Source organism: Symphalangus syndactylus, chromosome 8, assembly GCF_028878055.3.
Source record: "Symphalangus syndactylus isolate Jambi chromosome 8, NHGRI_mSymSyn1-v2.1_pri, whole genome shotgun sequence".
NCBI classification, from domain to species: domain Eukaryota; kingdom Metazoa; phylum Chordata; class Mammalia; order Primates; family Hylobatidae; genus Symphalangus; species Symphalangus syndactylus.
Genome location: NC_072430.2, coordinates 95,922,960 through 95,995,048, shown reverse-complemented (window position 1 = coordinate 95,995,048; position 72,089 = coordinate 95,922,960). Strand labels below are relative to the sequence as shown.

Sequence of the window (72,089 nt, the reverse complement as noted above, 5' to 3'; positions counted from 1 at the left end):
ATTGTGGAAGTTCAGGAAGTAGAGTGAATCATGAGGATACAGAGACCTAGCCTATGAATATAATTCCTGCAAAATTATCCAGCTGTGTTCTCAGAAAAACACAGGAGCTAAGTCAAACAAATGCTGGTGTCTCCATCTCTGCGTGCAAGCAATCAAAGAAAGCCCCCTAGGCCAGCCCTCTTTCATCAAGATGTGTGCTGCAGGCAGCTACTTCCTCCAAAGGCTTTGGCAGGGGTCACAAACTCAAATACCTGAAAGCTCAGATATGAGTAAACTGGCTCAAGGAGATGGTGGCAATTGTGGCAAAGCTACTACACATGGGCCGTGTCCTGTCCAATGGGGCACGCTTATAATCCACCTGTGCAGAGGCAGTGCTTCTTTCTAATTCTCACACAGGGAAGGTACGTTCTAGGAGCCACCCTGCGTGTGGTAAACTGGCGATCACTACCCAGTTCCACTTGCTGTGTGAGAAATGGGGTCCCACGACTTCCCGGTCCAAAACATAGGCCTCTTTTAAGATGAGCCAAAATTTAGATTTCTTTTTACATGAAAATCTCCTGGCTTTTAGTTTTTGGCAACTGATTCAAATCATTTTAAACGTTATGCAAGCCAAACATAAATGCCTGCTGGCTGGATGTGGCCCAGGCATAGACCAGCCATTTCGGACTCCTGGTCTACAGAGATGAAGGCTCTTGGGTGCTTCTTCCCCTCCTGGAGGCATAAACACAATAAGAGAAAGTTAGTGACAGGATTGGATTTGCCTTAGGCAAAAACACAGAAGCCTTCTTAGGGGGATATAAAATGCAAAAACACCCTTGCCAGTACTTACAAGAAGTTTCCCTCTTGCCACTTCCTGAATTTATGAAAAGATTGCTGTTAATGCTGCGTAAGGAGAAGTAGTCAATCACATTGGAGGGTGGTTGTATGGTCTCTAACGGAAAAGCACCACCCCTTATTATCAACATTGCTAGCCACCTGCACAGCCCCTAGGTGTCAAAGGGATTGGTGTTCTTGGTAAGCTGAGCATATGAAGTTACCATCCCATTTCTGTGTTCCAGTTGAAAAATACCTATTCTTGTCAATAACCTGAGGCCCTGTAGTTGACAAAAAGCAAGGCTGTATTCTGCTCTGTCATGTATCATCACAAAATTGCCAGCCAACACTCCAGTTCTTCTTCAACTCTTTATTGTTGGTAATGACGTACAAAAGAGAAAGGACACAGCTCAATTTCTTTGGATGCTAAATTGAGCCTTCAGAGCTCAGAGTTGGGGAAAAAAAAAAAACTGATACAGATTTAGCACAAGGGTCAAGATGTCCTCTGTTAAGGAGAAACTTTTTATGTTGGCAACCACTTGAAGATCTAAGGAAGCACGAGGATTAGCTGTGTTCTCTTAGGTCCACTGCATGTTAATTGTCTCTATGACCCTAACGGCATGCAGGGAAAGGCAGCATATTCCAGTGAATGTGCCCTTATTTGAAAAGTCGAATTTCCTGGGGACTTTAAATCCATAATTTTACCTACCTACATAATAAAAGGAAGGCCTCCCTGCCAGGATGGATGGAGAAAAGCAGTTTCTTAGCTTGTGAGATTGCCCCTGAAATCAACCAGAGAAAGGGAAACTGATGCCCATTGGCTGTAATTTCACTACAATCTTTAGCGTTTTCTTTTTTTCTTTCTGCCATCACTCTTTTTATTATGAGACTAAAATGTCCTTCCCAACTATCTCATAGCTAGACTTTTAAATGATTAAATAAAAGAAGTTGGCCTAAATTTTCCAGTAACTGCAGGGTGTTTTTATCTTCAAAAAACATTTCCCCAATACAGATATTCATTTTGTTTTATTAACATTTATTACATTTATTGGGCAGCTATATGTGCCAGGCCCTGTGCTGGGTATGTAGATAAAACAGAGGAATAAGAATTGTCTTTGCCATCTATAAATCCCCCATCTTTGAGGAAGGTGAAAGTGCTGAGAATCCTGTATATAGAGAATTTAAACTTATAGTAGCAAAGCAATAGGAAACAAACAATTTGTAAAAGAGTCACCCAAGATGGTTAAATGGAGATACTGTAGCTTAGCTTTGTAAGTTATTGTCTTAGTCCTTTCAGGCTGCTGTAATAAAAATATTATAAACTGGATGGATTATAAGCAACAGAAATGTATTTCTCACAATTCTGGAGGCTGGAAATTCCAAGATCAAGGCACCAGCAGATTCAGTGTCTGGTGACAGCACCAATTTCTGGATCAAAGAGGGTACTTTCTCACTGCATCTTCACATGGTGGAAATGACAAGGCAGCTCTCTAGGGCATCTTTTATCAAGGCACGAATCCCGTTTAGGAGGACTGAGCCCCCATGATCTAATCACCTCCCAAAGACCACCCATCCTAATACCATCATACTGGGGATTTGTTGTCAACAAATGGATTTGGCAGGGAGTAGGGGAGGACATAAACATTTAGACCATAGCAGATACCATAAATGTCCAGGATAGAGCTGGCAGGAAGCTAAGCTGTGACTCAGCTGTGGAAGCCAAGTTGTTTGGACTTAATGATACAATCACACAGGAATACGAGTTTCTGCCTCTAAAGCAGGAAACAAAATGGTGGAAGAGAAGCCCTGAGTGGAAGGAACCCTATAGAGTCTTTAAAATGAAACCTTATAGAGTCTTTAAAATGAAATGTGTTTGGCAACAAGTACATTCGTTTTAACTGACAAATAAGTGTTAAAGCAGACAGTATGCCAAGACCTGTGAGAAGGGCTGGGTTTACTGGCAAAAGCAAACTGACATGCCTTTTCCATCCTATAGTCCTAGTGTCCCTCAATGAACTGCTTGCTTAGTCACTCTCTTGATGAAAGTTTTCGAATTGGTTTGCTTTTTGGTTTTAAGGAAATTTTCTCTCATGAAGTCACATTGCTAATTTATAATGTTATAGGATGAGGTAGGAATGTATAAATGAAAACATAAAATGGAAATCAATGAGAAAATATGGCTCCCTTTAGGTATAGTAACTTTATATCCAACTTTGAAAGAGGGCATATTCTCCTTACAATAACAACTCATCCTTGGTTTTCTTTATTATATTTATTAAGGTTTTTTATTTATTTTAAAAAATATTAAGCAGGGAAAAAATGACCCATAATCTCACTGTCCAGATAATTCCTACTGTAATTATTTACTTTCTTACATTAAAATATTATGGAAAACTAATAGTAGTTTTCTTTCTTCTTCTTCTTTTTTTTTTTTTTTTTAGACAGAGTTTCGCTCTTATTGCCCAGGCTGGAGGGCAATGGCGCAACCTCGGCTCACTGCAACATTCAAAAAAATAGATTTACATTGCTAGTCATAATTTGTGACTTCTGAAGCTTCCACAACCTCCGGGTTCAAGCGATTCTCCTGCCTCAGCCTCCCAAGTAGCTGAGATTACAGGCATGCCCCACCACGCCCAGCTAATTTTGTATTTTTAGTAGAGACCAGGTTTCTCCATATTGGTCAGGCTGGCCTTGAACTGCTTACCTCAGCTGATCTGCCCGCGTCGGCCTCCCAAAGTGTAATAGTAGTTTTCTATTGTTGTGTAACAAATTACCACAAATGTAGTGACATTAAACAGCACTCATTTTTTAGCCCACAATTTGGCAGGCCAGAAATCCAGTGTGGGAAATAAGAAATAACTGGAAAATAATAAATTTCCCAATCTGAGTTCTCTGCTCAGAGTAGCTAAAGGCTGAGATCAAGGTGTCAGTTGGACTGAGTTCTTGTCTGGAGGATCTGGGAAAATTCACTTCCAAGCTCATTCTTGTTGGCAGAACTCAGTTCCCAGCAGTAATAGGAATGGGTCGCCATTCCCTTGCTGGCTGTCAGCTAGAGACTGCTCTCAACTCCTAGAGGCTGCCCATATTCCCCACCGTGTAGTGCCCTCCATCTTCAAGCCAGCAATGGCAAGTCCAGTCCATCTCATGCTTTAAATGTCTGACTTCTTCATCATCTGCTTCCACCAGCTAGAGAAAACCCTCTGCCATTAAAGGGCTCCTGTGATTGGGTCAGGCCCACTTGGATCATCCCTCTTAAAGTACATAGTGCCACACAACATCATTAAATCACAAGAGTAAAACCCATCATAGTCACAGACCTGGGGATTACATAGGGCATGTCCACTGAGGAGGCAGGAAATCTTGGGAGCCGTTTGAGAATTTTGCCTACCACATAAAGAAACAGAGTAAGGAAATTGAAATACTGCAGAAAGGTATTAAACAGGATATAAACAAGCTACTCCTATCCCACTTCTCCCAACCCCACACTGCAGTGATAATCATGGTCAACAGTTTTATTACACATCTTTCCAGAAAAAAATATATAGATATATAAAAAATGCAAATGTGTCTCTGTATCTCCTCTTTGAATTTAAATAAAAGGAGTCAAATTGCTTTTCTCTTTTAATCTTGCTTGGAGCTCCTTCCTTAGTGACAAATGTGGATCAGCATTATTCATTACGCATAAGAGTAGCTTTTTATTTCTTTAATAGTTACATAAGAATAAGCAAAGAGATCAGCAATGAATCATCCCTAAAACAGAGACAAATTATTTATTATTTCCTTTTCGAATTTATGGACAGAGTTTGCATCAGACCCATTGTTCTACCTGAAACACCTTCTTCTCTTAGAACAGACGAGTCCAAGAGTCTCTATTTTGGAATAGAGTCAACTAATTTTCCGCTAAGGCAAATTTAAATAACAACTTCTGAAGGAAGTGATCCCTTTAGACACAAAAGGCTTTTAACAGTATGTCCTTACCTGTGAAGAAATGTCACCACAAAAGAGAAGATAAAGAATAAGAAAAAGAAAACAGAAAAGCAGAAGGGATTAGACTAAAGTTAAAACTGAAGTCTGGAGTTCATCTATGCTTCAGAGCAGGAAGAAAGTTCTACCCTCTGAACATTACCACATCTTTTCTCCCCAGCAACACCAAAGAAATAAAAAGTATTACTTTTTCCATAAAAGATGTATTTCTTTCTAATTATTGTCATTCTAAAATTCTTAAACTACAATGTTTGATCTATGACTTTAGAATACCAATTTTTCATATCTATTTCTTCTAAGCACAAAAAGACAAAGAGACTTCCACTACCTTTCATTGTTCTTTGAACGGGACTAGACACTAAAAAATAGATTTACATTGCTAGTCATAACTTGTGACTCCTGAAGCTTCCACAAAACTCACATTTTCTATTTTTTTCTACTGAAGTGACAAGTTGCTCTGCTTTCATCAATTTAAGTGAAAACACAGTAAGCAATAATAATGGCCCCATTTCTGTGAGCTGTTTCTCTGTGTGAAGAGTCCATGAGCTGAAAGTTTCTCTTCAGAGATCAGTCCACTGTTCTGAAGTGGAGATGAACTATTACATATAATGCTAACGCATATGAATTTATGTTAATTCTTGAAGAACGTGGTAATTTGCTCTCAAAATCTTAAACTTCCTCACCTCTGCTGCAGAGAGACCCTGAAAGCACATCTCTGAAGATTACCTACTGGGACATCAAGGAGGGCACTTAGTAGTAACTAGGCAACAATTTAAGAACAAACCTCAAGATTGTATGAGGCAATTGTTAGTGATGAAGCAAAACAAAGAAGCTGAGAGGAGATCCAGTACCATCCTTTGATCCAGGTAAGCAGGAACACTGACCTGGTCCTGCACCTCAGGGAGAACCATGCCTTAAAGCACCTTCCAAGAAATGTTCTAAGTCCCCATCTGGTGCCTGGGACCAGCCCCTCTGCTATTTGGTCAGGAAGTCTCAGACTAGATCAGGACCTACGTCTCCATTTCTCCTCTACAGAGCACTCACTAAGCCTCTACCCGGGCCAGTCATAGTAGTTCATGCCTGTAATCCCAGCACTTTGGGAGACTAAAGCAGGAGGATCACTTGAGGCCAGGAGTTTGAGACCAGACTGGAAAACATAGCAAGGTCCCATCTCTACAAAAAATTAAAAAATTAGCTGGGTATGGTGGCATGTGCCTGTAGTCCTAGCTTCTCAAGGCTGAGTCAGGACGATTGTTTAAGCCCAAGAGTTCGAGACTATACTGAGCTATGTTTGTGCCACTGCATTCCAGCCTGGGTGACAGAGCAAGACCCTGTCGCTCAAAAAAAAATTAAATTATTCTCTGCCTCATGCATAAGGTAAATCAAATTCCCCAAAGAACCTCTAGGAGGAAAGCACTGCTGTCCAGGAGAATAGTTTTTATATGAGACTGTGAAAGATTGTATAAAATTGGGCCTCTGGAATAGTGCTGACATGCTGACTTAGGGTGACAGTGACCCTGAATTTGGAGGGACACAGAACAACTCAGGACTCTGCCAATCCCTGGGCTTGAGCCACACACGTGAGTGGGTATAATAGCTCTTTAGACTGTGGTGCCACCTCCAGTGTATGGAGGAACCAGGATGGCACAAGGTATCCTCTACCTAGAACTGTCATTCTACTTCCTCCACAGGCTCTACACCATGGGTCAGGCTTTGGGGTGGCCTTGCCCACCTGCACCAAGAGCTTTCAAAATCTTTGCTCTCCTTTACCCCCGTGACTCTTCAGATCCATTTCCTCTCTTGCCTTACATCATGTGTTGATGTCGTACTGTGCCAGGCTGGTCTTGAGCCATGCTAGACAAGGGATGGACATTTCTTGTGCAAATGGGACCACTCTTCTTATCCTCTGTAGGTCCCTCACTTATTTTCCCCACTGGTAGAAGTGGTGGAAGGCAAACGTACAGCCAGCACTAAAAGAGATCACATTGTAGGAATACAGTGGCCACTACCTAAAGCATTCAGGAGAAGACATACTGGAAAATACAATATTCTAAGTTTACATGCTGTAAAATTCTATACAGTAAATTTTACATAACCAGAAAACGATTTATCGTTCACATTTTTCTGCATATGCTGGATGAGATTTGCATTTGTGGTCATCATCAGCAAAGCGTAGTAACAGCCTTTGAGACAGTCATGAGAAACCAGTAGTCATGGGTGACATGATGAATGATGCAGCCTCATGAGTAATGATGGAACCAGCATTAAATAAATGGTATTAGAGAACTGCAGAGGCAAGAAGATCTATACTGTTTCAGTACAAACAGAATCTAAAAAGCCATTGCATTGTGAATAATAACAGCATTGCTACCTGTTTCTCACATGGTGGAAGATACGAAATTAGCCAGGAACCACACATTTGACAATAAAGAACCAGAAGATACAATGCCAATCTACCGGCTGATATGAGGAATCATTATAAGCAATGATTGGACAATAAACCAGTGTGTAAGTAGCTCCACTTCATTATTCTGAAGAATAAACTTTGTAACACTTTTTAAATCAAATTGTTTATACAGACAGAGGACCCACAAAAAATATTTACCTGAGGCCCTGCACATTTTGGGGATGACCCTGAGGAAAACTCTTGGGGAAAGGAAGCAGCTAACCTTCCAACATACAGTTTCATCCTTTCTCAATATAGATTTCATATTACATGGTTTGGGAATCTTCATGACTTAATGCAACAAATATTTTACATATGCAACGAAATAATTACCACTCTGTGATACAAAGACTCTCTGACACAGTTGGGACTTTTGCACCTTTTCTTTTTTTTTTTTTTGGTAGCTGTTGTTCTGTTGCATTTTTTCCTGCTTGAAGAGGGTTCTCAAGTGTTCAGATGCGGCTTCCTTACTTACTTAGTCAATCAACTGCAGTAAAAGAGTTCTTTCTAGACTGACCTTCAACACCCAGAGTATTTTTGGATGACATCACTGTCATTAATTGGTAAAAACTCAGAGAATGTAAAGTAATTTTCAGGTTAGCCTTAAATATTTTAATTATAGAAGAAAACCTGCTCTAAAAACATATAAATGCATGTTAATAACATATACAGGTTATTGCTGAAATACCTCTTGGATCTTTTCCTTTTTTATGAACATGGCTAATTAAGGATTAACTGTATTTTAAGGATTCCATTTTACCAATGGTCTGTTTTTCCCACAGTCATATCTACAAAAACAATTACTTATTCACAAGTGATTAATCTGCCTTGATGACTTAAACTGTTAGTCTAATCATGCAATTACTAGCCAAACAACTAACAGAGGCTAATAATGAACTTCTAGTTTCAGTTCTAGTTCAAGGAATCCTGGCTTATTTCTAGAGGTAGGCAAGAAATAATTCAAAACAGAAGAAGACTGAATTTTAAACCAACATATTAAACCAACTTAAAGCGGTGACATAGCCAATTTATAAGCATATGAAAATATCCTTGTGTCCTTCCTCTTTTGTTTTTTTTGTTTTTGTTTTTGTTTTTTTTGAGACGCAGTCTCACTCTGTCTCTCAGGCTGGAGTGTGGTGGCACCATCTTGGCTCACTGCAAGCTCCACCTCCCAGGTTCATGCCATTCTCCTGCCTCAGCCTCCCAAGTAGCTGGGCCTGCGGGCGCCCGCCGCCGCACCTGGCTAATTTTTTTTGTATTTTTTAGTGGAGACGGGGTTTCACCGTGTTAGCCAGGATGGTCTCTATCTCCTGACCTCATGATCCACCTGCCTCAGGCTCCCCAAGTGTCCTTCCTCTTATCCACTGATTTTTTTTCTCCTTGCCAGATTCTAATTGTAGAAACTACTATTAGAGATGCTTAAGCTAATCAAGGTCAGAATTTTAACTCCCACAGGATTTTAAAATTTCAAATAGCATTGAATTTCTTTTCAATAAATCTTACAAATATATGTTAGATAACAGGCTCTGAAACTGTGGCAATAATCAATAGCTTACGAACCAAAAAGAGTCAAGGACCTGATGGATTCACAGCCGAATTCTACCAGAGGTACAAGGAGGAACTGGTACCATTCCTTCTGAAACTATTCCAATCAATAGAAAAAGAGGGAATCCTCCCTAACATATTTTATGAGGCCAGCATCGTCCTGATACCAAAGCCTGGCAGACACACAACGAAAAAAGAGAATTTCAGACCAATATCCTTGATGAACATTGATGCAAAAATCCTCAATAAAATACTGGCAAACCGAATCCAGCAGCACATCAAAAAGCTTATACACCATGATCAAGTGGGCTTCATCCCTGGGATGCAAGGCTGGTTCAACATACGCAAATCAATAAATGTAATCCAGCATATAAACAGAACCAAAGACAAAAACCACATGATTATCTCAATAGATGCAGAAAAGGCCTTTGACAAAATTCAACAACCCTTCATGCTAAAAACTCTCAATAAATTAGGTATTGATGGGACGTATCTCAAAATAATAAAAGCTATCTATGACAAACCCACAGCCAATATCATACTGAATGGGCAAAAACTGGAAGCATTCCCTTTGAAAACTGGCACAAGACATGGATGCACTGTCTCACCACTCCTATTCAACATAGTGCTAGAAGTTCTGGTCAGGGCAATCAGGCAGGAGAAGGAAGTAAAGGGTATTCAATTAGGAAAAGAGGAAGTCAAATTGTCCCTGTTTGCAGATGACATGATTGTATATCTAGAAAACCCCATTGTCTCAGCCCAAAATCTCCTTAAGCTGATTAGCAACTTCAGCAAAGTCTCAGGATACAAAATCAATGTACAAAAATCACAAGCATTCTTGTACACCAATAACAGACAAACAGAGAGCCAAATCATGAGTGAACTCCCATTCACAATTGCTTCAAAGAGAATAAAATACCTAGGAATCCAACTTACAAGGGATGTGAAGGACCTCTTCAAGGAGAACTACAAACCACTGCTCAATGAAATAAAAGAGGATACAAACAAACGGAAGAACATTCTATGCTCATGGGTTGGAAGAATCAATATCGTGAAAATGGCCATACTGCCCAAGGTAATTTATAGATTCAATGCCATCCCCATCAAGCTACCAGTGACTTTCTTCACAGAATTGGAAAAAACTACTTTAAAGTTCATATAGAACCAAAAAAGAGCCCACATCGCCAAGTCAATCCTAAGCCAAAAGAAGAAAGCTGGAGGTATCACGCTACCTGACTTCAAACTATACTACAAGGCTACAGTAACCAAAACAGCATGGTACTGGTACCACAACAGACATAGATCAATGGAACAGAACAGAGCCCTCAGAAATAATGCCACATATCTACAACTATCTGATCTTTCACAAACCTGACAAAAACAAGAAATGGGGAAAGGATTCCCTATTTAATAAATGGTGCTGGGAAAACTGGCTAGCCATATGTAGAAAGCTGAAACTGGACCCCTTCCTTACACCTTATACAAAAAAGAATTCGAGATAGATTAAAGACTTAAATGTTAGACCTAAAACCATTAAAATCCTACAAGAAAACCTAGGCAATACCATTCAGGACATAGGCATAGGCAAGGACTTCATGTCTAAAACACCAAAGGCAATGGCAACAAAAGCCAAAATTGACAAATGGGATCTAATTAAACTAAAGAGCTTCTGCACAGCAAAAGAAACTACCATCAGAGTGAACAGGCAACCTACAGAATGGGAGAAAATTTTTGCAACCTACTCATCTGACAAAGGGCTAATATCCAGAATCTACAATGAACTCAAACAAATTTACAAGAAAAAAACAAACAACCCCATCAAAAAGTGGGCGAAGGACATGAACAGACACTTCTCAAAAGAAGACATTTATGCAGCCAAAAAACACATGCAAAAATGCTCATCATCACTGGCCATCAGAGAAATGCAAATCAAAACCACAATGAGATACCATCTCACACCAGTTAGAATGGCCCTCATTAAAAAGTCAGGAAACAACAGGTGCTGGAGAGGATGTGGAGAAATAGAAACACTTTTACACTGTTGGTGGGACTGTAAACTAATTCAACCATTGTGGAAGTCAGTGTGGCGATTCCTCAGGGATCTAGAACTAGAAATACCATTTGACCCAGCCATCCCATTACTGGGTATATACCCAAAGGACTATAAATCATGCTGCTATAAAAACACATGCACACGTATGTTTATTGCGGCACTATTCACAATAGCAAAGACTTGGAACCAACCCAAATGTCCAACAATGATAGACTGGATTAAGAAAATGTGGCACATATACACCATGGAATACTATGCAGCCATAAAAAATGATGAGTTCATAACCTTTGTAGGGACACGGATGAAACTGGAAACCATCATTCTCAGTAAACTATCGCAAGGACAAAAAACCAAACACCGCATGTTCTCACTCATAGGTGGGAATTGAACAATGAGAACTCATGGACACAGGAAGGAGAACATCACACTCTGGGGACTGTTGTGGGGTGGGGGGAGGGGGGAGGGACAGCATTAGGAGATATACCTAATGCTAAATGACGAGTTAATGGGTGCAGCAAACCAACATGGCACATGGATACATATGTAACAAACCTGCACATTGTGCACATGTACCCTAAAACCTAAAGTATAATAATAAAAAAATATATTTATGTTAGAGAACAAAACATTCCAATAACACAGTATATTGAAATATAAAATCTGAAGTTAATTTTTGTATTTCCAGTTACTGCTTGGTAAGAAAGCTTAAAGAAAAGCATACTGTCAGTGCCACCATTCTTGTTTTTAAAAATTCGACATATGTTTCCATTTCAATAAAGACCGTTATAAAATGCATTATGGTCATAGGAAAGAGAATAGAACAATTCAGATTTTCTGATGTATTTTTCTTTTAACTCACCAAGTATTGCTTTCCTCCTATCAAAGAGGGATAGGAAGTACCTAACTTTGAGAGATGCCTCTTCTGTGATCTAACCCTTTAAAGTGGGATGACAATCCTGTGGCAGGCAGGGAAAGGATATTTATTGAACAAGAACATTAGCAACTAGAATAGTTACCTCTACTTTCTCAGTAATAAATGGCAAATTCCAAGCCTTAAGCCTTTTTGTTTGGAAATTCAACAACAATAACAAAATGAGTTCATCTTTCCTTAAGATCCAGTGGCCTTTTTGACATAGAATCCCAGGAAAATAATATTAGGATGTGATATTCTGTGAATTTTACAAATAAACCATAAATTATATAAAATTAAAAGCAATTTCCTGGCTTTTCCGCACTGACCTTCTAATGGATGCATCCCAGTCAAAGATCAAATGGCAAAAACTTTACATCCTACAAATCCAGCAAAAATCACTTGTAAACATGAAGACGTTGGACCCGAATGAACATCAAATGTCTAAATAGAAAACAGCAAGAACCTGCTTGCTTTAGGAATGTTTTAGGATAGAAGATGCTGATTATCAATAAGCAATAACATGGTAGAAACAAAAAGCCAATTTGTTTAGAGCAAAATATAGTATTGAGAATCAGTAACATCCAATTCAGTGCATCAGTCAACATGTTTGGACATTATGTTTGATACAAAGCACAGTTGTGAAGTGGGTGAAGGATTCCAACTCTTCCACTGTGCAATCATGTATCCTTGCCCCACCCAACAGAAATAATAATGCCTTTCAAATATTTCCATTCCCTGTATCCTTTGCCATCACCTCTCTGTTCTGCTTTTCTAAGCAGCAGGGTCAACCTGGCATTTCCTGGAGGACTGCACCTGTCAGCTGGAATCACCGTTCTTCCAACTGCTGAATCAGCCCACCCTCGTACCACTAGCTGGTAGTGATACAAGGAGACCTTCAAATTCTGTGAATTTTGTGTCCGGATTAGAACAGGCTGTAGGCCAATTTCTTTAAAACCAGAACAGATTTTCAGACATTTATACAATCACATTTCTAATTACAGAGGGCCCAGAAAATACATATCATTTCAGACTTGAATGGACTATTTGATTCCAAGCAAAAATCTTTTATTTTGTCACCCAGATGACTACCATATACTAAGGCCATCATAATTATTCCTATTGTGGCAGAACATTGTTCTAACTTGAAAAGCCAAGCTTTTAAGAGGAGTTCTGTAAATAGAGTTGAATACTAGACAAACTAACAAAATGAGAAAGAGGCAAGTAGGAATCAGTCATAGGGTTCAAATTTTCAACCTTTGTGACTTTGATCCTTTGCCAACCATGATTTTTCCACGTAAGCTGATGGATAAAGGCTACACAGAGAACACTGCTGAACCGAAAGAACTTTTCTTATTGAAGAAAAGACTTCAACCTGAACCTGAAAGAACTTTTCTTACTGAAGAAAAGCCTTCAGCAATTCAGAGAGAATAGTCTATTATTTTTCAAGAGAATTCTAGTTAACAATGATATTATGTTATTGAATCCATTAAGAAAGATATATGAGCAAACTCACTCTCTTAGTTCTGGGCACACTAGAATCAGAGCCTCAGACAGTAGTTCTGGTGCATAAGGTTTAGTGAAGCCGTGCTCTTCAGAGAAAGCCAGCAGAGTGCGGTGCAAAGCGGGAGAGGAGAGAGGAAAGAGCTCAGCAAGGATGTGGTCCTGTACAAAGGCCAGTCTTGACTTGATCCATGGGATCACACCACAAAATTAATTATGGCCCTCTCCTTCGATGTAAGGGGGCCATTTGTAGCCCCACAGTCATCAGTCATTGGCTGCCCTTAGTTGGGGCGAGGAGCACGACCTCCTAGGAGATGCAGCTGCCATTCACAATTCTCTAATTAAAGGGGGCAGCTGTGGGTCATTAGAAGCCTACACTCACAGCAATTGGAGAAGGGAGTGACGGGCCAGGCAAGGGATCCAGGCAGGGCACCACAGCATCTACTACACTTGCTAATTGCAGATCACTCAGAAATTAGAAAACCACCTGGGCTCTGTAAAATGTTAGACAGACTGGAAAGGGTCACCTCTGGCATCAACAGGTGAAGTCATTGGGATGAAATGGCTGGCAATCTTACCCGGGTGCCCTTAATTGTATTATACTCCATGCTTTGTGCTTCTTTTGCTTGTTAACAATCTACAGCCTCTGACATAATGTATTCTTAACCTATTTTGGTATTCTTAATTCAGAATTATTTCTTCTTCCCGCATGAAGAGAAAGCTGCCAGTTTTGAGAATATCCATTAAGTTAAGGACACAAAGCAGAACGTTAACATTCAACTTGAAGAGAAAGAAACAGACTTTATATATCACAAAGCACAGTTCTTTTTTAATGGAAGAATGAAGTTTCAGATGGAGAGATGTGGGGACAGAGAAAGAAGCTACCTTCTTTGTACAATTTTTATTTGCATTTGACGAGTGCTGTTCCATGGGAATTCTTTACCCTGTAAAAAATGTCCACCTCTGCTGTTAGTTTGTGATGCTCCCCATTACTCAAACACGAGCACTTAGAAATTCCAAACTCTCTGATTTTTTTCCTCCCCGACCTTGTGCTAGAGTTGGAGTGATCCACATTTTCTCTGTTGCTCTGTAATATTCTGAAACAATCAAAATAAATCGAATCTTTTATTACCCAATAGGTAGATCAGAAATAAGAACCCAAGGCTGGATAACAATAAATCTGGTGGTATCTTTACCCAGGTGGGTATTTTGAAGCCACAGAAAAACTCAGACATGTCATTTTGTACTTCCAACTTTCTCCTTCTCTATTTTGAGGTGATTAATTTCCTCTGGATATCTAGAGAACAAGATGGCTTTATATTTCAGTTCATTATAAAAACAGAAAAAGAAAGAAAAGATTTGCGTATCTCCATAGGAAAGTCGATTTCTTTCTTTTTTGACCTAATCAATGAAAAGGCATTAGATATAATGGTTTCAAAATCTTAACTAGAAATGCCAGTTTGGCCACAAAAGGCTTTGTTAAAAGGGCATGTAGGAATCCATGGAGAGGGTCATCATTATAATAATCCACTCAGGATGATTTGATTTCTATAGCTTGATATTTGTCCTGGATTCTGCAGCCAGCCAAGGCAGTGGGAGATTTTCTTCTGAAGCAAACAAATCTCCCTGTTTCGTACTGATTCAACCTAATTCTAGCCACCCAGCCTACACATTATATATTTCCTATTTTGAGAAAAAACAGTCCTGGAACAGGGAGTGGGCAGTGGACTCAATTCTATTTTCCACTAAATTGAGACACCTTACAGATAAGAAAAGCCACATTTTCTGTGACGGGGAAGAAGCGGAATACTTGCTGCAGTGAAAAATCACAAACCAGGAACCAGAGGATAAGAGGAGAATGGCAGATTGACTTCCGGTTACAGGATAGCCATGAGCTCTTACAAGGCTCCCTCTGGCATCCGTCTCTAATTCCTAGGCTCTATGCACATCCATAAAGAAATGGTTTCCCAAAAGTAGACTCATCTGGGAGTAAAATGTCAGCTTTGCAAGGCTTCTGACCCTGCCCTCCCACAATCCAGGCAAGACCCTCAAGTTATAATTAGCTTCACTGACCCTTCAGTCTCTCCGTTTTTGCATGGCCAATTCACTGCTATTTATATCAGGGCTCAGTGGCGATTTTTGTGGCCACAATTGTGTTCTGACCTTCTCCAGAGAGGATACTGAGGGTCAGGATGGTTTTGTTCATGTCTGGATAGAGTTAATACATCATCTCTAGGATTAGAATTCTAGTTTGAAAGAATGAATGGTAGCTTTTGGTTTTATTTTTGGTACAAGAGAGTAAGGCTTTGCTTTTAATATTTGAATTTAGGTGTGGGGGTCAGTCAATACATTTATGAAATGCCAGTTAGAAGGAGAGAGAAGGTGTAGAAAATGAAAAGTGGAAGAAAACTTCCCACTAGAATTTTGCCAGAATTTATAGAAGTCTAAGATTAGAATTGACTTTCTAAGTTAACATTAATACAAATTTACCTCTTTAATGAGCCTAAGTTCAGTCTCATAGCAGAGTTTCATCTCTTCAGAAATATAATTGAAAAAAAATGCAAGCTAGGTGGACAAAAGCACTAAAGCCAGAGGCACATCCTCCTTGCTAATAAAATTAGCTGACATTTATTTTGTATTTGCAGGTGCCAGGTACTGTTAAGAGTCCAATGCTACTGTGAAGTGTTATCACTTCCAGGACACAATCTCTACACTAGTCAGTGGGACTGAAGCCCAGCTGTAACCATTGCTAGCTGTGTGCCCCGCAAAAATATATTTAACCTCTCTATGCTTCTGGTTGTTTTTTTTTTCAACTGTAAAATTGGTGTTAGAAATCATCCTCACCTCATTTCAATTCAAGATCGTGAACAGATATCCACATTCTCAACTTCATTACAGCATTATTCACAAAGCCAAAATGTAGAAACAAACTAAACATCTATACGTGGATGAATGGTTTTATAAAATGTGGTATATACATACAATGAAAATAGTATTCAGCCTTTAAAATAAAAAGAAAAGAAGGAAGTCCTGCCATTTCTGATAACATGGATGAATCTTCAGGACATTATCCTAAGTGAAATAAACTAGTCATAGAAAGAGAAACATTATATTATTTGACTTACATAAAGTATCGAGAATAGTCACATTCAGACTAGAAACAGAGAGAAGAATAGTGGTTGCCAAAGCTTCAGGGATGAGGAATTATTGTTCAATGGGTATAGAGTTTTAGTTATGCAAAATGAATCATTTCTAGAGACCTGCCCTCCAGTGTTGTGCCTATTGTTAACAATAATGTGCTGTACACTTAAAAATGTATTAAGGAGGTAGATCTCATTTTAAATTTTTTTACTACAATTTTTTTTGAAAACTGAAAAATACTAAATCCCTACTTCACAAGATGCTATAAAGTTAAATCAGTGCATGTAAAACACCGGCACAGAACCTGGCACGTGGAAAGAGCTTACGTAAATGTTGGTTATTACTATGATCCACTTATTAAATGAAAAAGTGGAGGTTTAAAAGGGTAATTTGTTCAAGGTCACACAGGGAAAGATGGGCAAAGCTGAGATTTGAATGCAGGTGGTCTAGCTTAAAGTCCATGTGCTTTTGTGGTAAACCTTAACACCTCCCTGGCAAGCACATCCCCAAGGACTCAATGTGATTGGAGTCAGCCCTACCTGATGTGGCAGAAGCAGCACAGCAATCAGATGCCCATGGGTTCCTTTTGGCCAACAGCTTGTGGCAGACCATGAGTCTAAGAATTAGTAGCTACTACAAAGGCTGATGGTGCCACAAATTTGAAGACAGTGGGAAGGAAGACCCTCATTTCTCCATGAAAAAACTTGATGTGGGAAAGTTTCTTGGCTAAAACTAGATTTCTCTCATGTGAAATTAAGGCATGATTATGAAATAAAAAAACTTATGAATTTACAGCTTTCGTGGGGGCATAATATTTCACTTAAAGCAAAGAGAAATTACCTTTAGTGGTAGAAGGGTACCCATGTTCCTAACTAATCATTTTATCCTCATGTTGTGCCCAATACTATATCATACCATATCTCATTTCATCTCTATTGAAACTCCATGAAGTAGAAATTATTAGCTTTGTTTTATGAATGAGAAAATAGAGAGGTTAAATAACAAGGTCACAAAACGGCAGAGCTAGAATTTGGACCCATGTCTGCCCGTCCTAAAACTCAGTGTTTTAACTGTGAAACCAATACTGCCTTGTTGTTTGTGGTTGTGGTGATCTGTTTATGTACAAAAATCACAGTAAGGAATATTTAGATAAGGCTCTCTCCTTATACAATAGTATGACCTTAGCATGGCTTGTTACATGTAGAAGAAACCTAATAAATGTTTTTATTTTTTTCCTTCTAACCATACACTTGCAACGTACTTTGGAATTTTAAACGATTTGTACTTCTCTTCTATTAAGCAAAGCTAAGAAAGGCATTATTACTCCCACTTTAACTGGTGGGAATTCTGAGACTTATAAAAGTGACTTGCTCCAGCCCTAAAGTTTTAAAGTAGTGTCTTATCTCTAGTCCCCTGGGCTTTTTCCTACACTTCATTCTCTACCTTTGGAAACATTTTCCAGAATAGGTGATTAGAGGGTATAGAAATACAATAAATTTTCTATAAATAATTTGTATCAAGAGGCAAATACTTCAGATTCCATAGAGGTGAACCAAGAACATTTCCTGAAACCCTGTCTCTACTAAAAATACAAAAATTAGCCCAGCGTAGTGGCACGTGCCTGTAGTCCCAACTACTCAAGAGGCTGAGGCAGGAAAATTGCTTGAACCCAGGAGCCAGAGGTTCCAGTGAGCCGAGATTGTGCCATTGCACTCCAGCCTGGGTGATAGAGCAAGACTCCGTCTCAAAAAAAAAAAAAAAAAAACACAGCATTTCCGTGGAGAAAGTCTGTGAACATATGAGGCTCCCAAGACTGATAGATGCCCTTGGGTTCTATCCTGTTGCCCTAGATAGACTGCAAATACTATGGGGTTTGCAGGTTTCAGGCTGCTGGATGGCCAAAAGCGCCTCTCAGCTGTTGGTGGGAGAATTAAAAGGTTAAAAGGGAAGCAATGGTATAGAAAGTGTAGTAACTGGGAGACTGCATTACGGTGTTTGTTTGTTTGTTTTTGTTTGTTTGTTTGTTTGTTTGTTTTGAGACAGAGTTTTGCTCTTGTTGCCCAGGCTGGGGTGCAATGGTGCGATCTCAGCTCACTGCAACCTCTGCCTCCTGGGTTCAAACCATTTTCCTGCCTCAGCTTCCCGAGTAGCTGGGACTACAGACATGCACCACCATGCCTGGATAATTTTGTATTTTTAGTAGAGACAGGGTTTCACCATGTTGGTCAGGCTGGTCTCGAACTCTCGACCTCAGGTGATCCACCAGCCTCGGCCTCCCAAAGTGCTGGGATTATAGGCATGAGCCACCATGCCCAGTCTATGTTTGTTTTCTATGAGGGGATTAAAGCAAAAGGGAAAAAAAAACAAACACAGCCAAATGTCTGCTACACAGCCATATACACAATGGCAAGCCCCTTAGCATAGAGCCATTTATCATTTATACGTGCCTCAACTTTAGCTTTGAACTGAATGCTCAAAATTTAAAAATGATAATAATAAACAAAAAAAGGCCTCATTTTCCCTTTCTACAGGATCAGGAGAGGGGAAAGGTAAGTTTGCAAGAAGAAAAAGCTTCGATTTCGTGCACATATTTATGCAGGAAAAAAAATGTCTTCACTGCCATCTCCAGACAAGAGCACCCTGTGCCGGTCAAGAACTTGTGTCTCATCATAGGCACTCAAGACATGCTTATTGGATGAGGAACCTGGGGCTCTTAAACTGATGGAGATGGCATCAGTCCTGCTCTGGAGGGAGTTGCAGTTGAAAACTTCTGACATTAACCCAGACAAAAATGGACAAGCTATCTAGATAATGCACTCAGAACTTTGAGCAATCAAATAAATATCTAGTTTGATTTTTTTTACATCACTTATAGTCACAAACTGCTTAATTTCCAACCATTCTATGGGTAACCTTAGTTCACAGACTACTAAAATAAAGTCACAGTACATTTTGAAAAATACCCTTCAGCAACATAAATAAGAAGCCATTTTTGACTGGAGATGAGTAGAATGTTTTAAAGATGCATTAGGAGGCATTTGTGAGTGAATCTTGCATAAGAATTTCCTCTCAATTCTTTTGAAAGGTAAGTAAAATCGGCAGCTACACTAGTCTCCAATTGGACGTAGATTTAATTATTCTGGCTAGCTCAGAAGAGATCTAATGATTCTAATGGATTCTTCCACTTTCCTAAGTGGTTCTCCACACTTGGCTGTGTCCAGTCACAGTGGACTTAATGACACAAGTGTGGAAATGGAGCCACGATGGGGGTGAAAAACCCCACAGACAGTGTCTGACAATTTTGCTTCCTGGCATTCCAAGATTTGCCACACCAGCTGATGTTACACCCTGATGTGCTCTTGTGTCCCTTTATGTTAACTTCCTATAATTTCTCATTCTTCTTCTATATTATTTCCACGATACCTTTTGATGGACATACCACACAATCACTTAGGCTTATTTTCTATTGTCTGAAACTCTTCTTGTGAAAGTCTTCTGGGACTGCTGGAGAGCCTACTTCCATCACAGTGAAAAGGACTAAAACATAACGAAGAGAGAAATGAGTTTGTAAATGCAGTCTGGAGAGGTCAGACTAAATATTTTGTTAAAGATGGTCTCAGGAGTAATATTTGTTCATGAGGCAGACATGAACATTTCCACTAAGAATCAATAGTGAGCCCATTTGCACTGCGCTTAATGTTCAAAGTGTTTCTGTGCATTTATCCCACCTCGTGCACTTTCTCTGTATAAATAAATATCAGTGGTGGTGGCTGTCTGTGTTTCAAAATGCTGCTGCCAGTCATGTTGTTATCCCTGCCAGAGAGTGGAGCTGAAAAGACCAATGCATCTATCCATCTTTTATAGCCTGCATTCAAGCAAAGGTTTTCCTGGTAGGGCCGTTCTAATTGCACTTTGCTTCTCGTCTTTTAACTCCACAGTCTGTCTGATGCTCTGAAGCCTCTGTTTGGAACAAGACACCCTATTTCTGCAGGCTAAACACCCATCTCCCAGAAAATTCTGATGATTTTGTTTCCCAATATTCCAAAGCCCTGCAGACCAAATGATGGGATGCTTCTGGATTCCTGTATATTATGTCTTCTGCCTGATCCCCTTACAGATGTCAGCCTCTCTCAGCACAAATCCTGGGACTGCTTCCTTTATTTCCCTTCCATACTTGCTCTGGCCAATGAAACAATGTTATAGCAAGCAGTTCTTCAAAAGAGAGGGAGTATGGCATAGTTGGAGGGGTGTGGACAGACCTTGGTTTAATTCCCAACTTGGCTACATACCTGGCAAATTAATAAACTTCTTTAAGCTTCAGTTATCTTATATATCAAAACAGTATAAAAATTCCCAGCTTGAATGCGTGTCATAAAGATTAAAATAATACCTGGAAAGGACCTGGCTCATAATGGGCAGGCTATAGAGAAGCCACCATTACTTAATTCTGATAAAACTCTCCAAGTTCTAGAAGAAGATACCACATTAGTTAGGAAGCTGGTAAAATAAGCTATTTGTAGACTGCAGATCATTTGACAGGCGGTTTGAACCCATGCTTACTGTGTCCATCTAACATTTGAAGAATAGCCTGACCTTTTTAACTGACTTTTGGGATTTCCCAGTGTCTCTCAGTACATCTTTGGACAGTATGCCAGCCACTAGCAGAATCAGCAGCAGATGTACAGCAGCCTATTGCTGATGGAAATCTTTGACTGGAGCAAACTAGAATATGACCCTTTTCTCCTTCAAGTTTATCATCAATCAGTGATGCTCTGCCAGCTCTCTACAAAGGGGATCCTAACCTCCTTTTGCCCTTACACTTCAAGAAAACATAAGCAGCAACCAGGAGTTCCCGTGAAGTAAGTCTGCAAGGACTTCCTAGCACATGGAACAAGGATAAGCACCCAATAAGTACTCAAGAAGCATTGGACATAAGGAAGAATGAATGAATGACTTTATGTCCTAGTGAAAGAATTTCCTGTGGACCTGAAAATATTGGTGTGCCCACAAGTCCTTACATTCTCACATGTTTGAACATAACTGTAAAATAACACTGGAACTCCTCTAGCTCCATTGTATTCCAGTGATAGTAGGTCACCATCAATATCTAGATAAATGATTGCACCTAAGTAAATGTCAAAACAGTCAGATTTCAAACTGAATTGGGGCCTTAGTGGTTTGCCCTTATCTATCTTTCCTGTGCACCTATAATATCGGCCATGTAGCAGAGCTCACATCCACCCTCCCACATTTCACTGTGCTTCCCATGTGCCTTTAAGGAATCATTCTTGATCTCAGCCATAAAATTGGAAAGCTGCATAACTGACAAGATGATCCCTGAAGGCAGCTGAAACATGAGGTAGATTGAAACCGACAGTTAATTTGTAGCAGTAAAAAATAATGATATCATCATAAAACAAGTTTAAGATCAGACTGGACTCAAACACTGTGCACCCACAGGATATATAGATGGGTATTGTCAAGCTTAAATAACAAAGCAAAACAAAACTGAACCTCCCAGCTTCACCAAGCCCGCTTCATTGGCTTTTTTATGGTACGCTATCACCATCTGCTGGCTGCAGCCCATAAAATGTCCAGCATTCTCTAAGTCCTGGAATATTCCATTCTGCAGAGCCTGATGTTAATTACTATGCACCAGGAAATATATTAACCTCACAATATCATTGAAATGGTACAAATAAGTCAGATCTTCTTAGAATACCAAACAAATAAAAGATCCCAAGAGACTAGAGATTGCCAAAGGCACCCACCGTGCTCTGCCACGCCTGAAAGCTGCACCTGCTGGGTGCGCACAGCCTAGCATATTCTCTTTTTATTCCCAAGCTCTTTCTTTACAGGCATTCACTTTCCGACTTCCTCCTCTCCAGCTGCCTTCTCTACCAGGCATCCTACACGACACTGCAGTGATAGGCAAAGCAGCAGCTCTCAGCTAAAAACAGCCTCCTCCTAGATATCTTAAAGAAAGAAAACCACTGACGCATCTTCTTCAAGGAAAGCAAAGCCCCAGCAGGACCGAGCAAAGAAAGAAAGGATATTGTTGCCTCTCCAAACTCTGAAAGCAATATTTTGCATGATTTTTCTCAAGGCTTGCCTTGCATTGTTTCTGGATTCCCTAACTCAGCAACAAGTGATGCTTTGGAGGGAGAAAAGATAGAGTATAAGCACATAAAATATAGCCAACTATACACCCCTACCCATTTTATATTATGTGTGCACTCTTACCATTTTAGACCCTCTCTTCCTGGCATTGCAGGCCTCTGACTTTTCAACCATCCTGGGGGTAAAAGAGGCTTTAGAAAACGTTCCTTCTTCACAGCTTGTTTTTGTTTCTTCCGATTATCTGCAATGAAAATTCTTTATTGAATGAGTATGTAATAGTTGTGTAATAAAACAATTTATAAAAATCCTTCAATTTTTATCTATTAAGAAAATTTTCCTGCTGCTAATATTTTCATGACAAGAATTAGATTATAATTGCTCTCAGATAAAATATTTAGTTCTTATTTAACAATAATGTAAATTTATCGTAAGATGTTTTCCCTGGAAAGACCACGCCTAGTGTAGCAGAAACAAGTGACATGCTCTAACTTGGGCACACATCTATAATTGAACAGGCTGTCCCTGTTAGAAGAGCATAGCAACTCTATACACAAAACACACTGAACAGTTATTTCATCCTGAACAGTATCATCCTTGCATCTGTTTAAACAATTAGTTCACTCTCCTAAACACTCTGAGATGTGAACTTTAGTTCAAAGGCGTTCTACATTTTCCTCCTGATGCTGTAATTTTAGAAGCAGACCACTTACAGGTTAGGAGATTTCTGCATTACAAAGTAAACCCTTATAAAGCAATACAGCCTTGAATAAAATTTCCATCTAAATTATTTTTGTCTGTAATAACCAGTGAATATATTTTTAAATGTTCAATATCATCAAAATAACTAACAGCAAATTACCTAAAGTAAAATAACAATGAATTTTTTCTTATCAAATAGCAAAGGGTTTTTAACAAATAATACCAATGTGGTCAAGCAACTATGCACTACTATCAAAAGTGTAATTCAAAGTAACCCTTCTAGAGGGGCATTGTTTATTAAAAGTCTTTTTTTAATGTATATATCTTGTGGTTTGTACATTCTAGCATTAGACTTTTGTCCTAAAAGAATAATCATAGCTAATGAATACAACATATGACATCACAGCTTTTTTATATAATTTATATACAACATCATAGCGTTATTTATAAGAGAAGTTTTTCAGATGTGGTAGGCTGAGAAATGGCCTCCCCAAAGATGTCCATGTCCTTATCCCTGGAACCTGTGAATATGTTACCTTACTTGGTTGAAAGTACTTTGCAGATGTGGTTAAGCTAAGGATCTAGAGATGGAAGGATTAGGCTGAACCACCTGGGTGGGCCCTGTGAAATCACCAGAGTCCTCATAAGCGGAAGGCAAATGAGTCTAAGTCATAGAAGGTGATGGGACAATGGAAGCAGAGTTCGATGTGATGCTCTTTGAAGGTGGAAGAAGGGCCCATGTGCCAAGGAATGCAGGCAGCAGGCTCTAGAAGTTGGAAAAGGAAACAGGCTTTCCCCCCTAGAGACTCTAAAAGGAACACAGCCAGCCATACGGACACACTGATTTCAGGACTTCTGACCTCTAGAACTATAAGATAATACATTTTGTATTGTTTCAAGCAACTGAGGACTCCAAAAACCTTATTCTTGAGGGTCTGAGTTATAAAAGACGGTCTTTTCTATTTTTTTATTTTTTTAATTCTTTTTTTTTTGTACTTTAAATTCTAGTGTACATGTGCAGAACATGCAGGTTTGTTACATAGGTATACACGTGCCATGGTGGTTTGCTGCACCCATCAACTCGTCACCTGTATTAGGTATTTCTCCTAATGCTATCCCTCCCCTAACCCGGCACCCCTGACAGGCCCTGGTGTGTGATGTTCCCCTACCTGTGTCCATGTGTTCTCATTGTTCAACTCCCACTTATGAGTGAGAATATGTGGTGTTTGGTTTTCTGTTCTTGTGTTAGTTTGCTGAGAATGATGGTTTCCAGCTTCATCCATGTCCCTGCAAAGGACATGAACTCATCCTTTTTATGGCTGCATAGTATTCCATGGTGTATATGTGCCACATTTTCTTTATCCAGTCTTTCACTGATGGGCATTTGGGCTGGTTCCAAGTCTTTGCTATTGTGAACAGTGCCACAATAAACATACATGTGCATGTGTCTTTATAGTAGAATGATTTATAATCCTTGGGTATATACCCAGTAATGGGATTGCTGGGTCAAATGATATTTCTAGTTCTAGATCCTTGAGGAATCACCACACTGTCTTCCACAATGGTTGAACTAATTTACACTCCCACCAACAATGTAAAAGCATTCCTGTTTCTCCACATCCTCCCCAGCATCTGTTGTTTCCCGACTTTTTAATGATCGCCATTCTAATTGGCGTGAGATGGTATCTCATTGTGGTTTTGAGTTGCATTTCTCTAATGACCAGTGATGATGGGCTTTTTTTCATATGTTTGTTGGCTGCACAAATGTCTTCTTTTCAGAAGTCTCTGTTCATATCCTGTGCCCACTTTTTGATGGGTTTCTTTTTTTCTTGTAAATTTAAGTTCTTTGTAGATTCTGGATATTAGCCCTTTGTCAGATGGGTAGATTGCAAAAATTTTCTCCCATTCTGTAGGTTGCCTGTTCACTCTGATGATAGTTTCTTTTGCTGTGCAGAAGCTCTTTAGTTTAATCAGATCCCATTTGTCTATTTTGCCTTTTGTTGACATTGCTTTTGGTCTTTTATTCATGAAGTTTTTGCTGATGCCTATGTCCTGAATGGTATTGCCTAGGTTTCCTTTTTTAATCTAGTGCCTTTATGTTGAAAATAATCTAAAGAATGTCAATGTAAAGATATTCTGGATGATCTGGTAGACCGCCTCACCTCTGCTATGATTTTGATGCCAAGTTTGTGTTTGTGCTTATAGTCACAATAGTGCCAAGGAAGGGCAAATCTCCTAGAGAACAAGGAGGCCACAGCAGTTGTGGGAGAGCTGAATTATCACTTAGAAAATAGCTGTTAATGTCATATTTACACTGTGAGGAGCTATCTTTGAATCTAACAAGATTAAGTTTAGTAGTTAAGAATTTTTGTTTAAACTTTTGATGGTACTGTACTTTGAGGTGCACTGTTACACTGATTGATCCATAAAAACAATGAATCATTGGCTTAAAATAAGTTTGTTGTAGAAGAAAAATATGATTATATTCAAGATGACTGAAATGATAGTCCATCAGGCTCGAAATCAAATGAAGCACGCCAAGAAAATATAAAACGCTTATCATCCTACTATTAAATATCAGCTATCACTTTAAGTAACTGTTAACATTTCACTTATATTAATTTTATATCAAAATTTAAACATAAATTTTTATTGGTTTTGTTGTTGTTAACATCATAAAAAATTTATTCTAATTTTATATTTCTACATAGCGGGGGAAAAACATAATGAAAATAACATAAATCAAGCCTGGAGGGAGCATGACGATTTATCTTTCCTTTGAAAAGGATCCATACATTTGCTCAAGTATGAAAAATGTAGAGTTAATTAATTATGTTGCTCCTCCTGATGGAATACTATTCAATCATTAGGAATGATGTGATAAAAAACATTTAATGAAATGGTGAAATGATCAGAATATGTTGATAAAATTTAAAAATAGTTACAAACTGTTACAGTAAGGTTCTAATGTTAAAAAAGAAATAAATTTCTATACATAGAAAAATGAACAGAAAGATACAGATGGTCCCCAATTTATAATAGTTTGACTTATGATTTTTTGACATTATATTGGTACAAAATCAATATGTATTCAGTAGAAACCATATTTTGAAATTGGAATTTTGATCTTTTCTCAGGCTAATGGTATGAAATACAATACTCTTACATGAGATAGTCAACACTTTATTATAAAATAGGCTTTGCATTAGATGATTTTGTCCAACTGTAGGCTAATATATGTGTTCTGCACACACTTAAGGTAGCTTTGGATAAGCTATAATGTTCAGTAGGTTCGGTACGTTAAATACATTTTCAATTTATAATATTCTCAACTTACAATGAGGTTATTTCCCAAAAACAAATACTCTTCAACTTACAGAAATAACCCCATCATAAATTGATGAGTATCTGTATACAACTAAACAATAATATATTGCTGGTTTTGATTTTGTTTTCCTTATAATTTTTGCTATTTTCAAAATTTTCTGAAACAAATATTACTTTTGTAATGAGAAAATAGATTTTTGAATAATAAATCTAGGGTCAAAACATTATTTCATCTTGGCCCTGACTTCAGAGTGTTTAAAAATTGGAATGACAGATTTGTTTCTCAATGTCTAGAAGACAACTTTGCTGACCAACATAAGCTCTGCTCCCCTATAAGAAAAGCAGAGTGTCAATGAAAAAAAACTCTACAAATCCAACACTTGCCCTCAGAACAACTGTGGGAAGTGTGTGTGTGTGTGTGTGTGTATATTTACTTATTTATAAATGTATATACAATCATTCTCCAGGAAACCTGTTTTCTTAATGTTTAAATTATTTAATTAACACGAAGTCATTTTCCTAGTGAGATATTTGGAATACACCTTTTCATTCACTGGGCCACCATACTTTTTCTTCTTCCAATCAGCTAATATTTCAAATCCATGACTTTCTGAAAAACTATGTATCCCTTCTCATATCGTTAAGTTTGACTTCCGAAACTTTTACTGTAAGTTTAAATGATCATGATTATTTACATATTAACATATGCATCAAATGTATATTTTTCAAAAACCTTGGGGCTGAAAATTTCATTCATTAAGTTTATAGAAAATGTCAGTAGAACTAATTGGCAAACCTTGTCTTCACTGTTAAACCAATCAACCAAGTCAGACTTACTAACAGAAAATGTCTGGCTTCCTTGTTTATTTTTAAGAAACATCACTGAGGTGGAGCCAAGATGGCCAAATAGGAACAGCTCCGGTCTCCAGCTCCCAGCCCCAGCGACACAGAAGACGGGTGATTTCTGCATTTCTGCATTTCTGCTTGAGGTACCGGTTTCATCTCACTAGGGAGTGCCTAACAGTGGGTACAGGACAGTCGGTGAAGCGCACTGTGCGCGAGCCGAAGCAGGGCGAGGCATTGCCTCACTCGGGAAGCACAAGGGGTCAGGGAGTTCCCTTTCCTAGTCAAAGAAAGGGGAAACAGACGGCACCTGGAATATCGGGTCAGTCCCATCCTAATACTGCGCTTTTCCAACGGGCCTGGAAAACGGCTCACTAGGAGATTGTGTCCCGCAGCTGGCTCGGAGGGTCCTATGCCCACAGAGTCTTGCTGATTGCTAGCACAGCAGTCTGAGATCACGCTGCAAGGCGGCAGCGAGGCTGGGGGAGGGGCGCCCGCCATTGCCCAGGCTTGCTTAGGTAAACAAAGCAGCCAGGAAGCTCGAACTGGGTGGAGCCCACCACAGCTCAAGGAGGCCTGCCTGCCTCTGTAGGCTCCACCTCTGGGGGCAGGGCACAGACAACCAAAAACTCAGCAAGAACCTCCACAGACTTAAATGTCCCTGTCTGACTGACAGCTTTGAAGAGAGTAGTGGTTCTCCCAGCATGCAGCTGGAGATCTGAGAACGGACAGACTGCCTCCTAAAGTGGGTCCCTCACCCCTGAGCAGCCTAACTGGGAGGCACCCCCCCAGTAGGGACAGTCTGACACCTCATTCAACTGGGTGCTCCTCTGAGACAAAACTTTCAGAGGAACTATCAGACAGCTGAATTTATGGTCTCACGAAAATCCGCTGTTCTGCAGCCACCGCTGCGGACACCCAGCCAAACAGGGTCTGGAGTGGACCTCTAGTAAACTCCAACAGACCTGCAGCTGAGGGTCCTGTCTGGTAGAAGGAAAACTAGCAAACAGAAAGGACATCCACACCAAAAACCCATCTGTACATCACCATCATCAAAGACAAAAAGTAGATAAAACCACAAAGATGGGGAAAAAACAGAGCAAAAAACCTGGAAACTCTAAAAAACAGAGTACCTCTCCTCCTCCAAAGGAACGCAGTTCCTCACCAGCAATGGAACAAAGCTGGATGGAGGATGACTTTGATGAGTTGAGAGAAGAAGGCTTCAGACGATCAAACTACTCTGAGCTACGAGAGGAAATTCAAAACAATAGCAAGGAAGTTAAAAACTTTGAAAAAAAATTAGAAGAATGGATAACTAGAATAACCAATGGAGAGAAGGGCTTAAAGGAGATGATGGAGCTGAAAGCCAAGTTTCGAGAACTACGCAAAGATTGCAGAAGCCTCAGTAGCAGATGCGATCAACTGGAAGAAAGGGTATCGCTGATGGAAGATGAAATGAATGAAATGAAGAGAGAAGGGAAGTTTAGAGAAAAAAGAATAAAAAGAAATGAACAAAGCCTCCAAGAAATTTGGGACTATGTGAAAAGACCAAACCTACATCTGATTGGTGTACCTGAAAATGATGGGGAGAATGGAACCAAGTTGGAAAACACTCTGCAAGATATTATCCAGGAGAACTTCCCCAATCTAGCAAGGCAAGCCAGCATTCAGATTCAGGAAATACAGAGAACACCACAAAGATACTCCTCGAGAAGGGCAACTCCAAGACACATAATTGTCAGATTCACCAAAGTTGAAATGAAGGAAAAAATGTTAAGGGCAGCCAGAGAGAAAGGTCGGGTTACCCACAAAGGGAAGCCCATCAGACTAACAGCTGATCTCTCAGCAGAAACTCTACAAGCCAGAAGAGAGTGGGGGCCGATATTCAACATTCTTAAAGAAAAGAATTTTCAACCCAGAATTTCCTATCCCGCCAAACTAAGCTTCATAAGTGAAGGAGAAATAAAATACTTTACAGACAAGCAAACGCTGAGTGATTTTGTCACCACCAGGCCTGCCCTAAAAGAGCTCCTGAAGGAAGCACTAAACATGGAAAGGAACAACCGGTACCAGCCACTGCAAAAACATGCCAAATTGTAAAGACCATCGAGGCTAGGAAGAAACTATAGCAACTAACGAGCAAAATAACCAACTAACATCATAATGACAGGATCAGATTCACACATAACAATATTAACGTTAAATGTAAATGGGCTAAATGCTCCGATCAAAAGACACAGACTGGCAAACTGGATAAGGAGTCAGGACCCATCAGTGTGCTGTATTCAGGAAACCCATCTCACATACAGAGACACACATAGACTCAAAATAAAGGGATGGAGGAAGATCTATCAAGCAACTGGAAAACAAAAAAAGGCAGGGGTTGCAATCCTAGTCTCTGATAAAATAGACTTTAAACCAACAAAGATCAAAAGAGACAAAGAAGGCCATTACATAATGGTAAAGGGATCAATTCAACAAGAAGAGCTAACTATCCTAAATATATATGCACCCAACACAGGAGCACCCAGATTCATAAAGCAAGTCCTCAGTGACCTACAAAGGGACTTAAACTCCCACACAATAATAATGGGAGATTTTAACATCCCACTGTCAGCATTAGACAGATCAACGAGACAGAAAGTTAACAAGGATATCCAGGAATTGAACTCAGCTCCACATAAAGTGGACCTAATAGACATCTACAGAACTCTCCACCCCAAGTCAACAGAATATACATTTTTTTCAGCACCACACCACACCTATTCCAAAATTGACCACATAGTTGGAAGTAAAGCTCTCCTCAGCAAATGTAAAAGAACAGAAATTATAACAAACTGTCTCTCAGACCACAGTGCAATCAAACTAGAACTCAGGATTAAGAAACTCACTCAAAACCGCTCAACTACATGGAAACTGAACAACCTGCTCCTGAATGACTATTGGGTACATAATGAAATGAAGGCAGAAATAAAGATGTTCTTTGAAACCAACGAGAACAAAGACAAAACATACCAGAATCTCTGGGACACATTCAAAGCAGTGTGTAGAGGGAAATTTATAGCACTAAATGCCCACAAGAGAAAGCAGGAAAGATCCAAAATTGACACCCTAACATCACAATTAAAAGAACAAGAAAAGCATGAGCAAACACATTCAAAAGCTAGCAGAAGGCTAGAAATAACTAAAATCAGAGCAGAACTGAAGGAAATAGAGACACAAAAAACCCTTCAAAAAATTAATGAATCCAAGAGCTGGTTTTTTGAAAAGATCAACAAAATTGATGGACCGCTAGCAAGACTAATAAAGAAGAAAAGAGAGAAGAATCAAATAGATGCAATAAAAAACGAAAAAGGGGATATCACCACCGATCCCACAGAAATACAATCTACCATCAGAGAATACTACAAACACCTCTATGCAAATAAACTAGAAAATCTAGAAGAAATGGATAAATTCCTCGACAAATACACCCTCCCAAGACTAAATCAGGAAGAAGTTGAATCTCTGAATAGACCAATAACAGGTTCTGAAATTGTGGCAATAATCAATAGCTTACCAACCAAAAAGAGTCCAGGACCTGATGGATTCACAACCGAATTCTACCAGAGGTACAAGGAGGAACTGGTACCATTCCTTCTGAAACTATTCCAATCGATAGAAAAAGAGGGAATTCTCCCTAACACATTTTATGAAGCCAGCATCGTCCTGATACCAAAACCTGGCAGAGACATAACCAAAAAAGAGAATTTCAGACCAATATCTTTGATGAACATTGATGCAAAAATCCTCAATAAAATACTGGCAAACCGAATCCAGCAGCACATCAAAAAGCTTATCCACCATGATCAAGTGGGCTTCATCCCTGGGATGCAAGGCTGGTTCAACATACGCAAATCAATAAATGTAATCCAGCATATAAACAGAACCAAAGACAAAAACCACATGATTATCTCAATAGATGCAGAAAAGGCCTTTGACAAAATTCAACAACCCTTCATGCTAAAAACTCTCAATAAATTAGGTATTGATGGGACATATCTCAAAATAATAAGAGCTATCTACGACAAACCCACAGCCAATATCATACTGAATGGGCAAAAACTGGAAGCATTCCCTCTGAAAACTGGCACAAGACAGGAATGCCCTCTCTCACCGCTCCTATTCAACATAGTCCTGGAAGTTCTGGCCAGAGCAATCAGGCAGGAGAAGGAAATAAAGGGTATTCAATTAGGAAAAGAGGAAGTCAAATTGTCCCTGTTTGCAGATGACATGACTGTATATCTAGAAAACCCCATTGTCTCAGCCCAAAATCTCCTTAAGCTGATTAGCAACTTCAGCAAAGTCTCAGGATACAAAATTAATGTACAAAAATCACAAGCATTCTTGTACACCAATAACAGACAAACAGAGAGCCAAATCATGAGTGAACTCCCATTCACAATTGCTTCAAAGAGAATAAAATACCTAGGAATCCAACTTACAAGGGATGTGAAGGACCTCTTCAAGGAGAACTACAAACCACTGCTCAATGAAATAAAAGAGGATACAAACAAATGGAAGAACATTCCATGCTCATGCGTTGGAAGAATCAATATCGTGAAAATGGCCATACTGCCCAAGGTAATTTATAGATTCAATGCCATCCCCATCAAGCTACCAATGACTTTCTTCACAGAATTGGAAAAAACTACTTTAAAGTTCATATGGAACCAAAAAAGAGCCCGCATCGCCAAGTCAATCCTAAGCCAAAAGAACAAAGCTGGAGGCATCACGCTACCTGACTTTAAACTATATTACAAGGCTACAGTAACCAAAACAGCATGGTACTGGTACCACAACAGAGACATAGATCAATGGAACAGAACAGAGCCCTCAGAAATGATGCTGCATATCTACAACTATCTGATCTTTGACAAACCTGACAAAAACAAGAAATGGGGAAAGGATTCCCTATTTAATAAATGGTGCTGGGAAAACTGGCTAGCCATATGTAGAAAGCTGAAACTGGATCCCTTCCTTACACCTTATACAAAAATTAATTCAAGATGGATTAAAGACTTATATGTTAGACCTAAAACCATTAAAATCCTACAAGAAAACCTAGGCAATACCATTCAGGACATAGGCATGGGCGAGGACTTCATGTCTAAAACACCAAAGGCAATGGCAACAAAAGCCAAAATCGACAAATGGGATCTCATTAAACTAAAGAGCTTCTGCACAGCAAAAGAAACTACCATCAGAGTGAACAGGCAACCTACAGAATGGGAGAAAATTTTTGCAACCTACTCATCTGACAAAGGGCTAATATCCAGAATCTACAATGAACTCAAACAAATTTACAAGAAAAAAACAAACAACCCCATCAAAAAGTGGGCAGAGGACATGAACAGACACTTCTCAAAAGAAGACATTTATGCAGCCAAAAAACACGTGCAAAAATGCTCATCATCACTGGCCATCAGAGAAATGCAAATCAAAACCACAGTGAGATACCATCTCACACCTGTTAGAATGGCCATCATTAAAAAATCAGGAAACAACAGGTGCTGGAGAGGATGTGGAGAAATAGGAACACTTTTACACTGTTGGTGGGACTGTAAACTAGTTCAACCATTGTGGAAGTCAGTGTGGCGATTCCTCAGGGATCTCGAACTAGAAATACCATTTGACCCAGCCATCCCATTACTGGGTATATACCCAAAGGACTATAAATCATGCTGCTATAAAGACACATGCACACGTATGTTTATTGCGGCACTATTCACAATAGCAAAGAGTTGGAACCAACCCAAATGTCCAACAACGATAGACTGGATTAAGAAAATGTGGCACATATATACCATGGAATACTATGCAGCCATAAAAAATGATGAGTTCGTGTCCTTTGTAGGGACATGGATGAAACTGGAAAACATCATTCTCAGTAAACTATCGCAAGGACAAAAAACCAAACACCGCATGTTCTCACTCATAGGTGGGAACTGAACAATGAGAACTCATGGACACAGGAAGTGGAACATCACACTCCGGGGACTGTTGTGGGGTGGGGGGAGGGGGGAGGGACAGCATTAGGAGATATACCTAATGCTAAATGACGAGTTAATGGGTGCAGGAAATCAACATGGCACATGGATACATATGTAACAAACCTGCACATTGTGCACATGTACCCTAAAACCCTAAAGTATAATAAAAAAATAATAATAATAAAAATAAAAATAAAAAATTTAAATAATAAAAAAAGAAACATCACTGAATTGCATCTTGTACTTCCTTGCCTATGAATTCATATTCATTTTTAGATAGACTGAGACAGAAAGACATGAGTTTGTTACCAGAATGATATGAAAATAAGATGTATCATGTTTCAGTAATTCTCACCAAAGCTTTCACTTTTATAGGAGTGATTCAATCTCAAATACCAGCACTGTACACCATGGTAAGATTAGAGATGGGTGAGAGATGTAATTTTCTCATAGAGAATAGAGGAGAGTGATTATAAAAGGGGAAGTGGGGTAGGAAAACTGGCCCACCACAGCCATCCTCTCCAGAAGATTAGTGTTAGGAAAACATACACATTGTCTTGGTCTGTGCTACCACAACAAAATATTGTAGATTGGGTCATTTAACAGGAACAGACATGTATTTCTCACACTTCTGTAATCTGGGAGGTCCAAGATCAAGGCCGCATCCTCCAGAGGGGCAGAATGTTGTGGGCTCACCTGGCAGAAGAGCTGAAGAGCAAGCTGAGGACTGCCTGAAGCCTCTTTCATAAGGGCCTTTTTCCCATTAATGAAGGAAAAGCCCTCATGACCTCATCACCTTTTAGTGGTCTCAACCCTCCATACTGTCGTATTGGCAACACCTGAATTTTGGAGGGGACACATTTAAACCATAGCACACATACAAGCTGGGGATTTGGCCATTGGTTCCCTTAAAGGTATCCATGACTTTGTAGCTCCTAGAAAGTCTGTGTACCTCCAGGTTTCTATGGACTCTTGTTTGAAAATTGCTGTTATAAATGCAAACAAGATAAGCAGAAATATTCTATCCAACCAAAACTATAAGTGGATTTATTAAATCAGAATACAAGTCTTGATACCAGAGCTTAGAGTACAAAACACTCATGAAAACATATAGGACTCCCTCTTCTAATGAGTTCGAAGTTTTTTGTCAGATAACATGCACCTTTTGCAGGTAGATTATGCAGATAAAATTCTCACAATCATAAAGTCTCAAGATTTAACATAAGAAAATGCCTCTGAATTGTCCAAAAACTTCAGTAATTTAAAAAAAAAAATCCTTTCTCCAGGACTTGTGCAACTCAGCCTTTGGGATGCATATGCAAATTATTTAGTTATGGCCTCCTTTTGTCTTCCTTATTCTGGCCCCCTTATATAAAGGCTTTCATTAGGTTTTAGACTACAGGGTAATCATTATTGTGATTAAATTAAACAATCTACCAGAAAAATGTTTTAGTGCATACTCCAGGCAGGCACTGTGCTAGATTGTAAGAAATCTGTTATCAGATCACACCTTAATGCCCATGACATAGGGAAAATGACTAGATGTAGATGAACTCCTAAATGGCATGTTGGTATTTCATAATAGTATCATACTCCATTTGGATTTAAAGTGTTACAACAAAATACTCCCATTCAGTAAATCTGTCTAATGTTAACCTAATTTTGAAAAAACAAGTTATCTAATGTTCCCGCATAGCCCCTTTCTTGACTAGAAGCAAAGAGCTTCTCTGTGCTTGCTAGAAATCTCCAGCCACCCAGCTAGCATCAGCAGGATTCCATCTGTTTGTATCTATGTTCCCTGATCAAAATCTTTTCTCTTTTGTTAAACTCTCTGCAGTCCAGCCGTAATGGCATTATTCCTCCCCAATCCCAGGAATTGTCATAAACTGGCCTTTTTCCGGAATGTGCATCTCCCTCCCGCTCCCCTGCTAAACTCTCTCCATCCCTTCAGATCGCAGCACGGTATGAAAGACTCCATTCTGTGCTTTTGCAGAGCTTCGTACTTCAAATCGCAGTTTGTAATCACATCTTTGTTTCTTTGACTATTTGATTAATATCTATCCCTCCCACTAGCCTGGAAGACCCATGAGAGCAGGGTCTATGAATGATTCATCACCATCGCATCCTTACCATCCTGGAACCCAGAAGAAGCTAAATAACTCTTTGTTAACAACATGAATGGTCTGACCCTGCTTGAGAAACACAAAACCTAGATCACCAAAGTAATCATGCATCAGTTAATGACAGGGATACGTTCTGAGGAATGCATCATTAGTAATTTCGTTGTTGTGAGAACGAAATATTCTTACAACATATAGTGTACTTACAGAAACCTAGATGGGATAGCTACTATACACCTAGGCTCTATGGTGGCATAGCCTATTCCTCCTAGGCTACAAACCTGTATAGCCTATTACTGTGCTGAAAAATGTAGGTAATTATAACACAATAATTATTCATGTATTTAGACATATCTAAACATAGAAAAGATACAGTAAAAATACAGTGTAAAAGATAAAAAATGATATGCCCGCCTACAGCATTTAGCATGAATGATGTATGCAGACCTGGAAGTCGCTCTGGGTGAGTCAATCTGTGAGTGATAAGTGAATGTGAAGGCCTAAGACACTGCTGCACACTACTAGAGATTTTGCAAACACTGTACACTTAGGATACATTAAATTTATTTTTTAAATTAAGCAATTGTGCTATGACATTACTATGACTACATCACTAGATGATAGGAATTTCTTAGCCCCATCATAATCTTATGGGACCACCATCATATATGCGGTCTATCACCAACAGAAACGTCATCATGCAGCACGTGGCTATGTATTCAGAAGGGCCATTCTCTGAGTATAGTCTGCAACCCAACCCTTGCTTTGCAAGGTCCAGGGAAACTGTGAGGTATGTAATGTTCCATAAGACCTTTTCAGAAACTTCCCTAGTTAATAGGGAGCCAATGAGGTAGAAATGAAAAGTGTGCTCCCCTCTTGGTCAACACTACAGTTCACTCTACTGGGCCTACACCCTTCAATGATCATTTTTCTGGGTCTTCTCCATTGGACCCTAGTTTCATCTGTCTCACTCACTCCTGAATCACCAGCACTTAACAGACTGCCTGCTACATATTAGGTGCTCAATAAATATTTATTGAATAAATCAATGGTCAATCAACACCTGACCTAAGACTTCCCCTTAGCACACAGTTCCCTGATGCTGCCCAGTGGCAGAGTGTGTGGCACATATGCATTTGAGTTTTTCCACATTAATCTAACTTTCCCTTTCTAAGTCACTAATTATGTTTTCTCCTTGACTCATTAATTTCCACACATAAACTGCCATTTCTCTCTGAAAGGTTGGTAGCAAAATAAGTTGACCAAAAGGACTTTCTTTTTCTCAAAACTCAAAAAACTAAAGAAGAAAAATTGTCCGACTCTTTTTTTCAACCAAATGTGCCTTTGAAAGATTTGATATTTGAGCTCAGCATCCAACTCTCCAATTATCTAAATAATTCCACAAGTACAAAATACCATATTTACATATGCAAAGCAAGAACAAGAAATTAGAATACTTAATTTATTCACACAATTGAATGTTGAAACAACTGCAAATTCAGACACTTCATTTTTTTTTTTTTTGCAAATTCACATGTCCAAAGTAGCCTTATAATGTACTTCTTTATATAGCATCATGGTCCTCAAAATCTCATCTTCAAACAATTGACATTTTAGGGACTTAAGTATTTAGGTAAATATTTGAAATATGTTTGCAAATTGAGGTTCCATAAGCAAGGTTGTTAACTTACAATCCTTACCTGAAAATGAGGTCATTGGTTTGCAAACATTTTGTTCTAATGCCTAGGTGAGGAAGGAGGAGGGGGTACATTGATAGCTTAATAGCTTTTTCTTCCCAGGTAGACTCATTTAGGATGAAAGTGATTATTCAGAAATCCATTTTATTCCAAGCAAATGTCTTTACCCTGGGAAAATAAATAGAGCTACTTCTGGCGATTGTTGCCATTTTATTCAGTGTTCTTCCTTATTACTCCCAATAGTTTAAATAAATATCTATAATAGTCCCCACCCTCCTTGTAATCCCATATAAAGCTTACCCCATTCAAAAAAAATGTATTCTAATGAAGTTATAACATTTCTTCAGTCTTTCTAGGTCAACACTTAATGCTCTCCTTTTCTAATTTTAGACCATTTCACAGCAGAGTTAAGGTTCAACTCCATCCTGGAATGACACATTTTCCATCCAGCTATCCTCTTGCTGTTTAACCATGAGCATCATTCCTGGGGGAATGTCTCACAAGAGATCGTCTCCCAGCCCATAAACCCCACTAATAAACAGTCCAACTTGTCCTGATCTACCTTCTCATAGCATATTACATTAAAGAACCTGTAAAATAAGTTAAAAAGATAATAAAGTGATAGCTGATAAACTTTACATAAATTGAAAAATTAAAATATAATAATTAACACTATGCTTGGACCTTTGAGTTCATTTCTATTCCCCAGTTTCACTTTTTTCCTGCATATCTGAAAATCAGGGCTTCTTCACTTCACTGTTTGGCTTAAAAGTTCAAAACCTCCCTTCCGCTAGTTATCTAGGGTATCCAGAAAAGAGCTAGTTGACACAGTGCTTCACTTTTTTTCCCCCAAACTGATTGCATCGTTTTGTCTTTGTTCAAGAATTAGCCTCTGAACGTACAAAGCTTAAGATGTGATAGGGTGTTGTGTAGCACATCCAGACAAAGGCAATATTTAATATGAACATGGGAGAAGAAAGAGGCAGAAAGCATTATTTACTTGGTTTGCATGCTCCAGATACAGGCATTATGACTGCAGTTGTCAAGTGTGTCAACACTGTCAGATTCTAGCTATAAAAATACCTGTAGAGGTTCATTATTATAACCCTTGGAAGACAATAAAAGAATTTACTGAGAATCACTGAGCCTGCCCTATAGAGTAAGAATTACAGATGGGTTACACTGCAGCTGATTATAATAACATATTTAAAATAATACAGTTGGTTCTAACATTTAGCTTACATTATTCATTGTAAGAAATTAGAAAACACTTGAACCATGGTACCAAATAAAGCATCTCTTGTTTATCCTCAAAATACCTTCTTGCATTCTGAAGGTTGTACTCATTGGCCTCTGAGGCCCCATCCCAAGATGGTCACTGTCATGTATGAATCCTGATTGCATAAAACTGTCACTCTTAATGTATTTGAAGGAAATGTTTTTTTCTTCATTGCGCTCTGCTAAATTCTGGACCTTAGCCAGTTAACTTACTTCTAAGATTAATGACACCACTCTGCAGTTTTCTATACCTGAGTCTACAGGATGTTCACCCAGATCATTCCAGATCTCTGGAATTTGCCTCATCTTCTTTTTGGGTTGTAACACACTAGACAACTAAGGGAGGTAGAAAAGGCGGCAGGAAGGATTATTTACTCAGTTCCTTTGAATGAGTTTGGTAAAAGTTGAAAATATATCCTCCATGGGTCAGAAATATGAATTCTATAACATTTAATCTGCCTTTTCTTCACAACTCTTTTGCTCTAAACATACTTCTACCTTTTGACATAGTAATTCTATCCTAGGAAAATAATGTAAAATATAGAAAAAGCTTTATGCCCAAAGATACTAATTGGAGTATCATTTTAATAATAGAAATAATAAAAGAACAATTAAGTAAATGATTAGGTATCATTACAAATTATGTTTGAAAAAATGTTTTAAATAACATGTAGGTGCATATAATTTTATAGATAAAAAATCTACATACGTGCACTGCATTAGTTTCCTACTGCTGCTATAAAAAAAGTACCACAAACTCAGAGGCTTAAACAATATTAACTATTATTTCACAGTCCTGGAGGTCAGAAGTCTGAAATGCATCTCAGTGAGCTAAAATCAAGATGTAGCAAAACTACATTCCTCCTGCATGCTCTAGGGGAAAACCCAAATTTCTTGCTTCTTCCAGCTTTTAGAAGCTGTCTACATTCCTTGGCTTGTGGCTCTCTTCTCTAGGAACAGATGGAGTCCTTCTTGTGCAGCCATCTGTCTGGTTCTCCCTTTTCTGCCTCTCTCTTCCACTTTTTTTTTAAGTTATACTTTAAGTTCTAGGGTACATGTGCACAACGTGCAGGTTCGATACGTAGGTATACATGTGCCATGTTGGTTTGTTGCACCCATCAACTCATCATTTACATTAGGTATTTCTCCTAATGCTATCCCTCCCCCAGACTCCCACCCACAACAGGCCTCCGTGTGTGATGTTCCCTGGCCTGTGTCCAAGTAATCTCACTGTTCAATTCCCACCTATGAATGAGAACATGTGGTGTTTGGTTTTCCGTCCTTGTGATAGTTTGCTGAGAATAATGGTTTCCAGCTTCATCCATGTCCCTGCCTAGGACATGAACTCATCCTTTCTTAATGGCTGCAGAGTATTCCATGGTGTATATGTGCCACATTTTCTTATGACTACATTGGGCCCACCTGAATAATCCACGATACTCTCCCTATTTTAAAGTCAGCTGATAGCAACCTTTATTTCATCTGCAGCCTTAATTCTACTTTGCCATGTAATTGTATATATTCACAGATTCCATGGATTAGGGATTAGGATGTGGATATCTAAGCAGGGGAAGGGGGATTATTCAGCCTACATGTACTGTGCAAGAGAAATAAACCAACCAACCAAACTGAGCTGAAACAAAAACAAGTAACAACAAAACTAAGCATAGAAAATCTGGATGAAAATATACCACATTGGTCGCATTGCTTAGTAAAACTGTGGGTTATTGTTTTTATTTTCTCTACTTTTCCATAGTTTCCAAATTTTATTATTTTCTATGATTTATTATTTCCCAAATAATATTATTATTTTGATAATAAAAAATCTTGTCAAAAATGTGTTTTTAAAACATTCTCTGGGCTGAAGTAGCCTGTAATTTTATTCTTTTATCTTTTCACATGAATTTTCTTGCTTGCAAATAGTAATCAACTAGTCAAAGGAAATGAAAGAATAATAAGTACAATAGTTATTGATTATGACGATCTCCCCTCCCTCTGAAGAAATATAGTAACACCAACCTCATTGACTGATAGAGCTCAGAACTGTGTATCTGTTTGTAGTTATATGTCTTATTTTCCCAATTAAAAATCAAATAATTAAAGAGCAAGTATAAATCATTTTTTTAATTGCCAAAGACAATGTTTAAAAGAGGGATAATCATGACCTTTATACAAATGCAAAATGAACACATGTCAAATATTTCATTTAGTACAATAATGAGTGAGGGGACTAGTAAGATGGTATAACCCATTCAGAGGATAATTTAAAGTACCAACCATATAATCGGTTAAGGAATTCTGAAATAAATTTACAAGTAGATGCCTAACAGGTCTATTCACTGAGCTATAATCAATTTCTTCCGACCAGACACGATTAATTTACATTTCCATGGACAAGAATCATTTGCATTATTATCCTTTTTTTTATACAACTTAGAGCATCATAAAATAGCAGAAAGACAATGAAAATCAGAGATATCCCAGAAGGTCATGCTACACACAGCAAATTCTCTTTCTCCCTCTCCCACTCAACCCTCCCCCACTTTTTGGGCCCATTCAGTCTCTCAGAATTTTTCCTGACAATACAATACCTCATATAGTATCTTGAACATAGTATGCACTCAGCATAAATTTGGGGTTTGAATGCTGGATTGAAAGATCAATTCTGGCCTGATTACATTAAACGGGTTTGGAATGCCAGTTGCCTTATTATTCTTTTTCTTTGTCTGAGGCCCCAGTTGTTTGCCCTTCTTCCCAGCCATGCTTACATTAGAAGAAGAGGAACATTTTGGGCCTCTGGGTTTAGCTGGACCTATCAGGGTGATATTGTAGGACAGAGAGAAATCGCCTGATGCTGAACTATAATGCTAGTTTGAGATAATTACAAAAAGTAATCTCAGGACTCGTGAGACTGGAAGTGATAGACTCTCTCCCCTACCTTGAGCAAGCACTTATTTGGCTCTAAAAAGAAAACACTCCAGAGATGGCCAGGTAGCTCTCACCATCCTGGATTGAGTTGCATCTAGATTTCAACAAGATTTCCCTCAGGTTTTCCAAAGTTAAAATAAACTGTATTTTTTTTTTCAAAAAAGTTTTAAGATTTTGTTGAAAATCTTTATTTTTAAAGAACCCATTCCCATAACCTCATAAGAGAATTGTAAAAGTAAATGGGCTTTTCCTTCAAGAGCTAGAGAAATTAAGTAGTGTAAGAACTCTTGGTCTGGGGTCATGATATGTTCCAGATGGGTAAAGAGGCAGAAATTAAGTGCAATTAGAATTCCAACTGAAGTCATCAAGTTATGAACACTAAAGGAAATAAAAACCTTTCAAGAATTTCAGTTACGGGGTGGAGCCAAGATGGCCGAATAGGAACAGCTCCGGTCTCCAGCTCCCAGCCCCAGCGACACAGAAGACGGGTGATTTCTGCATTTCTGCATGAGGTACCGCTTTCATCTCACTAGGGAGTGCCTAACAGTGGGTTCAGGACAGTCGGTGAAGCGCACTGTGCGCGAGCCAAAGCAGGGCGAGGCATTGCCTCACTCGGGAAGCGCAAGGGGTCAGGGAGTTCCCTTTCCTAGTCAAAGAAAGGGAAAACAGACGGCACCTGGAATATCAGGTCAGTCCCGTCCTAATACTGCGCTTTTCCAACGGGCCTGGAAAACGGCACACTAGGAGATTGTGTCCCGCACCTGGCTCGGAGGGTCCTCTGCCCACAGAGTCTTGCTGATTGCTAGCACAGCAGTCTGAGATCACGCTGCAAGGCGGCAACGAGGCTGGGGGAGGGGCGCCCGCCATTGCCCAGGCTTGCTTAGGTAAACAAAGCAGCCAGGAAGCTCCAACTGGGTGGAGCCCACCACAGCTCAAGGAGGCCTGCCTGCCTCTGTAGGCTCCACCTCTGGGGGCAGGGCACAGACAACCAAAAACTCAGCGAGAACCTCCACAGCCTTAAATGTCCCTGTCTGACTGACAGCTTTGAAGAGAGTAGTGGTTCTCCCAGCACGCAGCTGGTGATCTGAGAACGGACAGACTGCCTCCTAAAGTGGGTCCCTCACCCCTGAGCAGCCTAACTGGGAGGCACCCCCCCAGTGGGACAGACTGACACCTCATTCAACCGGGTACTCCTCTGAGACAAAACTTTCAGAGGAACTATCAGACAGCTGAATTTGTGGTCTCACGAAAATCTGCTGCTCTGCAGCCACCTCTGCTGACACCCAGCCAAACAGGGTCTGGAGTGGACCTCTAGTAAACTCCAACAGACCTGCAGCTGAGGGTCTTGTCTGGTAGAAGGAAAATTAACAAACAGAAAGGACATCCACACCAAAAACCCATCTGTACATCACCATCATCGAAGACAAAAAGTAGACAAAACCACAAAGATGGGGAAAAAACAGACCAAAAAAACTGGAAACTCTAAAAAACAGAGCACCTCTCCTCCTCCAAAGGAACGCAGTTCCTCACCAGCAACGGAACAAAGCTGGATGGAGGATGACTTTGATGAGTTGAGAGAAGAAGGCTTCAGACGATCAAACTACTCTGAGCTACGAGAGGAAATTCAAAACAATAGCAAAGAAGTTAAAAACTTTGAAAAAAAATTAGAAGAATGGATAACTAGAATAACCAATGGAGAGAAGGGCTTAAAGGAGATGATGGAGCTGAAAGCCAAGTTTCGAGAACTACGCGAAGAATGCAGAAGCCTCAGTAGCAGATGCGATCAACTGGAAGAAAGGGTATCGCTGATAGAAGATGAAATGAATGAAATGAAGAGAGAAGGGAAGTTTAGAGAAAAAAGAATAAAAAGAAATGAACAAAGCCTCCAAGAAATTTGGGACTATGTGAAAAGACCAAACCTACGTCTGATTGGTGTACCTGAAAATGATGGGGAGAATGGAACCAAGTTGGAAAACACTCTGCAAGATATTATCCAGGAGAACTTCCCCAATCTAGCAAGGCAGGCCAGCATTCAGATTCAGGAAATACAGAGAACGCCACAAAGATACTCCTCGAGAAGGGCAACTCCAAGACACATAATTGTCAGATTCACCAAAGTTGAAATGAAGGAAAAAATGTTAAGGGCAGCCAGAGAGAAAGGTCGGGTTACCCACAAAGGGAAGCCCATCAGACTAACAGCTGATCTCTCAGCAGAAACTCTACAAGCCAGAAGAGAGTGGGGGCCGATATTCAACATTCTTAAAGAAAAGAATTTTCAACCCAGAATTTCCTATCCCGCCAAACTAAGCTTCATAAGTGAAGGAGAAATAAAATACTTTACAGACAAGCAAACGCTGAGTGATTTTGTCACCACCAGGCCTGCCCTAAAAGAGCTCCTGAAGGAAGCACTAAACATGGAAAGGAACAACCGGTACCAGCCACTGCAAAAACATGCCAAATTGTAAAGACCATCGAGGCTAGGAAGAAACTATAGCAACTAACGAGCAAAATAACCAACTAACATCATAATGACAGGATCAGATTCACACATAACAATATTAACGTTAAATGTAAATGGGCTAAATGCTCCAATCAAAAGACACAGACTGGCAAACTGGATAAGGAGTCAGGACCCATCAGTGTGCTGTATTCAGGAAACCCATCTCACGTGCAGAGACACACATAGACTCAAAATAAAGGGATGGAGGAAGATCTATCAAGCAACTGGAAAACAAAAAAAGGCAGGGGTTGCAATCCTAGTCTCTGATAAAATAGACTTTAAACCAACAAAGATCAAAAGAGACAAAGAAGGCCATTACATAATGGTAAAGGGATCAATTCAACAAGAAGAGCTAACTATCCTAAATATATATGCACCCAACACAGGAGCACCCAGATTCATAAAGCAAGTCCTCAGTGACCTACAAAGGGACTTAAACTCCCACACAATAATAATGGGAGATTTTAACACCCCACTGTCAGCATTAGACAGATCAACGAGACAGAAAGTTAACAAGGATATCCAGGAATTGAACTCAGCTCTACATAAAGTGGACCTAATAGACATCTACAGAACTCTCCACCCCAAATCAACAGAATATACATTTTTTTCAGCACCACACCACACCTATTCCAAAATTGACCACATAGTTGGAAGTAAAGCTCTTCTCAGCAAATGTAAAAGAACAGAGATTATAACAAACTGTCTCTCAGACCACAGTGCAATCAAACTAGAACTCAGGATTAAGAAACTCAGTCAAAACCGCTCAACTACATGGAAACTGAACAACCTGCTCCTGAATGACTATTGGGTACATAATGAAATGAAGGCAGAAATAAAGATGTTCTTTGAAACCAACGAGAACAAAGACACAACATACCAGAATCTCTGGGACACGTTCAAAGCAGTGTGTAGAGGGAAATTTATAGCACTAAATGCCCATAAGAGAAAGCAGGAAAAATCCAAAATTGACACCCTAACATCACAATTAAAAGAACTAGAAAAGCAAGAGCAAACACATTCAAAAGCTAGCAGAAGGCTAGAAATAACTAAAATCAGAGCAGAACTGAAGGAAATAGAGACACAAAAAACCCTTCAAAAAATTAATGAATCTAGGAGCTGGTTTTTTGAAAAGATCAACAAAATTGATGGACCGCTAGCAAGACTAATAAAGAAGAAAAGAGAGAAGAATCAAATAGATGCAATAAAAAACGAAAAAGGGGATATCACCACCGATCCCACAGAAATACAATCTACCATCAGAGAATACTACAAACACCTCTATGCAAATAAACTAGAAAATCTGGAAGAAATGGATAAATTCCTCGACAAATACACCCTCCCAAGACTAAACCAGGAAGAAGTTGAATCTCTGAATAGACCAATAACAGGTTCTGAAATTGTGGCAATAATCAATAGCTTACCAACCAAAAAGAGTCCAGGACCTGATGGATTCACAGCTGAATTCTACCAGAGGTACAAGGAGGAACTGGTACCATTCCTTCTGAAACTATTCCAATCGATAGAAAAAGAGGGAATCCTCCCTAACACATTTAACGAAGCCAGCATCGTCCTGATACCAAAACCTGGCAGAGACATAACCAAAAAAGAGAATTTCAGACCAATATCCTTGATGAATATTGATGCAAAAATCCTCAATAAAATACTGGCAAACCGAATCCAGCAGCACATCAAAAAGCTTATCCACCATGATCAAGTGGGCTTCATCCCTGGGATGCAAGGCTGGTTCAACATACGCAAATCAATAAATGTAATCCAGCATATAAATAGAACCAAAGACAAAAACCACATGATTATCTCAATAGATGCAGAAAAGGCCTTTGACAAAATTCAACAACCCTTCATGCTAAAAACTCTCAATAAATTAGGTATTGATGGGACGTATCTCAAAATAATAAGAGCTATCTACAACAAACCCACAGCCAATATCATACTGAATGGGCAAAAACTGGAAGCATTCCCTCTGAAAACTGGCACAAGACAGGGATGCCCTCTCTCACCGCTACTATTCAACATAGTGCTGGAAGTTCTGGCCAGAGCAATCAGGCAGGAGAAGGAAATAAAGGGTATTCAATTAGGAAAAGAGGAAGTCAAATTGTCCCTGTTTGCAGATGACATGATTGTATATCTAGAAAACCCCATTGTCTCAGCCCAAAATCTCCTTAAGCTGATTAGCAACTTCAGCAAAGTCTCAGGATACAAAATTAATGTACAAAAATCACAAGCATTCTTGTACACCAATCACAGACAAACAGAGAGCCAAATCATGAGTGAACTCCCATTCACAATTGCTTCAAAGAGAATAAAATACCTAGGAATCCAACTTACCAGGGATGTGAAGGACCTCTTCAAGGAGAACTACAAACCACTGCTCAATGAAATAAAAGAGTATACAAACAAATGGAAGAACATTCCATGCTCATGGGTTGGAAGAATCAATATCGTGAAAATGGCCATACTGCCCAAGGTAATTTATAGATTCAATGCCATCCCCATCAAGCTACCAATGACTTTCTTCACAGAATTGGAAAAAACTACTTTAAAGTTCATATGGAACCAAAAAAGAGCCCGCATCGCCAAGTCAATCCTAAGCCAAAAGAACAAAGCTGGAGGCATCACGCTACCTGACTTTAAACTATACTACAAGGCTACAGTAACCAAAACAGCATGGTACTGGTACCACAACAGAGACATAGATCAATGGAACAGAACAGAGCCCTCAGAAATGATGCCGCATAGCTACAACTATCTGATCTTTGACAAACCTGACAAAAACAAGAAATGGGGAAAGGATTCCCTATTTAATAAATGGTGCTGGGAAAACTGGCTAGCCATATGTAGAAAGCTGCAACTGGATCCCTTCCTTACACCTTATACCAAAATTAATTCAAGATGGATTAAAGACTTATATGTTAGACCTAAAACCATTAAAATCCTACAAGAAAACCTAGGCAATACCATTCAGGACATAGGCGTGGGCAAGGACTTCATGTCTAAAACACCAAAAGCAATGGCAACAAAAGCCAAAATCGACAAATGGGATCTCATTAAACTAAAGAGCTTCTGCACAGCAAAAGAAACTATCATCAGAGTGAACAGGCAACCTACACAATGGGAGAAAATTTTTGCAACCTACTCATCTGACAAAGGGCTAATATCCAGAATCTACAATGAACTCAAACAAATTTACAAGAAAAAAACAAACAACCCCATCAAAAAGTGGGCAGAGGACATGAACAGACACTTCTCAAAAGAAGACATTTATGCAGCCAAAAAACACATGAAGAAATGCTCCTCATCACTGGCCATCAGAGAAATGCAAATCAAAACCACAGTGAGATACCATCTCACACCAGTTAGAATGGCCATCATTAAAAAATCAGGAAACAACAGGTGCTGGAGAGGATGTGGAGAAATAGGAACACTTTTACACTGTTGGTGGGACTGTAAACTAGTTCAACCATTGTGGAAGTCAGTGTGGCGATTCCTCAGGGATCTCGAACTAGAAATACCATTTGACCCAGCCATCCCATTACTGGGTATATACCCAAAGGACTATAAATCATGCTGCTATAAAGACACATGCACACGTATGTTTATTGCGGCACTATTCACAATAGCAAAGAGTTGGAACCAACCCAAATGTCCAACAACGATAGACTGGATTAAGAAAATGTGGCACATATACACCATGGAATACTATGCAGCCATAAAAAATGATGAGTTCGTGTCCTTTGTAGGGAGATGGATGAAACTGGAAACCATCATTCTCAGTAAACTATCGCAAGGACAAAAAACCAAACACCGCATGTTCTCACTCATAGGTGGGAATTGAACAATGAGAACTCATGGACACAGGAAGGGGAACATCACGCTCCGGGGACTGTTGTGGGGTGGGGGGAGGGGGGAGGGACAGCATTAGGAGATACACCTAATGCTAAATGACGAATTAATGGGTGCAGGAAATCAACATGGCACATGGATACATATGTAACAAACCTGCACATTGTGCACATGTACCCTAAAACCCTAAAGTATAATAAAAAAAAAAAAAAAAAAAAAGAATTTCAGTTACTTGCCCCAACAACTTAAAAAATACTATTGTATTTTTTAAGGCAATGTATAGATAAGTATCAAGGCATTTTTATAACTGTTATCAGAGACAGTCAACTCTTGTGCCCTTGGCTGCAAAGAAAACCAGATCAAACCAAACAAGATGTCACACATATTGCCAATTAAAACCGTGACAGTTTAAAATGCAGAATGATCTATCTACATTAAATAAAAAATACTCCACAGGTATTTATAAATTGCCCCTCAGGGAAAGCAATTTTGTGATTTGAAAGAATACATAGATATATATAAAAAAAGCTTGGCATTGCACCAACAATCAGCCAACATCTTGGCACCCATTCAGATAGCATCTCCCACTAACAGTTGTAGTAATTTTTCTCATTATAGTGTTTGCACGCACATTAATCAGATTCAGGTGAATTTACAATGTGCCATGAACTGTCAAACTTATAGAAGCCAGCAGATTGTCTTAAGTGATACAGGATTCATGCCTTTGAGCAGCACATAACTCTCACAGCTACTGGACAACGGTCCAGCTGTAGCTTCCTCAGCATTCTTCCATTTCCATAAGCTGATAAGTTTGTGTGTGACATTTCAAACTTTTGATTTTTATCTGTTGCCTGATTTAAATTCTAAGTGAATCTTAAAACTTAGATCAGGAACATGAAGTCTTTTTAAATGAGATCTGAATTTGTCTAAGACCAAAGCAGCCTTGGTGCAGCGGCAGCATATCTCCATGTTCCCTTAGAGTGCAGTCCATTTACCACTTCAAGCTGCAGTATCTGTGGGCATTTGAGCTTTTTCTCTTCCTGCTAAGCCTGCAATTTCCAGGTGCACTTCAAACAGACTGAGAAAGATAGCCCCTTTACTGCGTGCATTTCAAGCCTATCCTTCACATAGAATCTCAGCAGCTGCCACATTAGACAGGAAACCCATGGGTCAAAATCTGAACTGAGAGGGAAAAGGTAACAAGCCGACCTGAGCCAGTGGTAATTTATGATTAAGTTAATGAAATTCTAATTAGGCTTATAAAGCCCTGAAGTATTTCTTGCAATGGCTTGTCATGAAGCCTTTATTCAGGGAAAGCCAGAGTGCCTTTGATCTGGGTCATGCAGCATATTGTCGCATAGATTCATGTTTATATTGCCTCTTTTATAGTTAAGCACACTCTTAGAGGCATAAAGGTAATATGAAGCACTGGGGAGAAAAAGAAAAAGCAGCAATCTGTTCAGACCCAATGTGATACTTGCTCAGGGTACCTCTGGGTAATTGTTCAAGTTCTCCTGATTTACAAAACAGATTATTTTCAGCCTAAATAATGGCCAATAAATTCACCAAAAACCATTTTTAGCCTGTAGTCCAGGTCCTTTTAAGAGTGGACTTGTCCTTAGAATTAAGAATATTTCAGAATTAAAAATAGAACATTATTAAAAGTAAGGACCCCTACTTAATTAAGCATGCCTACTCACAGGCATTCAGCCGTGCCCTCTGAAGAGCTGAGGGAGAGAAGAAGTCCACTTGGCAAGTTGCCTATGTGACTTGGAGCGAGGCTCCATTAATTCAGAGGTGTATAGATCAGGCCCACACCTGCAATGGGAAGAATCGTCGTGCTAATGGAGGTAGCCTGACCAATCTATCCTGAAGTGTCCTAGCTGGGAATTATATCTTAAGAGGGAGGAATAGAAAGCACTGCACTTATTTTTTAAAAATAAGACAAGAGTCAAACATAAGTCTATGTTCAGGCTCATTTTTACACTTTTAGATTTAATTAGCTTATTAGAATAAAATCATATTCAGAAGGCAACAATTTAAAAAAATCTTTAGGGGCCTGCTTTCAAGATCATATCACTTTAACTTGAACCTTTCTTGACTCATTTTACTGACATCTCATTACCCTTATAATTATTCATACAAATTATGCAGGACCTATGTATGCATGGTACGAAGCCAGCCTACAAAAATTCACACCTGAGATCTCAGGTTTCATGTTCTTTCCCACTCTGGCCCATATACTACTGCTTTCCTTTGATGGTCTCATTGGAAAAGATTTCTAGAGTTATGTATTCCCTCCTATCTCTTGACTCTACATTCAGTACAGAGATTACTTCCACATACCTAATAGGTATTTCTTTTTACTTCCTCTTATACTTTCAAAAGGCCATTCAATCATGAAACGAGCTCATCTCTTAAAAAACAAAAAACATTCTTTGATAATGATATCTAATAGTATTGATCTGTCATGGAATACTATATCAAACATAATTACTTCTAGTGGATTATTTCATTTAATTTCTGTAAGTACCCTTTGAGGAAAATACTATTCATATCTCTATTTTCCAGATGAGAAAACTGAGGCGTGAAGGTAATGATAATTTTTCAGGCCTATCTAGTGTGGCCTAAATTCAAAGCAAGGTCTCTCTGACATTAAAGCTCTTATTCTTAACCTTGTCATTGACACTCTATGACTCACTATGCCATGTCCACTTTTCAATTTTCTATGAATTCATGATGCCAAACAATAAATAATTTTTATAAGACTGCTCCCCCAAAATAAGTAGTTCCCAGGATCCTTATGTCCTTAATATATTTATAACAAGAGCAACAGCAAATGATGATGCAGACTTGCATAGAAAGGACAAATTGTTCTAAATTGCAGGATGCGTTCATCAGTCAGCATGATTAAACTGTCCTCACTTAAAATAATGCTCCTTATTCCCTCTTAGTCATGACCACTGTCCCCAGCTGCTACCAACAACAGAAAGAGAACCTCCAGTTTAATAAACTCACGCTTTCCCTGGAAGAAAACTTCCTATGAAAATACATTACAAAAATCAAAGAAAACACATGCTATATTTTAGGCCCATGATTGGTCTATTTTAAGCCATGTGGGTGTGTATTCATCTGATTTGTCAAAACGTCTTGAAAAATAAATGATAAGTCTTTATCAACAGGCTTTATTTAGCACACACACACATATATATGTGTATATGTATACATGTATATATATACCTATATACGTATATAATATATACATATATAATATGTATATATGTGTATATACCTATATAGGTATATATGTGTATATACCTATATAGGTATATATGTGTATATACCTATATACACATATATACCTATATAGGTATATATACACATATATACATATGTGTAGATATGTATATGTGTATATATATATATAGATGTATATATATATACACATATATGTGTATATATATGTGTGTGTGTGTGTGTGTGTGTATACATATATATTGGACTAAGGATAAAAGTCCTTCAACTGTGATTGGCAAAATAGAATTATAGTTAATTATTTAATAATCTAAATTACATTGATGCTATCAGAACAGGTAACCCTGATTCATGCTAGGTTTAGAATGTATTCAGGTTGGAATTTTATTTTTGTTATTTTGTGTTTTTGTTATTTTGTGTTTTAGTTCTTTTGTGAAGTGATAAGTGATAGGGTTTTGCTGTGTCCACATCCAAATCTCATCTTGAATTGTAGTTCCCTTAATCCCCATGTGTCGTGGGAGGGACCCAGTGGGAGGTAATTGAATCATGGAGGCGGTTACCCCCGTACTGCTGGTCTCATGCTAGAGAGTGAGGTCTCATAAGATCTGATGATTTTATAAGGAGGTTTTCCATCTTTGCTTGGCAATTCTCCTTCTTGCCACCATGTGGAGAAGGATGTGTTTGCTTCCCCTTCCGCCATGATTATAAGTTTCCTGAGGCCTCCCAGCCATGCGGAACTGTGAGTCAGTTAAATCTCTGTCTTTTATAAATTATTCAGTCTCCGGCAGTTCTTTACAGTAGTATGAGAATGGACTAACACAGTAAGGCTCACTGGTGTGTTACTATATAACAAATGTTTTATAAAGAAAAAAAAAAGAAAAAAAGAAACACATTATTCTTAGACAATATTTTAAATCCCAGCTCCACCATGTCGTTGACAATTCCTTGAGACATTATTAGGCTCGTTTTACAGAATGAAGGAACTCAATCTTGGACAGCTTAAGTAATTTCTTAAGGATATCCAGAATAGCTGAGTAAGAATTTCAAACCTCCTATCTTGCCTCTTCTTTTCCACCTGAAAGCACTTCTCTCAGGAAGGATCATAATGCCCTCTCCACATCTCTGTATTTGCTTGAATAACTCTTACTGGCCTTGGAGGACTAACTTAGATTTTACCTTCTATAGGAAGCCTTCCCCACCTTCTATAGGAAGCCTTCCCCACATCTGGATTGGATTCTTCCTGTATCTGTCCCCATGATACTCTAGGTATACCACCCTCTGTCACAGCGCTGCACTTATCATGGTATAATATGGTTTCCTATTTCCTTGTGGGTCTCTTCCACTCACCCCAATCACTGAAGTATCTTGATTACTAGGGACTATGGTCTATTCAATATTCTATTCCCTCAGGTTTAACATGATGCCTAGAACATCAGAGGGACTCCAATGTTTACTGAAGAAAAAAATCAATGGTCAAATGAGTGGATGCAGACTCCGAAGCTCACACATCCTGCTGCCACAGGTTAAGTGGTATCTCAGCCTACAGCACACCGCCTCTTAGATCAAGTGTGTAGCAGCACGGAGAACAGGACCCACTGGGAAGCCAGCACTCAATAAGCATTTTCAGCAGTTAAATTCAGGTAGACTCCCCAGAGTCTAAGCCAATTATTTCAGTGAAGGGCATCAGCTTTCTCATATTTCAAATGAATCAAGACTTGGTCAATAGCACAGCAATTTAGTCCTACTATTGAAAACATAATTAGTTTCTCATTATTTAAGTGGAGGAAAAGGATGAACTATATATGAATGACTTAGCAGTAGTGCAACTACAATGTTATTGTATGAAATTCAACCTAAGCAGATATGACTAAAGATAACACTAAGACTAGAAAAATAAGAATAAGGACTCCTTTTGCATTTAAAAGAAAATTCTAGTGCTTTGCAAGGCTGCAGGTAAAAATTAACTTAAAAAAATAAAATCACTCACTTTAGCACCAGAGTTGAAGCCTTTGTTGATAAGACACTGGAGAGCAGTTAAAAGAGTGGGGAGGGAAATACAGTGGGTGACAAGAATTAACACTGATACTGAAAAGAGAAACAGGAAGAGGATATAGGAAAACACAATGAGAAAGTCTTGTTCTTTAGCACTCTGGACTTCTCTTTTTACCCACATTCTCTTGGGCATAGAGAATAATAAAAAGTTAAATTTAATTATTACCTCTATATAAATGCTTCCTGTGGTAGACAGAATACTGCTCCCCATCCCCACAAAGGTGTGTATGTCCTAACCCCTGGAACCTGAGAATAAGTTGTCTTACATGGCAAAAGGGACTTTGCAGGTGTGTAGATTTTCCTGGTGGGACCAATGTAATCACAAAAATCCTTATAAGTGAAAGAAGGAGGCAGGAGAGTAACAATCAGAAATATTTGAAGACACTCAACTACTCGCTTTGAAGATGGAGGAAGGGGCTGCAAGCCAAGGAATTCAGGTGGCATAGAGAAGCTGGAAAAGACACGGAGACAAATTATTTCCCTGGAGGCTCCAGAAGGAATGCAGCCCAGCTGACAACTTAATTTCAGTGAGACTCATTTGCGATTTCTGATCTCCAAAGCTATAAGAGGATAATGTGTATTGTTTCAAGCCACTACATTTTTGATCATTTTTTTTACAGCAGCTGTAGGAAACTAATACACTCACAAATTTTGCCTTGTGAACCTGAGCTTCTGACATTAGGCTGTTTGTGTCTCTATTTCAGTTTACCCCTGACAATCCCAATGCAACACATCCAATACTAAGCTCATCATCCTCTTCCCAACTATGATTCCTCTCCCAGACTATCCTACATGGTCTGTTACCCTGCCTTTCTTCCAGGTTGAGGCTAGATGCCTGTGATTCTTCCATATCCTTCTCCCTGCTACCCAATCTGTCTCCTCTCTTGCCTGTTCTCTGGATAAAAGTCCACTGAATAACACTGTTTTCTACTCCCATTGTCATAATCCAGAAAAGAATTCTAATTCTATAAAGAATTAATTCTAAAGGAATTTAAGGTGGCTGGCATGGGGAAAAAATAATGAACAAAGAAATGCTGAAAGAAAAGAGAATGGGGGAGAAACCCTTAAGTGCATCTTCAGGAAAGAGGGAAGGGATTTTCCAACAGGCAGTTAGTCTTCATCATATAAGCTGATTTAAAGATCTTCCAAATCTGAAAATATGCAGTCCCTATGGTTAAAGAAAGTGAAGAAGACTTGTATAGAAATCAAGTGAACCAGTCTTTCCAAAATACTCCAAAACTGGTGGTTCTACTTCACCATGCCTCAAGTTTTTACATGGCACACAACTATGATTTTTAGCAACCCGCTGCCAGCATGTGATGATGGTATATATGAGGTGCTCATTCTTTCCACAGCAGAGCAGAATCAGCTTTCAGGATTCCAGTCATTCCCTAAGATAAAAGTATCCAGCAAGAAAGAGTTAGTTCATGGAAGGTCTGGCTGACCTAGTTAAGATAATATTTCATCCTGTGAAAGTTGTTGAGAGAATAAAATATGTCACCAAAAGCTCAATTAGATAAGGAAACTCTCTAAAGGGCCAAACTCTTAGAAACCAATAAAGGAGAATGGTTCGCTTTCTAGTGACAGCTTGTCACATACCAAGAGAAATGTCCCTGCTTAGGCAGTCTCAGGACACCAGATACTGACTCTGTCCTGACATGCCCTACAACTCTAAAGTCATTCAGTTCTGGGTTTTGGAAAACTGTATTTGTAGAGACATATATTCTATTGTGATCTTTATAATATTTATTAAGCCATCCAGAGCGTGTAATTTCCCAAGACAAATGAAAACAACTGACCATCCCCAAAGGGTCAGTCCCCAACAGGATCACTGCAACGGACATCCAACATTTCTTGGCGGCAGTAACCAATGACATGCTACAGTTACTGGAGTCTCAATGAGGATCCCACAGTCTCTGGAGGCAGTAACCAATGGTGTGCTACAATTCTGTTCCCCAAGCCTCAGGGGAGAGCCTGGTGAAGACTTGCCCTCCAGAGTATAACCCAGATTCTATCCTAAATTGGGTCCACTTTTCTTGCCATTTTAGCCCATGACAATCTGTGCTTCTTAAAGCCAAGCAATGTCTCGAACTTTGATTTATACGTAAATCATAGCTCAGCTTTAGAAATTTAAAGATCTTGGAAATGCATGTAAATTAGTGTTCAAATGTCTGCCTTTCATCTCCCTTCCACTTTCCTTCTTGCTCTCTTATAAGAAAAAGGAATATGAAACAAATGAACAACTTGATCAAACTGTGCTTGTCTCACTCCTGCCCAGAAGACAGAGTTGAAATGAGCACAAATTTAAGTAGTATAAGTATCCAAAATTTCAGTGTTCTTATTCCCTCCAAATGGCCATCCATGAGTTAGTCCAACTAAGCCCAAGGTGAAGCATTCTTCCTGGTTCTGCCAGCAAAACTTCATCAATAAATAAAACCACCAATAAAAGATACTGCTGACATTCTATAAACTATATCCAGTCATATGGGAAAGATAAGATCTACCCTAATTATAAGAATTACAGGAAAAACTCTCTTTTATAAGGAAATCAAAACCAAAGAAAATATTTCATTAACTAAATCCCATTCATGAGATATTCTTTCTTAAGAGTATACTTCTGATTGCTTTACTCTCAATCTCAACTTTAATTGTTGAGATTAAAGCCTTGGGAAAAATCAGGACAGCAGAAGTAATCACTTCAAAAACAGAGTGTTCACTTATAGATAAAATGTCTAAAACTAGGACAGTGAGTGAGTTTGCTATGAAATAGGAGAAGATATGCTGCAATCAGGCTGACGCAGACAGAATACAGAGATCCTAGGAATCCAAACAGTGCGGTCTTCTACGAGACTGTGTCACAAGTCTGTAAACAGTCATGGTTAAAATGCCCAAATAAAGAGTTGTAAAAGATGTACCCTTAGCTAAATATTTCACAAAAACATGACTTTCAGGGTTGCCTTGTGTAAATGGATCACAGAGAGTTAAGGAGACAGAAAATGCAGTGGTTTTAACTGAGTTGTAGAACATTCCTTTAAATTCTGAAATGGTTCTCTTGAGAACTGTTTCAGTGCCCACTGAATTCCCAACATTTTAAAAATATGTCTGAAACAATCATTGCTTAATTTCATCCCTCGAGACCCACCCTCCAAAAATGTCCTGTGGCACATACGTTGTTACTATCTAAATTAAAATAATTCAAAATTGGTTTTATTCTATGAATACAGGGAAATATTCCCAGCTTCCTTTCAGACCAGTGCTTTAACTTTAAAAATAATAATGTAAAGAGAAGAAAGAAATTACATTCGATGTAATCCGATGTCTCGTTTTTTTAAAAGAGAACTTAAAGAGATGCTCCTGTGTACCACACAACTTGCACTTGTGACTAGAGTCATTTTCCTTACCCAGAATTTCCACCTGAAATAGAAACTAGGCACTAGACAAACACTCTCAGCATAACAGAACTGCAGCCTGTCTATGATCATCGACAGGAAATGAGTCTGTGATCTGCACAAACATAAGCAGAAAGAGCAAGGCAACATCTTTCCAAATACATCCAAACATATTTGAAGTCTCAACTGTAATGCAAACTGTTTCATGGAAAGGTGGATTCTTTTCAGGGCTGAAGTCATTCTTCCAGAATGCAGTTAGTAAAGTGCTTGGCCAATAAGTGCTTTTGAGCTACCAAGGTAATATTTTCCAAACTTCACTCCAAAGAGCAATAGCCCTTCTGAAATACTATAGATACTTCTTAAAAATTCATTTAAGTAGGCATGGGAGCTTAGGAAATTCCCACTTTACCACAGACTTTGCCTTTGCTATGCTAATGTGTGTTGAGACTCTCTAAGAGTGAATCATACTTACAACATATTTATTTGACCAAAAAATCTTTTCACGGAGTCTTTTAGCGTCTCATGGGGTCCCTAGTGCTTTATTCGGAAAACGTGGCATTCGTGTAATATAACCAAGACTATGGAGTAGTGGTTGCAAAATTAGAATGAAGTGACAGTCATTCTAAAGCAGTCCTGTTACGTGTGATATTGCCATCTAACCCAAGCAATGGCATCAAGTACTTTGCTACACCAACTCTCAAACTTCTGCCAGTCATCTGAAGTTGCAGATTTGAGCCAAGTGATAAATAATTGTATTCCATAAACCATTTGGGAGCATTTCTCAAGATCTCTTTATAGTTTGTTCCTGAAATTTTATGCAATTGTACATTTTTGGTGCCAGGACTATCTGGCTGTACATTTAATTTTCAGTTTTGTTTCAGAGCCTTGTTATTTCATCAATCAGAGCTATTCCATCTGCTGAAATGCTGACAAATCCAGCTGCTTTGTCACTTCTAATCAATTTCATTAATGTCTCCACGTTCTGTTTCAATTAGTGGCCTATTCTTTGCACTATTTGATGACTTGATACTACCTACTGTCTGCAGATTAAAAATCAAATTACAAATCGCTTTGTCCTTGACATTAAAAATCCTTCCTTCTTTACCAAATCATTTCCATTTAGCACGTTTACCCCTCTTAAGTTAAATTATGCTCTACCACATTGTGAAGTAAGGGGTTCAATTGTTGTACAAGAAATGGATCCATACTGGGATGTTCTTCTTGACATTCACTTAATCCTTCTGCCTTCATTCAGAATTCAATCTTCTTTCATCTAAGCCTTTCTATTGTTGTGATTTTTTTCCACACACTACTTTAAACACCTACTTGAAGTGTTATTTACTTGATTATAATCCTCACTCATTTTTTAACTCATCAGACACAATACCGACATTGTCTATTTTCTGCAATTCTTGACTTAGAAAACTGTCAAAGAAGAACCAGTTGGACAAAATCATCCTTGTTGCTGATTATATTACTACCCAAACCCAAACAATGAGGAAGTAGTCTTTAAATGTGATTTTTCAAGTAGATATACTACCTCTTCTCTGTTTCCTGTCTTTCTCTAAAAATCAGTCTATGCTTACTTATTTTAATTGTATAGAATTGTATACATTTTTACTTTTGTAAAAAAATGCAGAAATAGCATAGAATTTTGACTGTCCTTTCCCATGCTTTGTGTCATAACTGACAGCATGGAGCTTTAGTAGCCTAAAGCAATACAGCAACAGTGCTGTGGGTCATGTTTTTAACTTTAATGACAATCTGTAATTGCCTGCAGCCTGCCTCATTTCTGGCCCTGCTGATTTCTTGAGGACCTGTGATAACACAGCTCCAACTTGGTCCTCTAATCTGGCTCGTGCCCTCTTTTATGTGTTTTTTATATTTTTTCAGGGTTATCAGTCTTACAGTAAAGTAGTCAGAGTCTACAACTCTACCTCCTTCTTCAGGGCATTCCAAAAAATTAGAATTTCCTTCTAGCCTGCAAGCTTTCACAACTGTCTGCTTTTTCTTGTGGCTGGGAGTGGTGAGAGTTTGAATAGCAACAGCTTTGCTTCAAATTGAACTGTCTGATACCAACCATGAAATCCCCTTTAGCTTTAATCTTTTTTAGACATTTGAAATTTTCAAAATACTGCTTGTCAGGGTAAGTTCCCTTTTCCTCCAGTATAGCTGGTTCACATTTGACTTGCACTTAAAAGATGTTGCAGTTATTTCATTCTTCTTAGAAATATTACCATACTTGACTGTTTACAGAAACATATGTGTGTTCATTTATTCAAAAAAATGGTTTTTGACCACCAACTATGTGTGAAACATCATCTTAGAAGGTGCTAGAATTCAACAAAGAACAAAGCCTCCATCTCATGGAGACATACAGTGGTTGAGATAGATATGATGGCTAGAGAGAGAAAGGGGGTCTATGACATTACCATTAAACAGGCAATCAGCATAAAGTAAGAGCCAGCTGGATGTGGTGGCAAACAGGCTGGGAAAGAGGACATCAGGGGCCAGACACCCTGGTTCAAATCCTGCCCCCTCATTGATTAGCTGAAACCTTAGGAAAGTTGATTAACCTCACTGTACCTCATTAGCCTCATTGATAAGATCGAGACAGTAATTGTTCTACCTCAAATATTTGTTGTGAAGGTCAAATAACTTAATACTGTAATGCCCTTAAAGCAGTGTCCAGCACATAAAAAAAAAAGTGCTATCAACTATTTGTAAAATTAAAAAAAAACAGATAGTAGGAAAGTGTTATGATCTGGGAAGTATATTTTGCTCTGGGAGTTCATTGCAAGTATGCCTAACCTAGTGTAGGAGAAGTCAAGGACACTCTTTAGATCTGAAGGAGCAAGGGTAGCCACTACAGAGTGAAAGTAAAGAGAATAGAGTGGTGTCTGTATAGCTAGAACTTAAAATGCCCAAGAAAGACAACTAAAAATATCAGGACAACAGTAGGGACCAAATTAAAAAGACTGGGACTTTCAAATTCCAGAAAGCTAGAGGTCAAGAACATACATATTAACAGTGTAGAAAACTATAAACATCATGGATAAAATAGAATAATATCCCAAAATGCTAAAATTTAGAAGATCCCCTAGATACTTGAAAGAGTAAATAGAGCCAATAGAAGAAAGTGCAGCCACTTCCCTGATTGTAAAAGTAGGAAGCTAATTTCCCAATGAGGTAACACAGATTCTAAATAAACAGTGGCTTCCTGGAAAAAAAAATCTAAGGTATTCTGGAGATATATCCTTACTTTTGAAGGAGGTGCCACCTCCCCCAACCCCAAAAAGAAAAAAAAATAAACTGATCGAGTTGGAAGAAAAGCTCATTCTTAGAATAGCAGCTCTTATCAAGTCTTCTTAGCAGTTTCCAGGAACAAAATACAACTTTGTGGTTTATACAACCCACGCTGCCTACATAAAGATGGATGGCAACAGCTTAAGTGTTGCCCTTCCAATCAGTGATCTGAAATAGATTTCCATATTCTACTCCAGGGTATTATTCTATTTCCATTAGATTGAATCACATGAAATTGCCATTTTTGTAAGTCAAAAATGATTGAATAGCAGCATTTTCATACGGTTAAACCTAATATATGTTATGGGAAATTTTTAGTTTGTTGTGATGCTTTTTGCTGAAAGATAAAACCACAAGAGCTGCAAGTGTGCTCTCAATTTCCCAATGAACAGTAAAGTAATGCAGAGCTTACCATTTCATGGTGAAAGCTTATGCACATGCTCTAGTTGCTGGAAAATGTGTCTCCTTATAGGAAGCAAAAATGTGCCTCTTTATAAATTCTGCCAATTAGTACCAGTTCTTTTCTCTGAAGTACCTGGAATAAGCAATATTTCCGTCCCACTAGAGAATCCTGGATACTTCACACATTCTCTAGTCTTTCCAGTTATGTGTCATCAGCACACGTGATTAGCATGTCCTCCATATTTTAACTCTAGCCCATGAAACAGCAATCTAGGTACACTATGTCAGCTTGCTGAGATTCAGCCTACTCACAGAAGCATTCTGTTTACACAGCTTTCTGTAACTTCTTAGCCTTGGTATACCATACATAGATATGGCAGTATATCAGAAAAACACTTCACATTATTTTAAGGAAAGGCATTATGATTTAAGTACCACAATTCTGTGAAGACATTAAGTCTATGTCACCATTTCAATCATGCAAGAAGGTGGCATGGTGGTTTCAGACAGTTGGTCACTGTATCTGTAGTGAACACTTTGGCTGCAAACAACAGAAAATAGTAAGACATGGTGGCCATCCAAAGGATTACAAATCATTCTACTATAAAGACACATGCACACGTATGTTTATCGTGGCACTATTCACAATAGCAAACACTTGGAACCAACCCAAATGCCCATCAATGAAAGACTGGATAAAGAAAATGTGGCACATACACACCATGGAATACTATGCAGCCATAAAAAAGGATGAGTTCATGTCCTTTGCAGGGACACAGATGAAGCTGGAAACCATCATTCTCAGCAAACTAACACAAGAAGAGAAAACCAAACACACTAAGTTCTCACTCATAAGTGGGAGTTGAACAATGAAAACACATGGACACAGGGAGGGGAACATCACACATGAGGGCCTGTCGTGGAGTGAGGGGCTAGGGGAGGGATAGCATTAGGAGAAATACCTAATGTAAATGACGGTTGATGGGTGCAGCAAACCACCATGGCACGTGTATACCTATGTAACAAACCTCACATTCTGCACATTTACCCCAGAACTTAAAGTATAATAATTTAAAAAAAAGATTTTTCAAATTACCTCACGTAGCAAGATCCATAGATATAGATGGTTCAGGAGCTACATAATGTCAGGATGTGGGATGGTATCTCTGAAATCCTCTTGGTTCTCTTTTATTTTCACAAGATGGCTGCAGCAGCTCTAATAACCTTGCCCTTGCATGGCAACATCTAAAGCAGGAAGGAAGGAGAGAGAGAGAAGGAAATAATGTCTTTATTATCTAGATGCCTTCTTATCAGGAAGGACAAACTTTGCCAAGTATCTCTTACAATTCACTGACCAAAATGAACCACATGTCTATACCCTACACCAGTGGTTGTTAAAGTGCGGTTCCCAGACCAGCATCATCCTCACCTGGAAATTTGATTAAAATGCAAATTATCAGATCCGACCCAAACATACTGAATTAGAGACTCCAGAGTTAGGGCCTAGAATTCTGGATTGCAACAAGTTCTCCAGGTGATTCTGATGCACACTAAGTTTTGAGAGCCTCTGTCCCAATCTCTGACAAAGTAGAATCGTATCATAATAACTGGCTTGGACCAATCATTATTCATCCCAGTGGAACTGGGCACATTATTGCCTAAGTTAAAATTGAGCTTTCGATGGCCATAAAGGGAGAAGAGGAGAGCAGCAGTGAGGACTTGCCGTGAAACAAAAAGAAAAGGAGCAAGAGTAGAAAGAGAAATAGGAGGAGGGAGCCAAAATTATCATGGTAATGGGAACTAGAAGCAGATCTTAACTCAATCTGAGCCTGTTGCTTGAGGAACATCTAAAAAATTGCTGAGTTTTGCAGATTATAGGGAGCTAATGGAACTAATAAAGTGCTGGAGAAAATCAGTGTTCTAATGAAAAATAGACTTGATTATTCACTTCAAATGTAATTTAAGAATATGATAAATACTATACCATGACACATTTACCAAAAGGTGATAAACATTTCAAAAAGCAGTAGCTAGTTAGAACGTCAGTAAAGTGTCAGATTTCATACAGAGTGTGAGTATGAGGTGGGGTAAAAAATGTCATTTAGTTAAATACAAATTAGTGGTCTTGTGTCTCACTCTACTGATGAAGAATTAGTTTTACTTCTGCCACACATTATTAGAGAATGCACAAAGTTGAATTTCCAATCATCCATAGCTATGCTGCCCAATACAGTAGCCACTAAGCACAGATGGCTACTGAGCACTTGAAATCTGACTAGTATGAACTGAGACTTGCTATAAGCATTAAATACATACTGGATTTCAAAGGCATAATACAAAAATAAGACTATCAGAGACATTATTAACGATTTCTATATTAATAACATGTTGAAATGATAATATTGTGATTTATTGAGTTAAATAAACTATATCATTAAAATTAATTTCACCTTTGTTCTTTTTACCTTTTCACTGTGGCTACTAGGACATTTTAAATTACATGTGTAACTTGCACTACATTTCTATTAAGTAGCACTCATAGTTTATGTCTTTGATTTGTAAATTTATTTCAATTAATTCATGAAACGTTTTTCAAATACCAATCAGGCAAGTTTTTAAAAATATAGGTGAAATTTGCAGTTGTCTATGTGCCCATGACATAGGATCTGAGAGATTCTGGTGGGAAAACACTCCATCCACAAGTTATTACCTTCAAGAGTTAACATATTTAAATTAACCACATTTCCCTAACTATCTTCACCTAATATGTAAATGTACTCATGAGAAGACTAATATATTAAGTATACATAAACTGGGAACGAGAAAAGACTTTCCAAGATCTGTTTTTTATTTGTTCCCTTTCCTAAAATAAAAATAAAAAATAAAAAAAGGAAAAAAAATTCATCTGGCCAAGACCAACTACAGTCAACATGTTGACCCAGTGTCAGGTTCTCACTTCTCCTTTTGTGATATTTCTCCAGCCACTTTTTAAAAAAGAGGTATTTCTCACCCTTCACAGATACTACAATGGTATCTGTACAATGGTACATTCATGTGGTAGCATTAGGGTGATATCTAATAATGAATCTATTTGGTGCTGGTGTTGAGAAAGATAATGGTTCATTCAATATATGGATAAGAAATTTCTTAGCAAATCGTTCAGGTGGTTTTTTTGCTCCCAACAAAATTGAAGGAAAAACTTGTTTCTCACTGAGGATTTATTTTTAAATGTTTTTAAGGAAAAATCACTGAGTAATTTTTTGCATATAATTCAAAAGTTGTTCAAAAAATTCAGTGACATTGTCATAACAATATTCTTTCCAATGCCAGTCTCTTTGTTTATGTGAACAAGGTTTGTCAGCATTTCCATCTATAAAGTGAAAAATTGAGTATTATTGATGCTAAACCCTGTGCCATTTTGCCATTAAGTGCTATACATTAAAAGAAACTAAAGCCCCATACATCTCCTTTTAAAATGCATTTCAAATAAAATTATAATGTTTATGTTTAATAGTTACCAAAATTTGTAATATATTTATGTCAAGTCCATGGCAATAATACTTTCAATGGTAGTTCCACTGGAGGGGAGAGTCACTTTAATTTGGAGCCTTATGGAAATTTTTCAAAATGTTGAATTTTAATTAATAAACATGCTTTTGTTGCAGAAAAATATAAACAGGTAATCAATAAACCTAAAATTAGGTGAAAGAAATAAAATGAAAGTAAGAGTTCGAGAAGAAGGAATAATGTAAAATGTCCAACTGCTAGAAGAGAGTTTGTTTATTTCTTCAGTGGATAATGGTAGGTAGGCATCAAGTCCCATCGTCTCTGGTTTCATTGCACTTATTTAATAATTTACTAGCTTTATTTTAAGTATCAATATATGCAATATGTAGAAAATTACATTATTTGAAACCACTTAAACTTATGTTGGAACATTTTAGATGTCAACTTAAAAACGTGCAAAGTGAAACAGAATTTTTCTAAATTACATTAGAGTGTATGCAAGGGGGAAAGTTTGAAGACCACTTGGTTCTCAACCTTGCCTGAATCAAAGCCATGAATGCCCAGACCCCAGACTTCATGAAAAATGAAGTGAGAATCTCCAGAAGCAACACCCTCCCCCATCCTGCCCACCCTCGTGAAATTAACAGGCAGCCAGGGTTAAGAACCACTGCCATAGGGTGGTTTAGTTTCTCCTCTCACATTCCTCCAGCACAGAAAGGGTCTGAGAAAGAAGACAGGTGCAGGTCAAGAAAAAGAGGAAATCCGAAAGAGAAGAATAAGCAGAGAAAAACAGCAGAAAACAAAGGGCATTGAAAGCCATCTCATCCCAATTTTGCCAAAGGAGGGCCCCACCTCTAATCAGTAATGACTTAGTTATTACTGGTGACTCTCGGAAAGTTTTACTCCTTTTGTGTATTATTGTAATTCTTTACAAAGTAAAGGTTCAGTAGATGTCATTTGAATAAATTAATTCCTGTTGCTTATCTGATAATAAAACATCTTTTATCTAATGGGTATTAATTCTTAACATTTTTATGCCAGTTCCTCCTCCACAATCTTCTTTATATTCAGTCCAAGGGAGTGGTCACATCCTCGTTTCAGGCTTATTGCTACAAACACTAAGAACTTGGAATAGATATTTTTCTCTACTTGTTAGAAAGTGCCTGCTACTTTGCTACAGTATATTTCATTTTAGGGGTCCACAATGATGCATCTCATACACGTATTTTAACTCATCCTTTTTATTTTCCTTTTTAACCACTTCGTAAGTGGTAAATTGCATAATTCCCTTTTGCTGACATCACTGAATTCTGACACTCCATAAGTAATTGATGTTGTTGTTTTGATCCCTTGGATGTTGACATTTGTGGCAATTCCTTTAAATAATAGCTCACCTGTGGGTACTGAATAATCCTACATAGCCTTCAAAGGCTGCCAGAGTTGCTTTCTTGAAATTTTACCATTTTATGAACAGATGTGAAATCCTTGGTAAAGTCCTGAGTTTCTTTATATTTATTATTTTGGAAGTCATTCCCAATTTGACAAGTTACAGTTTATATGTGCTATGAATGCTCGCTTTCAGTTCATGTAAGCACAATGCTGATGACAGCAGCCAAAATATTTCCTCACTAGAGGAAAACAATTTATTGTGAAGTACATTTCACTGATTTCATACAAAACTTTTCAAGTCGAGAAAAAAATAGAATGCCTTTAAAGCAGTCAGCATATGCCTCCTCATCATCACAAACCTCAAATAGGCAAATACTTTAAAGACATTATTGAATCTAGGTGTGTGAACTTGTTATTTTGAAGACAAACCCCAAACCAGTAAGCAGAATTTCTAGACATAATTGATAGTTTAATTTCTTATCTGAAAAATTTGACAGCAGCCACTGTGTTTACTAACCCCTAATCCTGTCTTTGGGGACCTTCATTATTCATACGAATGGCTCCAGTATTCAAGATTCTTCATAAGTTTTCATCAGCGGGCTGTGGCAGCGCGTGCCTGCATTCCCAGATACCTGGAAGGAAGGCTGAGGTAGAGGATTGCTTCAGCCAGGAGTTTTAATCTAGCCTCAAACTGGGCAATGTAGAGAGACCCTGTCTCTGTTTAAAAAAATGTTTTTATTAATCACAATAATTTGGGGATAATATCAAGCTGTTGGTTTTGTCTACCTTTTTTTTCTGAAGGCTCACGTTTCATGCCAGACTTCATTAACGAGAGAGATATTAGAGAATCAAGGCAGCCTATTTACATAGAAGTGGCAAATTGGCTGAAAGGTTTTCAAGTAACCTGAGTTTGATAGATAACTGCAACTCCAAGCCCTCGCTTTCATTTTCTACATTGTCTGCATCCAAATGTTGCCAGATCTACATGAGTTTATTCCTCTTTCTACTCCCACAGCCTCTGCCCCCTTTGTCCAGGCTCTGCACCCCTTACTGAGATGCTCGTGACAACTGCTGACAGGTGTCCTTGCCTTGGGCTTTTCTTCTCTCTGATTTGTATTCCTCCATGCTGTTGCTTATGTTATCTTCACAAAGCACGGCTCTGATCATATAATTTCCCGTCTTAAAAAGTTTCAAAAGCTCCTCACTGCATACAGGACCAAACCCAAACTCCCTTGCCTAGCTTACAAAACCGTACGTAGCTGGGTTCCCTGCTTATCAGATTTAACATTTATAAAGGGTCTCATTTTCTAGGCATTCATGTAAATACCAAGGTTACAAAAAGTACCAAGAATATTAAGCATTTATTGGTATTAAGGGGGAAAAAGAATAAAATATGATTTTCCCAGAAAAAGTTCTCACCTAGCTGGGAGGCAGACACATCAACAAACACCATGCTACAATTTAGTGAAGACACATAACAAACTCTGTAGAGCACCATGGGGTAGCACGAAGAAGAGGCTGCTTCTACTCTTGGCCTTAATGCCCACTTATATTCCACCCTCTTGTTCCCAACACACCATAGACAGAAATGCTCCCCTCAAGCCATCTGGTCCAATCTGCAATCCTTAAAGGTACACAGCACTTTCCTACTCTGCGCCTTCGTTCATCTAGTCCTCTTCATCTGGAAGTTTTTCCCTCCACCTCCTTCCTGTGAGCACTCACTCTTCCAGCTCTGATCAAATCCTAAATTCTCTATTAGATTCTCAGATTTTCCCAACTAGATTAATCCTCCCCCACATTTCTTCACTGTGTATTTAGTGTCATTGAAATCATAACATCTTCTATTACTGTTACTTACATTACTTATATTACATAACATCTTATATTACTATTACTTATATTACTTAGGGAGTCATTTTCCCCCACTAAATTTTGAAGACCTTAAGAGTAGGGATTACATGGTTTTTTCCTTATGTTTCCCACGGTTCCAAGAGGCTTATGACTAAATAATTCCCAAGACTTGTTTATGATACACAGTGGATGCTTTCCAATAGGACCTTGACAAAGTAGTACCTGGTATGTTGCCTATTCTTGTTGAAACTCTACATCATTGTTGTGGAGAAATAGGAATGCTTTTACACTGTTGGTGGGAGTGTAAATTAGTTCGACCATTGTGGAAAACAGTGTGGCAATTCCTCAAGGATTTAGAACTAGAAATACCATTTGACCCAGCAATCCCATCACTGGGTATATAGCCAAAGGATTATAAATCATTCTACTATAAAGACACATGCACATGTATGTTTCTTGCGGCACCATTCACAATAGCAAAGACTTGGAACTAACCCAAACGTCCATCAATGGTAGACTGGATAAAGAAAACGTGGCACATATACACCATGGAATACTATGCAGCCATAAAAAAGGATGAGTTCATGTCCTTTGCAGGGACATGGATGAAGCTGGAAACCATCATTCTCAGCAAACTATCACAAGGACAGAAAAGCCAAACACCGCATGTTCTCACTCATAGGTGGGAGGTGAACAATGAGAGCACATGGACACAGGGCAGGGAACATCACACACCGGGGCCTGCTGGGGGTTGGGGGTCTGGGGGAGGGATAGCAATAGGAGAAATACCTGATGTAAATGTCAAGTTGATGGGTGCAGCAAACCAACATGGCAGATGTTTATATATGTAACAAAACTGCACGTAGTGCACATGTACCCTAGAACTTAAATTATAATAGATTAATTTATACTTATTTAATTTAGATTAAATTAATAAAAATTAAAAGATTAAAAAAGTCTACATCATTGTTTTCTATGTCATATTAAGATTTAGTTTCAAACAACTGCTAGAGGTTTTTTTAATCATTTGTCTGACTAGATTGCAAGGCAGTTCTCTTTTAGCCAGTAATGTACTGTGAGGAAGAAAAAGAAAGACAATGTCTCTTTTCTCTGTGCTCTGCAACTGCATATTTCCTTGGCTATGTCTCTCTCTGATGATCCTTGATCCAAATGGTGATGCTGCATCTATAGTAGACACAGAGCCACAAAACAGCCACAATTATAAAGATCGGTTGGCAAAAAAAAAAAAAAAAAAGTTTTCATTAAATACTTGCTAATTAAGTGGCACGGGTTAATTTCAGGATTGCGAATTACTACCATCTTCTGTTTTGGATAGAGGTATTCTTGGTCTCCATAACACAAAAGCTGTGTCTGTGCAATGACAAAATAGCCATCAATTAAGTTTTTGAAAAAAAAAATCAATTCTCAATCCAGTAGGGGAAAAAAATCAAATAGGTTTTTGGACTCGACAATGCAGTTGGCTACCTTTGACTATTTTCTTTTCAACTTTGTGTTTTTTTATCTTGTAGATAGGAAACATTTTAGGGGTAGCTACAGGGTTTCATGCTAAACTCTGCTGGATACAAGAAGAATATGCTAAGGCCTTCAGCCTTCAAGATTACTCGGTATTTAGGAAGACAAAATAAATATATAAAAAACTGAAGCTAATTTATCGTTGTCAAATATTATAATGCAAAGATGTCACAAAAGAGCACCTAACAGACTGATTTCTAAATATTATCCATAATCAAAACTGTATACTCAGCTGATGGGAGCACCACTATAAACTGATGTGTCCAGCAGTATGGGCTAGCAGACCAATGGGAAGTCCAGTTTAAATGAGGAAGAGATTTCAATTGGGAAACTAAATTTTTTTTTTAAGTTTCAAAGTTAACTTATATCTGTATCACTTCCACATTGTACAACCCCTTAGATTTACCTGTAGTGTTTGGAAAGATGCAGGTACAATTTGTTACCAGAAAGAAAATGGCCTTACTGTCAGATCACCACAAACACTCATGGGGTCCCGATAACAGTGTGTAGAATGTTTCTCTACTTTTTTCAGCCCATCATCATCAGCCTATACCACATACCTCACTGAACATCCTTCTTCCATTCTTCTGCTTCCTCTTCCTGCTCAGCCTTTTCCACAACTCGCTCAGTCTTTTCTGCCTCTACGCCGTCTCCAATGAGTCCCAGTTTTCACGGTATTAAACTTTGTTTCTGTCTTGACCATAGATTAGCCAAAGCAAGCCTTCCTGTGGGTTGCTGGTGGATACTTCATTTCAGACGTTGCAAGGTGGTGGCCCCAGGGATGAAACCAGCCTACTAATACATTTTGTGTTGGCCTACACCGTGTGTTACTGTTTTAAATTAGTTGCCATCTTTAAAAATCAGGAAATATTCAGCTTCTTTTTTTATTAGAATATCCACATTCCAACAAGAAAGTCGACAGCTAACCTTTAGATGGATATATGCTTTTTTGATTCCTCAGACTAGAGCATCTGTGAGATAAATAAAACTTCATTATTAGTGACCCCCTCTCCTAGCATAATATGGACTCATTATGTTTTTTAAAAAATCCCTGTCTCTACTCTGCCTTTCTGAAGACCTTCCCAAGGTCTTCCACAATGATTGAATAACACACACTTATTTTGTCAAATCACTGGATTACCACAGAAGTAGTTATTATGTGATGTACCAAACATTTACTAATGTATGTTGAAACAAATGCATCTTCCACAGGGAAAAAAGGGGGTGAATGCTGGAAAAATCTAAATCTGTAAATACTTTTTACTTTCTTTTCAGCCTCCAGAATAAATTTCAAATCCTCAGACTGAGGGAATGCAAAGCCCTTCACCTGCGACTTGCTGTCACTAGAGAATTAACTTCCATCTCCGCTGCTACCATCCTAGTCCTGATTAGCTGCAGTAAATTCCAAGAGCTCTCCCGAATTTGTGTATTTTCCCTCCATACCCAACAGTTCCTTCTCCACACAGCAGCCTAGGTGTTCTTTCTGAAATGTAATGTAGATAACATCACTCCTCTGCATAAAACCCCCCAATAGTGTCCCACTGCATTTAGAATAAAATCCAAAATGTAGCCATAGTCTTCAACTACCCATGTGATCTTACTTCCATCTGTCTCTGCCCTCAACTATTATCATTCTCGCCGCTGGCCATGACTATTCTGCCACACTGGCCTTCCTGTCCATCCAGCAAGCCTGTTTTATCAATGGCCTTGCAGCTCCCTCTTCCTAGGCCATCTCATGGCTAGATCCTTCTCCTTCTTCTGGTTTCACATCAAATTTCACTTCAGAGAAATCTTCCCTGACCTATCCATTTTAAGGTAACTTCTCCCAATCCTGTCACTTCTTATTTCATTCATTATTTCATTTTTATTTTATAGCACCTCTCACCATTATCTTATTTGTGTACTTACGTATTACCTGTGTCCACTCTCTAAAACGCATGCTAGGCTTAGGTGCCTAGTCTGCTTGTTCGGCTCTGTATCTCCGGAGCCTAGAGCAGCCCCAGGCATATAATAGATGCTCATTGTTTAAAGTTTGCACCCTACACCTTGTTCACCAAACTGAATAATAGGTTTTTTCCCTAAAAATTTCCCTACTATTTCCCATCTCTCTGCCTTTATTTACTCATGCTTCTCCACTAGCCAAAACTTCCCTTTGCCAATTTCTCTCATTGTCTAAATTCTTCGAGTCCTTCAAGACTTAAATATCATTTAATTCATGAAAATTGTGCTAACTCTTTAAACTAGTTTCGCTGCCTCCCTTCTCTAAACCTTTATGGCACTCCTCTTATCTTTTCGATGTACCATTTAGTAAATTATGTCATATATTTTAATTATGCATATAGCATTTTATTCCCACCTCAAGATGTTTAACCATTTGTCTCATTTATCTTTGTATCCCTAGCACCTAGGACAGTGGTTTGCCTTACTCAGAGTAGACACTCAGTAAAGGTTTCATAATAAATAAGTTGAATGGATGGATAAATTCTACTCCTAGAGACATAACTCTATGAGAAATGAAAAAGGTACCTAAACTTCATGGTCTTTGAAGATGTTCAATCATCACCAGTTTTTTGAAAGACAGAGAAAATAAACAATTTCCTTCAGATTTTTTCTATCACCGACTTCAGTAATCTTATTCATAATTTTTAGTCCTTTAGAAGCCAACAAGTTTTGTGTCCCAACTCCAATAAAGAAATTCTTTTTAAAAAAATTAGCAAGTGACTCTCAGAAATGCCAATAAACAACAACAACAACAACTTGCAGAGCCGCCTGCGTGAATGTTGCCAGGAGCAACTTACTGACTAAATCAATTGAGCTATATTGAAGTAGTTAGTCAAAGATCTTCATTTCTATCTTGGCACAAGAACAAAAATGTGGAACACAATATCCAGATGGCAAGTAAACAACATTGTTGTCATTTTCAAATAGGAAAAGTAAAATTAGGTTTCTACAGAAACATGGGAAATATTAGGGGAATGAGGAATACTTTATAAGATAATGTTGACCTCATGTAAACCACATGTTACAGAAAACAGCAAGTATGGAATCAGTCTCTGACGCTTTTGAATTTAATATTTAATAATAACAACAACTAAATTATGAAGTGCTTTGTATGCATCAGGCACAGATCAAAGTTCTTCTTTATATATACCAATTCATTTATTTTTTAACTTTTATTTTAAGTTCAGCATGTGCAGGTTTGTTTTATAGGTAAATTCATGTCATGGGAGTTTGTTGTCACCCAGGTATTAAGACTAGTACCCATTATTCATTCTTCCTGATCCTCTCCCTCCTCCCATCCTCCATCTTCTGTATTCATGTATTTTCATTATTTCGCTCCTACTTATAAGTGAGAACATGCAGTATTTGGTTTTCTGTTTACTGCATTAGTTTGCTAGGGATAATGGCCTCTAACTCCATCAGTGTTCCTGCAAAGGACATGAGTTCAATTTTTTATAGCTGCATAGTATTCCATGGTGTATATGTGTCACACTTTCTTTATCCAGTCTACCATTAATGGGCATATATGTTGATTCCATGTCTTTGCTATTGTGAATAGTGCTGCAATGAACACGCATATGCATGTGTCTTTATCATAGAAT

General features: G+C 38.5%; 1 long non-coding RNA gene across 2 annotated transcripts; it reads right to left on the bottom strand.

Moving 5' to 3' along the window:
• Positions 1-14,178: 14,178 nt before the first annotated feature.
• On the bottom strand, positions 14,179-61,395 carry LOC134737468 (uncharacterized). 2 transcript variants are annotated; one of them, XR_010122399.1, is made up of 4 exons: positions 61,304-61,395; positions 22,639-22,756; positions 19,819-19,932; positions 14,179-14,351 (listed from the first exon to the last, which is right to left on the bottom strand). It is a non-coding gene; the product is annotated as an uncharacterized lncRNA (long non-coding RNA). The 2 variants fall into 2 exon arrangements; XR_010122400.1 differs by lacking the exon at positions 61,304-61,395 and adding an exon at positions 53,377-53,468.
• Between the last annotated feature and the right edge of the window lie 10,694 nt (positions 61,396-72,089).